The sequence below is a fragment of the Cuculus canorus genome, chromosome 22, assembly GCF_017976375.1.
Source record: "Cuculus canorus isolate bCucCan1 chromosome 22, bCucCan1.pri, whole genome shotgun sequence".
NCBI classification, from domain to species: domain Eukaryota; kingdom Metazoa; phylum Chordata; class Aves; order Cuculiformes; family Cuculidae; genus Cuculus; species Cuculus canorus.
The window spans coordinates 4,681,940-4,742,887 of NC_071422.1; the positions used below are offsets into that span (position 1 = coordinate 4,681,940).

At 46.8% G+C, this 60,948-nt stretch overlaps 1 protein-coding gene and 1 long non-coding RNA gene across 3 annotated transcripts in view; both read right to left on the reverse strand.

Moving 5' to 3' along the window:
• Positions 1 to 1,571, reverse strand: part of LOC128854305 (uncharacterized) — a 4,101-nt gene extending 2,530 nt beyond the window's left edge. The window contains exons 1-2 of the long non-coding RNA XR_008453331.1: positions 1,282 to 1,571; positions 779 to 860 (exon numbers count right to left, since the gene is read on the reverse strand). This is a non-coding gene — a long non-coding RNA (uncharacterized LOC128854305). The remainder of the gene's footprint in view (positions 1 to 778; positions 861 to 1,281) is intronic.
• A 6,520-nt stretch (positions 1,572 to 8,091) lies between these two features.
• Positions 8,092 to 45,068, reverse strand: CLIC4 (chloride intracellular channel 4). 2 transcript variants are annotated; one of them, XM_009563443.2, is made up of 6 exons: positions 44,899 to 45,068; positions 25,842 to 25,951; positions 16,846 to 16,971; positions 14,715 to 14,821; positions 13,309 to 13,490; positions 8,092 to 12,299 (listed from the first exon to the last, which is right to left on the reverse strand). In XM_009563443.2, exons 1-6 carry the CDS (start codon positions 44,968 to 44,970, stop codon positions 12,135 to 12,137), a joined length of 762 nt encoding a protein of 253 aa, XP_009561738.1. In that variant the 5' UTR covers positions 44,971 to 45,068; the 3' UTR covers positions 8,092 to 12,134. The 2 variants fall into 2 exon arrangements, with proteins under 2 accessions (XP_009561738.1, XP_053942293.1); XM_054086318.1 differs by lacking the exon at positions 44,899 to 45,068 and adding an exon at positions 36,482 to 36,636.
• Positions 45,069 to 60,948: the final 15,880 nt, after the last annotated feature.

The following is a 60,948-nucleotide window of genomic DNA, read 5'->3' on the forward strand; positions in this document are numbered from 1 at the left end:
GAAGAATGAAGTTATCCCTGGAGGGCAACAGCAGCTCCGAAGCCTCCTGCCTTCCTGAGATTTTCATTAGCAGCTGCTGATCTGAAATCCTGGATGCATTTTTTTGCCTCCTCAAAGCCTTGGGTTTCTCTGGGTGTCAGCATCAAACCTAAGAGCTCTTGGGTGTCCAAGCAGATCCACTTTGCCCTCTGCACACACCAACAGCCACCATCCTCCCTGCGGCACAACATGTGACGGAATGGAAGAGTGTGCCCCCAAGGAGCAGTGCGTGGCCAAAGCAGTGGGCAGTTTCCCCACAGAAGGGCGGTTGTGAGGTTGGTGATGTTCAAGAGGACTTCAGAGCAGAGAAATCAAAAGGATTATTCATAGACTCAGTCTAATGCCTGGTGGAAGAAAATGAGCAGAGCAAAGCCCGAGAAACTGGGCTGAGTGAGTAGTTTGCGGGTCTGAGATGTTCACAGGACGCTGCTGGCCGGATAGGACATGAGCTGCTCCGTGTCCTTCCACCTCACAGCACTGCTTCCACTCCCAGCCCAGCCCTCGGGGTCTTGTTGAGCCCTGTGTTCCAGCATTGATGCTCCGACAAGTTCCCTCACAGCCAAAGTTGTTTCACCCCCACAGTACCAACCACCTTCCTTCCGAGGGGCAGCTGCACCCACAGCACATCCCCCATCCCGGGAGGCAGGGTGTCTGTCTCCCATCGCCACTGCATGTGGGAACAAGCCATGTCAATGGGAAAACGGAACGTTTGCCATAGAAAGGACAAAGACCTTCTGACCATTCTGCCTTGATGCCGTCGGCCCTCTCACGCGTGCAAGTGGACGTTTTGCCCTGTGGACCCATGGCTCCTTCCTGGCCTCCTGCAAGGGAAAGGAGAATTGCCAGACAACTGCTGTGAAGAAGACATGAGGGGGAAAAAAAAAAAACCGTCTCCCATGAAAAGAACCATTTAGGAAGGCGCCTGGCAGACAATCTGATGTACCGACACATTCTGCGGAGCCAAGTGTTTACACTGAAGTGAACTCTGTACAGATCCGCAGTCGAGGCTGGGCAGAGATCAGGATCACGGCAAGGGTGTAAATAAAATCATGACCGTAATGTCAATTCCAGTTTTCCCACTAACAACATTCCCATTCACTCAAGGAAACATTCCCAGGAATCGCTCCCACTTGCTGTCTGGCAGCGCGGGCTGCGATTTTCTCCTCTGTCAAACCAACGCTCCTGATAACGAAGGGAACCTTCCGGCTGCTCTCACACTGCGGAGATACAAAGAGATCTCACCTTCCACCGCCTGTTCCAACCAGACTGTGTGGCTCTAGCAGGGATCCTGGGCAACCAGGATTCCTGGATTGCTTCCTGGCTCTTCTGCAAACTCTGGGAGAGGCGTTCCACCCTCTGCAAGCAAAGAGGGACCCTGACATGTGCCCACGCTCCATCTGAACGGGTGCGTTTACGAGCTTAGCTCCCTGCAGGTGTGGTAAGATCAATCCTTGGAATGGGTGTAACGCCAGGACAGCACTGCACCAGGGTTATTTGAGCTATCCACAGCGCACCAGATACAGTGTCACCCCCCTGGGTCAGGACAGAGCCGGGGATCTCTCCTCCAGCCGCACTGCACGATGGAGAGACGCAGCGGGTGAGTCACAAGGGCACCCGTCGAGTCGGCAGCGGAGCCAACTCCTGCACCCGAGAGCGAGTAACCTGGAGGGACCCTCAACGAAGCTGTGAAGCTCAGCTATTCCTGGGAACCAGTCCCAACTTGCCTTGGTTTCAAGGCCTTCTCTTATCTTTCACAGCAACTTGGGCTCATTGTGAAATCTTACCGCTGGAGATGTTAACAGCCAGGATTTATGGCTTCTGTAGTTTCCCTTTAATAGCTTCAGCTGGGGAAGCGCTGGCGAAGGATGAAAGATGCTGGTATGGGATGCATGTCAGGAGAAGACTTCAAAGACTTCTAATACATTGAGTCGCGTTATGATACTCAGGATCCTTCTCTTACAACCATCCAACACTTTCAGGAGCCTCTCCCTCCTTAAGAACACCCTTAACCATTTGGACCCACAGTCGAGCACTTGCACTTCAGCTCTCGAGTCGCACAGGCAGGATTTTGCCCCGAGGAGCCCCCGTTCAGTTGGTCCCAGCAGGTTTCTCATTGCCTACAGCACATTATACAGCAGCACCTTTCTCCTCACCCCACATTTCCCCAACTCCTTCCCTCCCAAAGACACGAGGAACCAGCTGAGACCAATGCAGCAGCCACTACAAAATCCAGTCTGCAGCACGAAGGTCCATGGGAAAGCTGAGCAAGTCCTGGAATTGTTCAATGTCAGGTGGAATGAGGACTTAGGCAGCCTGATCCAGCGGGAGGTGTGCCTGCCCATCGCAGAGGCGTTGGAATTAGATGATCTTTAAGGTCCTTTCCAACTCAAACAACTCTACGATGATTCTATAATGAACAAGGAACTCTGGTTCCCTTACTTAACCCATAAGGAACGCCTGGTCTGGAGGCAAAGGACAGAGTGAGCCTGGGAAGGGATTCTGCACACAATATCCATGATTTCCATTGCCCTGTGGGCTGGTCACACTGTGAGAAAGTTTGCTTATGTGCATCTTTCGCTGGCCGCTAGCGCAGAAGGATCCTGAACTGACTGAACCGGTTGTCACACACCATGCCTGAAGGGCAGGCAGCTGGGACCCAGGACAATCCCCATCCTGCAGTCGTGCAGAAGTTCACCCCTCAAAGCATCTAGTGCAGAAGGATTCCTGCAGCGGTCCACGTCCTTCCAGGTTCTACTGCATCATGGATTCTGGCTCAAAGTCCAGAAAAACGCTCTGAAATCAGTCAGACTCCCTTGTTCAATCTCACACCGAACACTTCAAATGCTCCAGCCCCTCGCTTGATGCCTGCAGTAAATGCACGACGCTGCTGTGATCTGATTCTCAGGCGCAAGTGGGTGCAGCAAGACAAAGCCAAGCGTTGCTTTAGAAAAAGAACTCCCCAGTGACAGGAATTCCCAGTCCCTAGAAGAAATACTGCCCCAGGAAATTAAAACAAAGCAGCGGTTGAGGCAGCACACATCTGCCTGCACCTTAATCCCCCCCAAACACAAGCAGGAGCATTCTCCTACCCCACATCCTTTCACGGCACATCCTGGCTTCACACACTCAATTGTCACCGCTAATGCCACCCGGCACACAAACTGCAGTTTAAGTTGTCCGAGTGCCACAAAAGACAAGTAGAAAAGCACAAGCTTCATCATTTGGGTTTGTTTCAAACATATCAATGGCAGAAGCCCACGGATACAAATCAAACCATCCACATCAAGTGGAAAACTTCACTACAAGCGGCAGAATCTGCACGAACACTAACGTGGCTTTGTTACACTGATGCGACTTCATTGCCAGCGAGGCAGCAAAGCAGATAAACAGAAGTCATTGGGACCAGCAGTGCTCGTCGAAGCCGGTTTAGCGAGGGCACATGGCCTTGTTCTCAAGAGCCCCTCTCTCCTGCAGCAGCCTCAGCTCCCCTCTCCACCCCACAAACCTCCCAACCCAAGGCATGGTGGGGCCGTGACTTGTCTGGAGCTGTGCAGGTCCTCAGGCTGGTGCTGCTCCAAGAGAGCAAGGACCTTAGCTGAGTTCTGCCCTCCAAACGGCCTTCTGTTTACACCCCAAAGGGAGATGGGTGTCCATGATACCTTCTTCTTGGAGTTTGCTCTTTGATAGCTACAGAGAGGAACCACAACCAAAGTCTTTCCATGTAAATCATTCCTATTTTAAGAAAAGAAAACCAAGACAATGCATGTGGAAACAGACCGTCCGACACAAGAAAATCTCAGCGGCCCCAGAGCCAAGTCTGGGGAATGATTGCCTTGACCACTCTTCTTCCTCGTTAGGCTCTTCCCAACAAGAACGTCACTGCAGAAACAGCCTCTGACAATGTGCAGCTACAGAGCAACAGCTCAATGCAAGCAGGCTCGGACCTCTGGCACTGAAGTGTTCAGGAAGACCACTGGCGTCTTCGTCTTTTGCCCGTCATTCCGCAGTTGTTGGAGTATCCAGGAGTTTCAATTCTCCCCAGAAAGCTGCGCACAGACTGCATGACACGTATGGAGCAGCTGAGCCGCCGAGAGGGCTGTGCAGTGCTGTCGGGAGGCACCAGGCACAGCGCTGACTGCAGCCACTGGCTCTGGATTAAAAGCACAGCCAACTGCAGCTGTGCTCCACATCCAGATTGCAGCATCCCCCAGCAAAGGCTGCAGCAACGGTATGGAACCTAAGGACAAACAGGAGCAGAAGCTGTCAAGGATGGAAGTTAGTTAATGCTCAAATGGGAAAGGGGAGTTAAGACTGTGAAGAGTTTATGTTGGCCAAGAGTCTGACCAAGCTTCCCGTTCCCAGTTCTGGTCACTCTTCAAACTCGATAGGAGAAAGGCAAAAAAGGTAAAAATAACAGCTATCTGCCCTCGGGGTTCTGCTCCCACTCCAACCACCGACTTCTTACGAGACGCTGAGCAAACTCACTTCTGCAACCCACAATCGCATCTTCCTCACAGGAAGGACTGGAACTGGAAGCTTGAAAAGCACATAGGACCAAAGAAGCCCTCTCATTGCCAAGCTCTGCCTTGCAGATGCCTCTCGCAGTCCATTTCGCTCCCTTTCCAGCAGTCTATCACCCCTGCTGCCTGTGGTTGTTTCACTATTAAGAGGAGCTCCTCACAACCAGCCTTTTAAATCACACGTGATTCACACTTTTGCCGTGTTCTACATCCAGAGCTCAGCACTGTAAATGGTTTCTCCTCTACCCTGCATTCAACCAACGCATGGACAGGGAAGGCCATTTTAACAAGCACAACCTTCAAACTCATTAAGAGCAGCTATATCACTTTAATCAGACTCTTTAAAATAAGAATTCCATGTGCAAACCGACAGAGTCATTCTCCTAGGTCCTGCCAAGCCCTTTGCCGCAGGCGAAGGAGTTGAGACGTCCCTTAGCACCAGTTTTGTTTGTTTATTTATGAAGTTCACATGTTTGATCTTTGTTTAGTAACTGTTTTCATCTCTCTGTCCAGTGGTAAGAACAGAGCAGTTCTTCTCTTGAGTCAAAGAATCATGAGTTCTCTTTCTCCAGCTCTGGAAACCATCCATCATCAGCTTGGAGAGCTCATCAGAGATCCAGCAAGACGCAGTGCAGTAGGATCTGCAGGGGGAAGGGTTGCTTACTGCCAGACTCTTCATTTCTCACACACAGCTCAGCTCTTGATGTCACCTCAAGTCAATACTTTCCAGAAATCATCTCATGACACTTTACTCCTCCCTGTCCTCTAGTTACTTCTGTGACCATGACCCCAAGCTGCTCAGCCACGACGCACTCTTTGGCACTAACCCAGACTAAAGAGCTTTGTTACTGCCAGTGCTGCTGCATATTCTCCGTTCAACTACTTCACGTCTCACCACTGAGCCTACTGACCTCAGCAGACCACCACAAACACGAGCAGCTGAGTCCGAGTGAGTCACCAGTGGATCATCTAGGTGGATCCTGCTTTTGCAGAGCAAAACCAATGAAGAAAGTAAAACCCTGGAGCATGTTTGTGATTAAAAGGTCAGTCAGCTTCTCATGGACCAACCACCTTCTGTTACCACCACCCGCTCCCTCACACAAGCCCATAAATGGCTCTCCTTGGCCTCCAGGACCACCTCTGATCCACTGAGAGATGTTTGGGAACCACTAGTTAAACATATTCCTGATTAATGAGTCACTACATCCACCGTTTCTCCTGGAGACTCTCCGAGACAGCAAAAATGTTTAGACATCCAACTCATACTTCACCTTCATTGTAGTGAGTGTCCAAAAGCCCTCAGGCAACCACGTCAAATGAGTTCCTTTTCCATCCCACTGGATACAAAGGTTCGTCTAGGTTTCTTTTCCTTCCATAAAAATCTTGACTGCCCTCTGACAAATTGGTTTATTCCTATACCACCAATTATTCAGGGATACTTACAGGCTCCCTCAGCCTTTTAGCTACTGTCTTTTGCTGCTGTTTCAGAGAAAAATGAGTTGAGGAAGTTATAATTGTTTCTAGAATATCCATATCAAAATTAATATTATTGAACCTTTTGGCAAATACTATGTTTTAGCCTCTTTGCGATACGAAAACTCTGATAAAGCACGTGAATTCCTAAAGGAACAAATCAAGACAAATCAGATCAATCTTCTGAAACGTACACGAACCCTCTGACGGAAAACGGAATAATTCTTACAAAATGCCAGTTTATTCTGGAGTCCTCAGTGCAGGAAGGACATGGAGCTGTTGGAGTGGGTCCAGAGGAGGCCATGGAGATGATCCAAGGGCTGGAGAACCTCCCATCCAAGGACAGGCTGAGAGCTGGGGTTGTTCAGCCTGGAGAAGAGAAGGCTCCATGGAGACCTTAGAGCAGCTTCCAGTGCTGAAAGGGGCTCCAGGAAAGCTGGGGAGGGACTTTTTAGCAAGGCTTGTTTTGAAAGGAGAGAATGATGGTTTTCAACTAAGGTCCAGTCCAGATCCTAAACCACTGGAGTTCATTACAAGTCCCTAAAATAGTTTTCCTTGGGAATACGGTGGCGTTTGTGGAGAGGTAAGCCTGGATCCAAGCCAAGTTCTAAATTATTTGGATCAGAGCTGTCCCTGAGAACAGGGAGAATGCAGTGGTCAGAACCAAGTACAAAACATTTGGTCTCACCTAGGTCTCCTCAAGCTCTTAAGCTCTTCCCATTGCTCCATCAGCACCTCCACAGAGCTGTTTGGGAATGGGCTCCACTGAGCTCACCAAAGCCAAACTCTAGCTTTTCCTTATGAGGACATCCAGCAGGGAGAGTCATCCAGACCGGACAGTCACCCGAGGGGTCATAAAACCAACATCTAACAAAAACCATAGAGGTTGTTAGCTAGTCATAAGCAGCTCTTGCAGCAAATCATTATACAAAATACCTACTGCATATCTTAAGACTTTTTCCATGCCTTTGCCATGCACAACAAGCATCATCTCCACAACTCGCCACTATTCCCTCGCAGTGTGCTCTTCACACGGAGAGTGTGTCAATGTTATCTCCTGGTCCACCCGCTGCACTTCATGGAACAACTCAAGCAACTTGCACATCTTATTGCAAACCCAGCTCTGATCACCAACCTTGCAGTCAGTAAAACACAGCGATATGGGCATGCAACCCCACCACAGGTTTAATCGTTGGATTTGCTACTGCTTCAAGCACTTCTGCTACTCTCCTGCACATGCCCCAACTCAGAAGACGGCATTCCAGATTACAGACTATAGGAATGTCTTCTAGATTCCACAAATTTCCTTTCAAAACCAAAATTCAGCCCCCAGATGCACCTCAAACACTCATAGACAAATGAGATTAATGTGGGAACTCTTAGAAAGCGCTGAAGTAAACTTCCAATAGCAGCTGGAGGTCTTTGCCCTGAAGACCTCGCACCTAGTTAACACACTCGAATAAAAAGCAATGGTGTCCAGTGGTTATCACGGCCAGCTGAGACATCTGAACACCAAAAACAGCACATGAACACAGCTGAAACTCAGAATAAGAGCCCCGAGTCTGAAATCGATGGATCCTGGACACAGGATCAATGCAGTCTCATCTCTTCAAACGGCTGGATTATCTGGGTATAAACAAGTTGAACCAAAGATGTGAATTTTCTTGCCGTCTTTTTAATAATTTTTCAGTTTAACTCTGAAGATGTGTTACTCCACAGAAAAACAAGCCGTGAAAATTTCAATTCTTAATAGTTTCCACTTAAAAACTGAAAAAATCCTCTTTCATCAGTTCTATAGAAATCATTATTTCTCAACTCATTTTTAACTTTAAGATAGCTCTTAACTTTTTTCAGGGGCACAACAGCTAGTTATTAGTTTAGAAACAGCACGGATCCTGTCTTAAATCACACCACCACTGACAAAAAACCCAGAAGACCAAAAATTGAGAACGTCATTACTATAAAGTCTTGCTTTGTAGGTTAGCACAACATATTTAAGTCATACCTTATGCATGTGAGAACCGTAGAGTCTTCAGAAATAAGAGAAAGATCTGCTTGGTAGTGAAAATATAATTTTATTTAACAAGAGCTGCCAGCAGTATACTGGTATATCTGTAAAAGATGTTCCAGAGAGTGAAAGACACAAGCAAACTACAATAAATTGTATCAACACTTCAAGTATTTCTGCAAACAATGCTCCCATTCTTGATGTCCTGTCTCGGATGTCTCAATATCCTGTTCCGCTCCACTGTTCTCCCATTCCCCCACCCTCCAGAAACAAAGTCTCATAGTTGGTGGCACAGGTTCTGAGGCAGATTAAGTATTTTTCACTTGGGATAAAGCCTTCTTCTGAAAATATTACTTGGATGTGTTCAGCGAATACTCAAGAGTGGCAAAGAGCAAAATAAGTTGACTGTACTGAGCCACTTCTTGTTCTCCATCGAGATAGGCATCAGTGGGTTTGGCTCAAGCATATTAAATTTATTCATGTCTGTGTTTCTTTGATACAAAATGCTAATTTGCTACTTTAGCATTAAAACTTGATTATATCTCTCTTCTTATCATGGAACCGCACGCAACTCTCAATCAGTTTAGACATGCCCACTGCGGAAAAAAACACCAATTTTATGGGAAAATGCAACCATAGGAGCTATACGGCTGTGCCTATCCGCGTGGGACACGATCACAGACCGACAGTGAACAGTAGATGGACAGAAGCTTTGGAAGGCATGAAATCACTCCAGAAGCTCACATGCCCCATGTTCAACAGGCAGCTCTGTACACATCAGGAATCTCTTCAAGAAGGAAAGCTTTGTTAAGGGGAAAAAAAAAAATCATGCGTATAGTATAATCTGTTCTCCCACACAAATCCAGGGTGAAGAGTTTCCCTTTATGTTCAGGAAACGCACCAGTCACCTTTTTTAATGGGAATTTAAGCATATTTCAGCTTGAGAATAAAGTAAGTTATTCAGCATGCTAATACATGCAACCAACTCGCAAACTGGAATGCCTACTTGAAAGAGTAACTGCTGTTTTTAAATTGTAGAAGGGGCTAGAAGTGTAATTTTAAATTTAAACAGGGGGCAGATTAATTGCTGTTTGATGAAATTCAAAATGCATTTAAAGATCAGATTGTAAACAAGTTGACAGAAGTCAAGAATTTACATAGTTATGAAAGGGCTTTTTTTAATTAATGTTAGCGCTGGTGATTGGGGCCAGATGAAAGTGCTCTACCCACACCAGACGCTCAGCCTTTTATACAACACCCTAGCTGTGCTCCACTCTTCTGAGGGGATCTCCTGCCCAGGGGAAAGCTGCTCGCTCTCCATTAGATTCCTGGCTGCCGCTGCAGCCAGCAAGAAGCTGGCCAGGTTCTGCCCCAACACAACCGTGCGATGGAAAAGCAGAGCGATACCAGCTCTGTTCACACAGGACAGTTAACAGCTATCACATGGTAACTGCCTTAGGAATTGCTAATCTGGTCCTCATTGGAATTACACCTCTAAGGGAAAGGCTCTGATGCTTAACAACCCACTGTACTGAGATAAGAAACACATTAGTTACAGCAAGAGCTTTAACTTTGTTTACAAGCTTTCAGACACACAATCATTAAAATATTTAATGCTGAATATAATCTATTACAATTGCTTGAAGATTGCCTAAAAGGTAGAGGGAATATTTATCTATAAAAGACAACAAGCCCGGTGTTTTAACAAGTTAAGCATTTGTCTGCACTGCCACGCAGGAGAAGTGCATCAAAGTGTTTTCATGCTCATACGCACATAATTGTCTGCTGTATTAACGTGTGCACGCTGTGGCTAATTTGCTTTTAAAAGGAGTGAGGCCCGATTACAACAACCTCAGACAACTTCCAAGGGCCCATCCTGATCCGAATTTTAAAATAGAGTTAAAAATTTAACAAAGCTACGTTCATTATCAAATTGCTTCCTATGTTTTTTTTTTTGTTTATTTTTCAAGGTTAACTACACAATGGCAAAGAACACCAAACCAACGAGGGTTGGGTTTTTTCACCCCATACGCCATTAAAACTGTTGTTATCTAACAAAAAGGAAGTCGTTCCTTTTTCTAGATGTCACGTTGGAGCAAAGACTGAACCCCTACAGAGGATTATTATGGCTGAGAAACTTTATTCAGGATGAGAACATGACATTAGAATATACAGTAATTATTAAAAGGCTACAGTTCTGTTTTTCCTAACCAGGTCGCTCTGCAGAATTTTCTTTCTGTTCCTAAACATCCCTGTAAAAATGGTAATAGGATCCAAGTTTATCTACGGTTGTCTTCCAAAGACATGTAAGGGGATTGCTAACTGCCTTTATATCGGAATTCTAGCTCTAGGAAGGCAAGACAAGGCACCACAAGCCATGGATACAAATATGGAATCGTACTCTACCTCTTCTATGTCAAACTAACTTCACGGGTATATAAAGTAGCAAAAGTAGGATGCTTAGAAAAGTCAGGCTGGTTTTCATAAAGCCAGTGCTTACCCAAAAAATCAGTGTATAAAAGTGTTTACGTGAGCATTTCCAGGTTATTGCAGAATGTTAAATATTCCAAGAACAACCTACCAGGAATAGCACTTTCCAGCTTCTAAAATCAGTTAAATATAAAAGTCTTTACAAAAAAATAGGCATTTAAGTCTAGTGTTCTTTGGAGTTGTTTATGATGATCTTTTAAAAATAACCTAACAGTTTATTTCATGCATCAAACCCACTAACTTTAAACAAGAAAACTATTCCCTGGTTTAGAAATATTTGAAAACTGCTTTTAAAAAAAAAATGTAGTGCTATTCCTCAGTGCTGCTGTAAAAAGATTTTGTGTAGTAGTGCAATGATTATGATTCTGCACAATTGCAGCCCAGGTGCACAGAGAAGCCTTTAGGATAAATTCAATGAAAAGGACTGGTTTTTATGCACCATTTCTTTACAAGAGTAATTAACAGATTTCCTTTCAGGAAAAAAAATGCATACTATAATTTAAGGCAAATGTTATCTTTAAAGGTCACTTTAGCTTTCTTCATGAAAGAAATAGCTTAAAAAAGTTCCCAGAAAGACTCCCACCTTAAGAGCTATCCGTGTTCAGTCCTGCGTCGCTAATCATTGCACTGCTATTCACACATGCAGTAGCTAATTACCCACTAGGACACCGATGGTTACACGGACACATTTTGTGAGTAAATATAACCAGAAAGACCTATGCAAAATAAAGGCTCTTCACCAGCAAAAAGAAAGCCACTCGCAATTTTTAAGGTGAACAGATGGCAAGCATCTGATTCTTCCGGTTTCATGATGTTAAAGGGCATCCTGACAATTATTATATAATTCAGAATTCTGTACAAATGTCAGCCATCAATTTAAAATAAAAAATATATTGGCTTTTTATCTCACCAAGCTCTTCAAGACACAACTAAACACTAACTCCGAACTGCGAGCTTCCTGCTCTAGCGCTCAAGCCCAGATTCAAACTTCCCTGACGTCTGAGGTCATTCAAATCCAAGTTTCCCACCTGAGCCCATCCTCAACCATTACTGTAGTTACAAATCCAAGAGAAATTCTTTCTAAAAGCACATTGCCAAATATTCTGCAAATGGCTCTTTTGGATAATAAGTTCCCTTCTGTATGGAAATAGGATAGACGAGCAGGTACAGTTCAACGTGTCACAGATAGGACAAGTGTGTATACATCTTCTAGAAAAGCAACGAAGTACAACATACATAAATATTCCTTGTACCACATAGCAAGACAGAATCCTAGACCAATTCGTAGACAGGGACCAAACGCTTGCAAAGGAAAGTTGCAAGGGCAAGATAACCCTTCATACTGAAGAGTCTAGAGTCACCCCAGTGCAACATTAACATAATTGCATTAATGATATTCAGACGTGCTGTGAAAGGAGGTAAGGAAAAACAAGCCTATAATTAAGCCTGCAAACTTTACGTAATTACTGTACCTGGTCTATCCACCATAACTTTGAATAACTGCAAGTTCATGCAAAAAAAATTGCTATCTTATATGAAAAGAGCAGTCTGTTAGAAGCGTTGTTATGGGATATGCAAGAAGTTGTCTCTTTTGCCAGTGCTGTTTACTTAGTGAGTCTCTTGGCTACGTCGCTGTAAGCGATTTCAATTTCTTTGTCTCCAGGACAGGTGTTGGTGAATTCATCCCTGCTGTAAGCATTTGTCAGGTATCTCCAAATGCCTGTCATTTCCTTGGGAATCTCAAAGTTGCGGTATTTTTTAGCCACCACCTAGAACAAAAGAACGAGAACATGAATTTCCATCCTTCAACTAAAACCACTTTGCCATCCCTTGTCACTCTCTCGTTAAGCTACCCTTCCGACACGTACGCTCAGGAGTCACTGCAAAGGCCATTAGAACTTGCCCCACGGGGAAACCTCAGGCCTGGCAGCATACAGCCTCGCTGTTTGTCTGACTGTCCTCACTAAACGAAACACTTCTGCACCCAGGCAGAAACTTAATCTGTGGCTCCATCTGCAGTACAAAACTGACAAAGATCACAGGAGACAGTGAAAAGAAATCAAACCATGATGAGAGAGGCAAACCTTCATTCCTGCCGTCCGAGCCTGTCTCCTCCTAGACTTCAGGCTTTTCCTTTTTCTAAATACAATCCTTATATTTCACCTTCTGCCATTTGCTTTGTTGCTAACAGAGCAATTTTCTCTCTAGAGATGAGAATACATTCACTTTGAGCACTGTCACATGCTGTTCACCTTGCTTCTTCTACCTCATTCTTGCAGCTCCTGCGACTGCACTGGGCAGCACAGTGAAACGGGGTTTGACTTGTGCTGCTTTATCATCTGCTGCCCAACGTGTCTCCTGAGTCACACCTTCACTGAACTCAACTGCTCTGCCCCCAAGACCTTAGGAAGGAACGTTCTCCTGTGTGGGTGGGGAGGCCCTGGCCCAGGTTACCCAGAGCAGTGGTGGCTGCCCCATCCCTGGAGGGGTTCAAGGCCAGGTTGGATGGGGCTTGGAGCCCCTGATCCAGTGGGAGGTGTCCCTGCCCATGGCAGGGGGTGGGACTGGATGGGCTTTGAAGTCCCTTCCAGCCCAAACCATTCTGTGATTCTATAAAGCTCTTGTGAATTACCTAAGCCTTACGCCATCTCACATTCTGTTAATACTTAGTTACACTTCCAGGGAAGCTTACACATGGCTGAAATGAGTTCAATACCAGGATGTTATAAATCTTAAGCATTTTGTCCTTCATTATCACAAAACATCTGAGTCACGTACCTTGACAATGTGTAGCTTGGGCAACAGGTTGCAGTCTGCTAATGTCATCTCGTTGCCATCTAAAAACTTGCGGGTAGAAACAGTAATATCCTCCATGCTATTTTCATCTATCTCGTCAGGGAGAGGGGAGTTCAGGTACTCGTCCAGTTTCTGGAGGGTTTTCAAGAGGCCACGTTCTAAGGCTACAAAGGAAGGAACCGCTTTAAAACCAGAAAAGAAACCCAAGCCACATCACACACGTTTAACAGTAAATCGTCATTTAGAATACTGATGCTGGTACTAGGTCTGAAAATCAAAATCCACATCACTGTAGTACCCTGAACAAACTGTATACTGAAAGGGTTTTAACCTTGTACTATTCTTGTGGCAACACTATTGCTGGAACTGCCTTTGTGGTCACCAGAATATTGAAACTGAACTGGACTCCCTTTAAATATCACACAGAGAAGGGCTATTTAAAAACCAGTTTACACAGGAGTTTGCACTAATTTAAAGTAGTCTGTCCACAAGTGTTTATTTTTGGTTTAAAAAGTGGCTTATGGCAGTTTAAGACTATTCGTAACTGGCTTAGATTAATTAGAGTTAAGCTACACTAGGGTTTAAATTCATTCACGTCACCTGTTTAATCACATGCTCAGCTTACGGCCACGACTAAATACAGTACTGAGGTGGTTTATGAATCACAGCAGCAGAGGGCAGCACACCCCACAACATCAAAAAGTATTTCTCATCTGTTAACAAATACTTAGTCTCTCTCCCTCTGAAACACAGCAGAAAGGCAATCTGATTCCCTGACATCAGTTACCCCTCCAAGTACACTGAGGATACACTGAGGACAAAAGAGCTGGACTAAACTATTTAAAGGTGTAATTGTGCATTTTTTCTCTCTCATTGATTTCTCACCTAACATCTACAGTGTTCTGTCCACACCAAAAGGTCTTAATTCTTTAAAGAAAGCCACATGAACTAAGCTGAACTCAAATTCTGAATGGGAGCCCTCAATCCTAGAAAGGTCAAACAATCAAGTGTGGGGCCTCGCAATGAATGCATGGAAACTTCACAAGGAATTTGATTATTTGGTTATGGTCGTTAAAATAACTACTACTCATTTCAAGAGTTTTGAGTGGCTGTTGCAAAGAGATGTTTTCAGTGCCAGTGGTATTTCCAAACCATGCGCACCTCTACTAAAACTCTGAACATTGCCCAACCGAAGTTCTCTTTGGGAGTGTTGAAATATCTTTGTCTCTGATATTCACTTTAAACCACAGGTTTAATTCAGACTCCCTCAAGTGTCCATCAACATGTAGCAATAGCTGTCCGTGAGACACTCCACAGTGAGGTTGCTCTGACAGACACGAGACAATGGAATAACGCATGCACAGGTCTGGGCCCTCCCAGTAACATACCTTCATTAGCTTCTGGCCGAGAGTTTTTGATAAATGCAGAAAATTTGGCAAAGATATCCATGCCAGCAGTGTTTGATTCTGGATGCTTTGGTGAAAGTTTTAGGTACCTAAAAAGTAAAAAGGAGTAGATCTACAGCACTTTTAGAAGAACAACAGTAGTCGTGTATCAACCAGCATAATATGTCCCTTTTCAAAAATTACTGATTTGACACCTACATCTATTCAACATTCGATCAAGTCGAAGATGTCCCTGCCCACTGCAGGGGGCTTGGATGAGATGACCTTCACGGTCCCTTTCAATCCAAACCATTCTATGACTCCATGACGTCACATATATTGACCAATTTATCCATTTTCAGATTAATGTAGATGCTTCTTCCATGCAGTTTTCACACAATTCCATTTAGGTTGAAGATTTTTAAACCTCACACCTTTTAATCACTTTTCAGAGGAATCCCAAGGAGTATTTCTGCTTTTTGAATCAGGCATTCATTTTGAGGACAGAGGATTTGAACCAGCCCTGGGGTCACAACAGTTAACTCCCGTACCACAGCATAGCAGTGCCGCCAACAGGGCGAATCACAGTCCTGCTCACAAGAACAGAGTTAGGGATAAGTTAGGTGAAGGGAGGTGATTCTGCCCCTCTACTCTGCTCTCGTGAGAAGTCACCTGGAGTTTGGTGTCCAGTTCTGGAATCCTCAACAGAAGAACGATATGGGACTGTTGGAACAGTACAGAGGAGGCCACGGAGATGATCCGAGGACTGGAGAACCTCTGCTATGAGATCAGGCTAAGAGAGTTGGGGTTGTTCAGTCCAGAGAAGAGAAGGCTGTGGACAGACCTAAAAGCATCTTCCAGTACTGAAAGGGGCTCCCGGAAAGCTGGGGATGGGCTTTTTACAAGGGCCTGTAGTTACAGGATGAGGGGGAATGGCTTTAAATTGGAAGGCGGAAGATTTAGATGAGACATTAGTAAGAAATTCTTCAAAATGAGGTCAACTGAGGCCCCGGCCCAGGTTGCCCAGAGCAGTGGTGGCTGCCCCATCCTGGAGGTGTTCCAAGGCCAGGCTGGATAGGACTTGGAGTGACCTGATCCTGTGAGAGGTGTTCCTGCCAATAGCAGGGAGTTGGAACTGCATGGACTTTAATGTCTCTTGGGACCCAAATCATTCTATGATTCTATCAAACAGGTAACAAACGAAAGACTCTTGTTTATTCTCTGTTCACTCTAGATTTTTTTTGTTTAAATTAATATCAGCTGTCCCACAGTAACATGGACTCCAAATCTTTTAATAAGGGTGAAGTCTTACCCTACTAAAACCCCCCTTCTGCTGCAGGCAGCGTTTGCATTTTGCCACTGCCTGCCAGCTGAGGCAGGAAGAAACCAACAGTTTAGAGACAGCTTGAACCCCTTCCTCACTCTTGTGCTGTGTAATCTAATTATTTTTAGAAGTGTTCAGTCTTTTCCACTATAATTTCCAAATGCAACATAATTGATCTACAGATCTCAGCATTATGCCTGGTATGATGAGTTTTTAAGAAAATCTTTCCAAGATGCATGTAGTAATCACTGTTATGTACAGTTCTCAGCTGTCCACCTGCTTACAGAGAGCAGGAAGGAATATTAACATCAACGTTCACTGATACTCCCGGTGAGAACGAGAAAATGAAAGACTTCTGAAGATTTGAATAACCCCTTACTTCTAGAACAACTACAAATGCCGGTCTCCAAAAAGGCACTGCACATCCCCTTAGAACAGATTCACACCTTATTACTGTGTTGGGACTAAGTTTTATACAGCAGGGTCATCTTCCATTACTTTATCGGACACATCATCAGCATGGCCTGCCTCAGTCATCGAAAGGAAGAGTCATTTAGTTCGCAAACTGCAGGAAGGACAACAGGATGCTACAAGGGTCCATTTTTAAATTATTTTTAAAAGAAAATAGTTTTTAATACACAGCTGAAGGGAGCTGAAGGGAGGAGAGGTATGACAAGCAACAACTCCAAGCTGTTTTCAATGTCTAATCTTCAGTTCATTGATGCTGAAGAACATCTCAATCAGTGGTACAAACCCCTCTGAGAAAACACCATCTCATCTACAGTGGCAAACTGCCATTTTAACACTTACTTGGGTGGAGCCAAAACATCTTCCAGGAATTCCTCGATCTTATTCACATCTGTTTTCACTTCACCATTGTAAGTGATGAAGGGTGGATGAGTGCCTGGAGCCAAATTTTGAAGGTCTGCTGGTTTTCTAGGGTGAAATACAAACCAACATGAACATAAGCACAGGATACCCGTAACTCCAGCTTTCATTGCTACAATCACAAAGGCACTGCATGAGGTCTTCATGTCCTTGCAGTCTTAAAAAGATATTACCCATTTTCTCTAAAAAGCATGTTTACAGCTTAATCAGCATTTTGAGTATATACTTGATACCAATTAGTTTCAAATACTTAAAGCCAACTGCATCCTCCTACCTCTGGCCATATTTTCTCAAGTCAATATAATGTTGGCTACCAAGGGGATATACGTGCCACACTCTCTCTCTTTCCCAAGCTCTGCAGTACAGAGTTTATATATAGCGTAATCTGTGATGAGCGATAATCCTCCGCTTTTACACAGAGCTCCTCTGGAAACAAGCAAGTCAGAGAGAGAAGAGTGTATAAACCATTTATTAGGTGCGTGCACAATCTGGTTCTAAACAAGCTGACAGATGCTTAAACGTCATGTTTAAAAACAACGCTGAAAGATTCCTCCAGGGAACAAACTATTCACAAATAAAAGCAACACACTGGTGAAAGGGAAGGAAAATCCCCAACATTGGTAGGGCCTGACACAAGAGAAACAGAATCAAGTTAAAATATACAATCATTTCTAAATCTTAAGTCAGTTTTGGTGATACCTCTCACTATTCACTCCAGCTCCTCCATACTAATCCTCATCAAGCTAAGCCAATCTACCTGATAAGCAACTGGCTTCTCTCTCCTCTAGTTATACTGTGATGCTGTAGCGACAAGGCACACTGCAGATATTTATTTAGGAGCTCATGTGTCAGCTGTGCATATGCACTTACCAACTCCTCCACCCCCAAAATGCCCAACTTACGCTCAAATCCAAAGCCCTCACAGCTGCCTGGTCAGCAGATTCAGATGCAAAGTCAATCATGAGATGTGGATTCATTACAGGCTATGAAACCCAGAGCATCATCTAATAAGCTGCAGCCAATTCTTGCCCAGTAAATCATCACAGTATTTGTTATTCTCATGACAGTGCAATTGGCTCAATGCAAGCAGAAATACAATTATGGCACTGCTTGGCACTTTCTGGCACTCTCTCAGGTAAGGCTGAGAGTTGAGGTTGTTCAGCTTGGAGAAGAGAAGGCTCTGCGGAGACCTTAGAGCAGCTTCCTGTACTGAAAGGGACTCCAGGAAAGCTGGGGAGGGGTTCTTGATCAGAGAGGGCAGGGATGGGATGACGGAATAGTTCTGGGTTGAAAAGGGGGAAACTGAGATGAGATGTTAGGGAGAAATGTTTTCCTGTGAGGTCAGGGAGGCCCTGACTCAGGTTGCCCAGAGCAGTGGTGGCTGCCCCATCCCTTGAGGGGTTCAAGGCCAGATTGGATGGAGCAACCTGATCCACGGGAAGGTGTCCCTGTGGATGGCAGGAGGATTGGCTTTGAGGTCCTTTCCAACCCAAACCGTTCCATGACTTTACGATTCTTCGAGAGCAGCACTTCAAACTTCCCTCTAGTGAAGCTACTGCCTACGCTCCAGGATGACTGCTCAGGACACAGTAACTTCTCTGAGAACCTCTCCACATTTTAGAGGACAGTCTGCAATTCCCAGCTCCTCCGACCATCCCCGTGTGCACACACGATGCAGAGGAGGCATGGTGTCCAACTGCACTCATGCCGAGCTGACCAGAGCGTACACTGCAGAATGACGACGACCTTTTGCTAGCGCTACACTTGGTAAGGAACGAATAACAATGCCTGATCCAGCAGACAGTCTGCCAAGATAAAGTTGCCCCTTTGTTACTGTTTGAACAAATCCAAACCGTATCATAACCCTTGGACTGGGGTTGTGGTTTGTACGGCATGGCCATGCTTCTCAGCCAGCACCAGGCATCCAGGAACTGGATTCACTGGATACTGGAACTACACTTCAACAAAGCTTCCTGACCGTACTGGACAGGGCAAGAAGATCAGTAAGATACAGAAACATGGTCATTCTGAGTAGCATAAGAAAGCAGTGTGTTCAGGGACAGTGCACAGACTCTGTAAACTGAGCACAGCTTACAAGTTTTATCCTGTAGAAAAGTTGCTCTCCATTTCTTCCAAAACTCAGAACCCCTGCTGGAATTTCACATCCTGCCACTGCTGAACCTTTCAGGCAGCGCAAACAGCAACAGCACAGAATGCTCAAGTGTACTCAGGACAAAGAGGAGCCTTTGGCAGTTTGTGTAAAATTTAAAGAGAAAATTCACTCTCCCACTTTATAACATTAGACAGTCTGCTTTAGCCAGGTGACAGAAGTCTTGTTAACACAAGAATTCAACCATTTTAACTTCTTGGAAACTTATAAATTGATTTCTTACTAGCAGTTGCCATCACCCTCTTAACTTTTAGGATTTAAAGTCTGTCATCGGTTAATGCTTTAGGTAGCTTAACACTTCATTTAAATACAGCTTTAACCCACAACAATTACAGGAAGTCAGTGTGGCTCACTTCCAATTTCACATGTTGGCTAGATAAAATTCCTCAAAAGGAATGTTATTTTAAAAACAAACACAGGCAAGACCACCAGATCTGCAATTGTATTATCAAATGAAAGCTTTTATTCCAGAAACAGACTGTTCTAATGAATTAAACAAAAGGTCTTCCAAAGAACCAGAGTGCATCTCAAGGATCCCAGAGCATTTTAAACCCTCCTGCCACTTCAGCCAGACCACCTTTATCTTTCCAGAGAGAGAAAGCAGAGATGAACATCCCACAGCCAGAGCCCAAACAGAATACAGGGTTTGATTTCCAGTTTGCTGCTCTTGCCAAGAGATCATACACAAACCCTGGTTTACCACATACAAGCCACAGCCTTTTGAGCATCACAAGCACACAGGAATAACCACAAGTACACAGGAATATCCTTTAAAGGCCAAAAGTACAACTTCCCTTAATTGTCAAACCAGAAGGCAATTAAAAGCACTACAGTGACGCGTACTTTGGAGACAAAACTGGACAGAAAAACCAAAACACCCACTCCTATAAGTACTCAAACAATTCCATGATGGCTGGAGTACTCGCTCTGAAGTTTACCAGGGTATTTGGAGGTTAAGGGTAAATACTTCAACATAGAATCACAGGATCATAGAATAGTTTGAGTTGGAAGGGACCTTAAAGATCATCCAGTTCCAAACCCCCTGCCATGGGCAGGGACACCTCCCACTGGATCAGGCTGCCCAAGGGCCCCATCCAACCTGGCCTTGAACACCTCCGGGGATGGGGCTTCCCTGAGCAACCTGTGCCAGTGCCTCACCACTCTCATAATGAAGAGTCCTGTCCTTCTGGTGTGGCAATTACACCACTCAGCTTGGTGTCATGTCCAAACCTGCTGAGGGTGCACTCAATCTCACCATCAATATCATTGATGAAGTTATTAAACAGCACTGGTCCCAGTACGAACCCCTGAGGGACACCACTCATCATGCATCTCCATCTGGACTTCAAGACATTGACCATTACTCTTTGAATATGACCGTCCAACCAGTTTCTTATCTACTGAACAGTCCACCCATCAAATCCACTTCTCTCCAATTCTGAGAGAAGGACGTCGTGTCAAAGGCATTACAGAAGTCCAGGCAGATCATATCCGCCAGTTTTCCTGTGTTGACTGCTGCGGTTATCCCATCATAGAAAGCCACTAGGGTGGTGATACAGGACTTGCCCCTGGTAAAGCCATGCTGGCTGCCATTAACCACCTCCCCATCCTCCGTGTGCTCTAACATAGCTTCTAGGAGGATTTGTTCCATGATCTTCCCAGGCACGGAGGTGAGCCTGACAGGTTGGTAGTTCTCAGGGTCGTCTTTTCTACCCTTTTTAAAAACGGGCAGAATGTTACCCTTCTTCCAGTCACCAGGGATTTCTCCCGATTGCCATGACTTTTCAAATATCATGGGGAATGGCTTGACAATCACATCAGCCAATTCCCTCAGGACTCTGGAATGAATCTCATCAGGTCCAATAGATTTATATATGTCCAGGTTCTTCAGGTGGTCACAAACCTGATCCTCCTCTACAGTGGGAGGGTGTTTAGCCCCCTGGTCACCATCTTGTTGTCCCATGACCCAGGAGGGGTGAGGAGAGCAGTTGTCAGTGAAGACTGAGGCAAAAAAGTCTCACTGAGTAACTCCTTGAAGAGCTGGAAGTCTGCTTTCCTGAATTTTAGGGTCCCGACTATACTTCTCACTCACCCCACATCCCTCAGGACCTCGAACTCCACCGGTGTGTGATCACTGCAGCCCAGGCTGCCTCCCCAATCCTAATGTCACTGACGAGCTCACTTGCATTAGTGAGAATCAAGTCCAGTATCGCATCCCCTCAGGTGGGGGTCTCTAATAGATGGATTAAGAATGCACTCCAGGAGTCTCCTGGATTGCCTACACAGCTTGCCATGCTACTTTTCCAGCATATGTCAGGGCGGTTGAAGTCCCAGAGTAGGATGAGAGCTTGGCAACATGAAAGCTCCTGTAGCTGGAGGAAGGCAGCTTCATCGGTTGGCTCTCCTTGATCAGGCGGACTGTAGCACACACCAACCACAAGGTTCCCCTTGGTTCCCTGGTTTTTATTCTGACCCACATGCTTTCACCCTGTTCATGGCTACTCTTCAATGACAGCTCTTCACATTCTATCCCTTCCCTGACTTAGAGGGCAACGCCTCCACCCCTCCCCTTCCTGGTCTGTCCCTTCTGAACAGCCTGTAGCCATTGATAACCACATTCCAGTCATGAGATTCATCCCACCAAGTTTCTGTGATGGCAACTAGATCATAGCTTTCTAGTAGCACAGTAGCTTCCAGCTCTTCTTGCGTGTTATCCAAGCTTTTTGTGTTTGTATAGAGGTACTTCAGCTGAGCTGCCATTGCATTGCCTCCTTAGTGGACCCTTTATTATCTATAAGGTATTTTGGAGAACTTTCCTCCCTGACACCTACTACCTCACGAGCCTCCCATTCATCTCCACAAGGCTTCAGCCGTGCCACGGCATCCCCAGTACACCCCTGGACAGCAGGTAAAGGGCCCATACCAGCACTCCATACCTCCAACCATTGTCTGTCCTCCCACCACTTGTCATAGGCTAGCCTGACATTATCCCCCTCCCCCTTCACATATAGTTTAAAGCCCTGTCCATGAGCCCTGCAAGCTCCTGAGCAAAGATCTTCCTCCTCCTTTGAGAAAGGTGGCTTCCATTCAATACTTGTGGTGGTGTGTAGGTCATCCTATTATCAAAATACCCAAAGTCGTTGCAGTGACATCAGCCACAGAGCCATGTACTAATAGACTGGACCCATACGATCCTTACCATCCTCCCATAACTAGAAGGAGGGAGGAAAGAAAACCACTTGGGCCGTAGATCCCTTCACTAGCTACCCCAAGGCCTTAAAATCTCTTTTAATCCCCCTTGGGCTATGTACTGCAGCTTCATCCCCCTCCCATACGAAGCAGCAGTAATGGGTAGTAGTCTGAGGGCCTCATCAGCTTGGGAAGTTTCCTAGCAATATCCCTTACCCAGACACCTGAGAGGAGGCTGACTTCTCTGAGCAGCGTCTGCTCGACATGTTGGACCCTCTGTCCCCCTCAGCAGAGTCTCCTACAACAATGATTCCCCTTTCTGTCCTCGTGGCAGTTGTGGTAATATGGCGTGTGTGCTGTTGTGGTCTCGACCTTTGCTCTGATGTGGGTGCATCATCCTCCACGTTCTCCTCCTTACTGCATCTGCCACCGAATCACATTGATTAACCATTCCTTCTGGCTTTGCCATGTTTAAATCTCCCGTGGCTGCTTCCAGGACTGCCCCTGCCCACATAAGCCATGATGTAGAGGCCTCCGCTTCCAGGAGTCCAGACCTGCCCACTGGGCTCCCGCTGGGGTTCCTGGGCTTCCCTCGCTCTGGCAAGCGTCCCTTTGCCTCGATCTAGTGCCCAGTTGCAGCACTTACTGTGCCTGCCGCCGAACCGCCTTGATTAACATCTGGCTATCAACATCAAATTAGGTGAGAAGGCTCTTCCACACCAGAGGTAAGGTATGAACATCTCACGGCTTTGCCACAAACCAGACCTGCAATTAGCATTCAAATAATTTCTTGCAGATCAGACAAAAGCCACCCCCAGACACAATATGCTCGAGGGATTTTGCGGGTACTGCAATGAGTGCCTGAAGAGTAAGGTAAGAAATAAAGAAGTCAGCACTAAACCTCCCATCTCCAGTTCTTAAGTGGTTATTTTACACTGCTGAAGCTGCATCCACCTCTGGGCAGTCTTTAATATTTACTCACCTCTTCATTTAATCTTTGCCTGTCAACATAATTGCAAAACCACACAATCAAGATGTGGAAAATAGGATTTCGAAACTTAACTGAATTCAAGTTGGCCCTGAATGTTGTTACAGGCCCAACAAATGGTTCATGCACTGCAGCTCTGCTCTAGTCACCAGGACAAGCCAAGTCTCTGAGCACTGAAATGCTGCTGCTGAAAAGCGAAAGAAAGAAGCCTCTGTCTTACTAACAGAAGCGAGAAATGCATGATGTCTTTGAAAGGGTGGTGCATCCCACTTCGTTTGCCTATGTGCATATTTGTGTGCGTTAAGAGTAGAACTCAGAGCTGTAAAATGTTCTTTTGTTAGCACAGTATGAAGCCCAATGCCATTATGGAAGGGAAAAATACACGACAGAGTCAGTCAAACCAGACTCTGTTTTTCCTGTGTCTCACATTACTTTCTCGTGAACTTTTGTTTCCAGCCCTGACCTTTTAAGCCTCACAAACAGACAGAGCTTGCCTTACTGTTGTGCAGAAATTGTGCTGCGAGGCAGAAGCATGGTTTTGCAAGGAAACCCTTTCTCGTTTTTTGGCTAGCAAAATCAATTCAGACGCTTAAAACCATTACTATGGCTCTTCAACAAGTCTGGCTCGAGCAAAAAGGAAAGAGGGTAAATGGCTTGATTACTTGTAAAAGCAGTTTCTTGTGATGGTATTAGAAGCATTAAGGCTACATCTCACACCTATTATCATTGTGGTAATGCTAAAAGGAAAAAAAACAATATCTGGTATCAAACACTTCCACTTGAACTGTCACATGAATGTGACAGTTTGCAAGCTACGCCACTCTCCAACGAGGAGAAACAACCCAGAATGTTAAATCTGTATTAATGAAACTTTAAATAAAGTCTAAAAGGCATGCAGTTGGTATCAACATCCATTCAAATCTGAATTAGCTTCAGAGGTCCTTCTTCTCCTTTACCAGAAAATACATTCCATGTACCACGAAAGAGTAGAGTTCATCTGACCTGTTCCTGTGCATTTTTTTTTAATTTTGCACTTGTGTTTTCCCTTCCCCCAATTAAAAAAAACCCAAAACCAAAAGAAAGCTTTCCTTGTGTAAGAAAGGATAATTTTAAACACCTGCAACCAATTTATATTCTAAAAAGTAAGTCTTGCATCCCATTCTCCCATCCCATTAACTCAAAGTTGCCAAAGGGACACAAAGCCAATTCATCAGGCAGCTTTGGCATTTTAGCGGTTGTTTCCCAGACTTGTTCAGTAAAATAAAATGAAATGAAATAAAATAAAATGCTTCCAAGTATAAAATGTCTCTTTCAACCTTCTCCTCATACCCCTCTGCCCCAATAACTACAATAGGTTGAATAATGCCATCATTAAAAGTAAAGGAAATGCAAAACTACAAACAGTACATATCCACCGGTTCTGCTCCTGAGGTTTCCACAAACCACATGAGCTACTAACTGGAAGATCTGATATTTTTGTTTTATATGTGCTGGCAGCAACTGTTACATTTGCAATAAAACTCCACACTGGCCAGAGAGGATCTCTGAGCAGCTCGAAATGCAAACACAGTAGACAAAAGCTGCTTTCTCCCCTCTGAGTGCTCTGCCTTATCCTTTCTATACATTGAAATACTTGCCAGCACTGAAGCTTAGTGATTATTATAAACCAAAACAAGTCATCTCCTTCAAAAGAAATGGCAAAAAGAGGTTAAGTCTAGTGGAGCGATTTCTTTCTTACATGTTTTACACTCATTTCAATGAAGCACAATGTCTATTTCTATTGGCTTTATCTCTCAAAATAAGGTCTGTAAGCACTGGCAGGCTCTCCTCTCTCCAGAGTTAGAGGACTAACATTACACTAGTGCTGTGAAAACATTACTTCACACCAAAAACAAACACAAGACCTCTGCTGAATTTAGCATTACCACTTCTAAAGTACACCCAGCCTAGGAAATGAAGGCTCCTGGATTCACACCTCACCCTTGTAAGGCATTTGTCTCATAGATGGAGAAGTTGCAATTTAGGTGACACACGTCACTTTGATATATTTGGCTAACACTATACAAAAGCAGAATATTTTACATTTTATTCCTACCCATTTCACTTTTATTTCACTTATATTTACCTCATGGACAGATATTTCCACATTGTTTTTATTCTTGCTCCATAACAAGCATTATTATCTTGAAGTCTTTAAAAAGAGGAGTAGGCGAGATACTATTTGTGAGATATGATCAAAGACTGGCTGATATAGAACACCCACCCAGCAGTCTTCACCTGCATGGTCTTGATGTGAAGTTGTTAGGATTCAATATTCAGTTATAAGAGACTTCGTGTCAGCTACAAGTTTTACAGGAGACATGCATCATTTAACAAATTCAAGAGAATTATCAGACCAATTCTTTTTGGTTATGGATACTTAGAATCAGTGAATGCATTATCTACGTCTCAATATTTGCAAGGACAGATTTTCTTCTTCATTTCAGAAAACAAGCCTACCAGTAGCCCCAAACACACACGTGTCACACCAAGCATTTTGTACTCTTGTCAGATGAACCAAGTATTTCTTACCTCTTCAGGTCAACTGTTGTGACGCTGAACACCACTCCCTTCAGCCACAGAATCATGAACAGCCTCTGAGAAAAGGGGCAGTTTCCTATGCTTTCACCATCACTGCCAGCCTGTAGAAGAGAACAGATCATGGATGAGAACGACTGTGCCACCTGTACAGGTTCACAACTGCTGTTAGATATTTAAACAAAGACAGAAGTAGTAACAACTCATGGATTGTATTACCTGTATGGTTTTCACATCACTAACTCCTCTACAGACCTAATGAGGTTAGTGTCAAACCCTGAATCACCTTGCAGGAACACACCTTTGCTCTCAAAGCCCAGCAAATGCACCTGGACCAGCCATCCTGAACAAGCCACCTCAACACATAATACACAAGGATGAGCATTCTCAGAATATTGAGATATGCTTCATGTACTGGGAAGATATGCACAGACTTTCTGCATCATCTTGTTTCTTTTTTTTTTTAACTAAACAGTCATATCACAGAATCATGGAATGGTTTGGCTTGGAACGTACCTCAACCCGATCCAGTTCCATTCCCCTGCCATGGGCAGGGACATCTCCCACTGGATCAGGTTGCTCAAAGCCCCATCCAACCTGGCCTTGAACCCCTCCAGGGATGGGGCAATACTTGCACCTTCTGATGGCTTTTTACTGCAGAGAAAATGAGGATTTTATCACAGTGAAACCTGCCGATCTAAGAAGTCAGCAAACCTATTTACTTCTTGTGTCCTCTAATAGCTTTGCACAATGTGTATCAAAACAAGATTTCAGACAAAATAATTGATCTTTCACATTTAAGATGATCCAACTGCTCTTGTCAATAATGTTCTTCATTCCTTATTATTTTTCCTTCTCTACATGTGATTAATTGTAGTCATCTTCCAGCATGTAGTCATCTTCTAACTCCCCGTGCAGTGTTCCCACAAGCCAACTACAACCAGCACTACGAATCTTTATTGTATCGCAGGTGTTGTAAGGAAAGACGTAACTGTAAGTATTTAGAGACTTCACTGACAATAAAGCAATATTCCAAAGCCACATTTTATAGGCAATTCATCAATAAGTCTTTGTCCCACCACAACAAAGCTCCATTACACTGCAACAGTAAGGCACCCCAGGCCACCCAGCGATGGCATCCATCCCATGATTGCTCCAACAATGAAGTATGTATCGCCGGGTTGGAAACTTTTAGGTTTTAGTGGCTAGAATTAGACACACAAAACCTTGCATCTTGCTATAAAACTCAATCCTCTGAAGACTGGCTTAGTAGTTCAAACAGCCACATAAGTCAGATTGTCTCGACATGTTCTTTATATTACACGAGTTTCAAAGGATTTTGTTTGTTATTATTAGAATACATCCAGGAATAATTTTAATCAGGGCAACTCTCAAAACCTGGCTAGTTCTTCCATCGTTACTATTACCTTTTCCTAGGCCATTTTATAAGGCTGTAGGATACACTGCCTGTGTCCCGCAGAGACAGAGACAAAAAGCGACTATTCACTAAGCACAGAGTATTTCAGAACAGAGCTACACAAGGAGAAAGGTTGAACACAAGCACTAAGCACTGATTGGTGGAAATCCAGTGTTTAAAAAAGAAGAGGTGGGAGGGGCTGGAAAAGAGAAGAAAGAGAAGAAAAGCCAACAGCAATTTCTGGTCCTAAAGCTTAGTGATGATACTAACTAAAGAAAGGTGTAGACGCTCGCACGAAGGAACTGCTTTATGTTCAGTTCCCAGCCATGCACCGAGTGGGGCCAGAGTAGGGGGAACAAAGAGACTTTAGCAGTGAGGAAGAGCAACAGTGGGATTTTCTCACAGCAGGATTTTCAAACCAGGAAGTTTTTCAGTGAAACAGTGCAAAAGTCAAACAGGTGGTTTTCTTTTTAAAAAAAAAAAATCACAGTGCCTTTGCAGATAAGGCTGAGACTCCTTTTACAACTGTTGATAAATAGCAGGGCACGAGGAACCATAAACCGATTCAGGATGCCTCAATCCTCTGGTCTCATTTCTACCAATACCTCTCTGGTCACAGCTGATTATCCTTCCAAGTTGGGGAGAATATTTTTCTTCCAACTTTTATGAGTGTCATTAACGAACATATGAAAGAAAAAAATTGTCTTTCTGCTATAAACTACAAATTGCCTCCTTTATCTCTGGAAAGTAAAGTAAAACTTGCTGCAGATTCATGATCCTAGATTGTCTCAAGAGCTGGTGCATAGCTTCACAGTGTTCAGCAGACTGGATTCTAAAAGCATCTACAAAAAGGATAAAACAGTCACTGTGGTTACTCTGGGCATTTTGCTTCATACCAGCTCAATCCACACTTTTCTGTTGTGCATGTAACTGCTGTAAGGATTCCAGCTGCTCTATGGATTTGTGCATTCCTGCCTCACAAGGTGCTCGCTCTGCAGTCTTTTTCCAATACCTCTGCACGTTTATGGCTGTTAATATTTAACCGCAATGTCATCCCTCCAGACAGAGGTTTATACTTCTGAATTTTCCACTACAGTTACACTATTGTGTTTACACTGGAACAGACATTTCCTGCAGGTAAATTATGCCAATGTAGACTTATACTCATCTAACACTTTCTGTAATGTGTAAGAACTTATCTACCTTTGAAAAACAGTATTGAAAAAGACAACACTTCACCCCATCAAAGGAAAATATATGTTTTGTTCTGCCCAGACTACTTTACACTTTGAAGCAGAAACAATTCTTTGGTTCACAACTGATCACAGTCTTCAAGTTTTACGGCTACTTCAACACTGCTACTTCAACCAAAGTACCTGAGTTACACTGCAGCATCAGCATGGGCATGCGTACCCCAATCGCATGAAGTTTCCTCACCTCCTCTGATGGAAAAGCAACCTCACATTTATTATAAAATAAATAGAGGAATATGGGCATTTACCAAAGCGCTACACCTCAGAGCTTTGAGTCATCCATGAGGCACCCTGGAGGGACCATTAGCGCTGCTGTTCCAGCCACTCTCTGCCACTGGCTGCCACACTGAGGGCTAGAGCCTGTGCTGCTCACATCAGTTGTGCAGGACCTGGTCAGGATTAGCTCTCCTCACTCCTCATCCTTTGGCGGAGGGACTTCTTACAAAGGCATACCGATAGGACTACAGGGAGTGGCTATAAATTGGAGAGGGGCAGATTTAGACTAGACGTCATAGGGGGGTGGAATTGGATGATCTTTAAGGTCCCTTCCAACCCCAACCATTCTATGATTCTATGATCTTTTATTGAGCCCTTCGTACCTCAGAAGCAGAGACCAGAGCTGGTGCGATATGACACACATTGCCAGATATCTCCTCTGACACAGACTAAGGAAACCTTTAAACAGAAAAAAATATAGGCAGGTAGCCAAAGGCAGAATCATTGGGATGCAACTGCCTGCCATCCTAGGGATGATCCTTAGCACCAAATGAAGTCAGAGGCTTCAGTACCGCAATATCAACAACTGGAAGTGAAGCATTTCCTGAGAGAATCAAGTTAATACGCACTAGTCAGCTCTCCTCATTCCAAACCAATACTCAAAAAGCACAACCAGTGTCCTAAAGTACAAAGGCCAGTTTCTAGAATACAACTCTTTTCTACAAGTTACTTTATTAATTGTGAGTTGCAAAACAGGACTTCAAAAAAAAAACTCATTGTAGGACTGATTAAGAGCTTTAAAGACTTATGATCCATCACCAGATGTAGAAAGCAAAAAGCTACTTAGAAGCAGAGATGAAAATGCTTTTGGAGATAGCATCCAATGAAAAACCAAAAATTGTTCCCCTACGCACAGACTCTTTATTACAAATAGAAACAAAGATAAAGATTTGGTATTATGAAACTTCAGGGCTTTTCCTGAACTCAGGAGTCAGCAATAACATTAACTATGTCTGTGGTTGCCCAGGTTTTGCTGCCTGCCAATGAGACAGGGAAAAGCAAAGACCCCCCAGCAGGCAAAGAAAGGTTCCAAGGGCACAGGAAAAAAAACCTAAAACTGTTCACAACAGAGAGGTTAAACATTTTTATATCAGACAGATTTCAGAATTTATCAGCTGCAATGACATAGTCTGAAAGAAAGTTAGGACATTGGATTAAACCCCGCGCCTTCTTTCATATGATATAATTCCACTACAGAGCTTTATTTCTAGCGGGAGATTTAAAAATTACAACTGAAATAAACTGAACTCAAATTCAGAGTTCAGAATTTGAAGATTTGTTTATTTGTTTACCTTAAAAAAAAAAAAAATGGTAAATCTGAGCCTACCTGGAACCTCAAGCAAAGCTGCTTTTAAGTCACAGACCTGAATCTGAACGCAAAATTGCTTAAAATAAGGCCTAGCACTGAACTGTGGCTTTCATTAAGGTCCATTTTGCAAAGCCAAAACCAATTTGGTACTGGTAGCACTGCTTTAGTAGCAATCAATGAGGACCAAAAAAGGTCAAATGCAGTTACGCTGTAATGCCAATTTATACCAAAACTTTTCTTGTCTCCCAACACAAGTATAACATTCAAAATGAACAACCAATGACGAGCATCTGCTTTTGTTTAAGCAAGACTGGCTTTTTGGATTATTTGACTCAGAATAAAAGGCTAATAGCACACTAACATACAGTGCTTTGAACAAAACCTAATCCATTTTTCAAAGCTGCAGTTGAGCAGCTAAACTGAGCACAGACTTGTATGTCTACAATCAAACGCTGTCTCACTTCTGCTCCAAAAAGTCCCAAGTTATTCTGAGCACATACTGGAAAAGGAATGCAGTTAGAATGCCAAGAAACTTTTGTCTTCAGTGCTCCTCAAGCCAAGGAATTCTGCTACGTAACTGTTTCCCTGAGAGGCCCAGTTTCTATCTTCTTGTATTTGATGCACTGCGAGCTACAGCAAAGACCTGTTACACCCAGGCATCAAGAGCGTCACCCTGCTCTCTTTCCGTCACAGAAAGGTTCTTTTCAGAGGGAGGTTTCTGCCTCTGGTTTGTTCCACTGGCATAGAGCTGTGCTGGCAGTAAACTGTAACCTTTAAATATTGCAAAGCTATTCTGAGACTGGGGATGACCAGTCACGCAGGGGGTTAATCACGCCACAATTGTTGCCTAAGCCCCCTACTGAAAGCCAGAAATCTGTCACGGCCTTGTCTTTGAATCGTAGAATGGTTTGGGTTGGAAGGAACCTCAAAGCCCCTCCAGTTCCAAACCCCTGCCATAGGCAGGGACACCTCTCACTGGATCAGGTTGCTCAAAGCCCCATCCAACCTGGCCTTGAACCCCTCCAGGGATGGGGCAGCCACCACTGCTCTGGGCAACCTGGGCCACTGCCTCAGTAGACCTCATCATGAAGAACTTCTTCCTAATGTCTAATAAAAATGCCGCCCCTTCCAATTTAAAGCCATTCTCCTTTGTCCTGTCAGTCCAAGCCCTTGTAAAAAAGTCCCTCCCCAGCACATGATATTCCAGGATATCTTCAGTGTCTAGTACTCAACACCAGAGTAAATGAAACATTAAATGCTGACTTCTCTATATTAGTGTAAGCCTAGATCATTCATTAATTCAGCAAGACTATGCTTGATTTTCTATCGAGAAGCTCCGAGTTTTTATTTCAAACTCTTTCTGAAACCAATCTAAAAGTCTTTATTACTCAATAACACAAATCTTCCTACAGTTAGGGCTAATTTTCAGTTGTCACTATCAAACCAAGCTGCCACCACTCAATGAAGGACATGTTCTCAAGAACATCATCATACCTAGAGCTACACATCACAGCACCCACCCTACAGTACTGTATGAAAACCAAACAGGGATATTTTTTAAAGAATCCCAAATAAGAAAGCAAGTGCGAATAAGAGTGAACGAGTTAGAAAGGCAGTGAATCAAATCAGAATGATCTAACTGGAGCATTTCAACATAAACTAATTCAACTTGGTTTATCATAGCTACAGTCAAACTACTGGAACTCCCAGTGCCAAGTAGCTCAGCCCATGCAAGAGTGCCAGCTAGCTGGGGAAAAGAATAAATCAAAAAGTCTACTTATCCCACAGTTTGGAAGGTTTAACTCAGCTGATTCCGCCAATGCGGAAGCTACCTCCTCCCTTTCTCTTTCCCTGAAGCAGTGATTTCATTCAAATGAGACTGTTTTTCTAAAAAAAAGCCAGAGTACAAGAAATCACACGTCTGTTTAAGCAGCCAAACAAGCTAAGGGAAGGGAAAAAGAAAAAAATCCATTTTAATTGCACAATGTTTGTCTTTACAGCTGCATAAAAATTAACTTGATTCCCAACTGGATCCTTCATGTATTTTCTTTACCAATGTAGTGCTGAAGTTTACTGAAAGATCAACAACAACAAAGAGACAAGAAAAGGAACACTTAAAGGGACAAAGCCCTGCTTAATGTAGCACAGATTTGGAAGACTCAAGAGTAAAAGAGAACTCTAAAATTCTTCATTCCAGGCCCTGCAGAACTGTTTCAAACAGCTATCAGTGAATCACAGAATCACAGAATCACAAGGTTGGAAAGGACCCATTGGATCATCGAGTCCAACCATTCCTAACACTCCCTAAACCATGTCCCTCAGCACTTCATCAAAAAAGGAGCATATTAAGAGTTCCCAAATCAGATCAAATGACTGCAGGAATTATAGTGAAGTCAAAGCACACTTGAGGAGAAACATAATAGTTCAGTCTCTGCCCATGCAAATAGAACAAAAGAAAGGGGCAGAACACTTAAAGACCATTTCCTAATTTATCCAAAACTATCAAGGGAATCTCTCCCAGATTTGACATACCAGAAGCAGGGAAAAGTAACACTTGGATGAAGAGGGAAAAATGCTTTTTTTAAGTATCTCACAAAATACTTTTCGCCAAAGACAACTACTGGAGCCATTTGATTACACCACTGAGGAAGTCTCCACTCCCCCGAATAAGAAATCTGAAGCCTGTGAAGTCTAGAAAATTAATGTTCCAACAAATAAACAGGCTAGGGGAAAAATCAGAAGGTATTTTCAAATTTTGAACTTGTCAATCTTGAAACATATCTCAGTTCTAACAAAAAAGAAATCTGCTGGGGAAAAAAAAAACCATGAGAAGAACAGCAAGATGCACACCCTTTCCTTCAAAACAGCAGGCAACAATCACTCTTACATGTCTTGCAAACAGTAAGGTCATTCAAAAAAATGAATGAATTAGTAATATTTCTATATGGATTACTGTGTTGAGAGTGAATGGTCTAAGGTAAACTAATAAAATAATTCAAGTGAAAAACCTGGTGCAGTTCAAAGCCCTTGAGATGAAGGAATACACGAGGGAGTGGTTTCATGTTTCACCATGAATACTGAAAATGGTCTGGTAGTATCAGTCGAAATCCTCACAGCGTCTACTCAGACCTTTATCTTGCCAAGCTGAACAAACAGAATTCCATGCTGTTTACTGGGCGGTGTTTTCAGATAAGATGTAAAGAATTATTTCTGTGGAAGGACTAGTACAGTATTTGACGTAACACCAAATGCCTCCACCACGTGTTGCCACGATATCAATTGCTGTGTGGCCAAAACATGCCCAAAAAGGTCAATAGCAAAGCATCATTAGAAAGAAGGAAACAGGTGACAAGGCAGTGAGTTGCAGAGATCAGGACAGAAAAAAGTGTCTGCAATACACTATGTTCAATTCATTCTCACCTTTTCAGATTTGTTAGCTTGAGAAGGCAGTTGTTTTGTGGGCTTATGGGAGGAACGGGTCAGGAAGCAAGCTAGAGTCAAGCCCTGAACTCTCACACTAACTAAATCTGGTTCAACCAGATTTAATCCGAGGGATGACAGGATGAGAGGGACACTTCCGCGTGTCAGTTCACCTTTATCTTGCTTCCCTAGGAGAGCACAGAGCTAGTGCCCCAACTTACAAGAAAGCTTTTGTTTCTGTGTTGTCTTCATTTCTCAACCGATAAAACACTGTTGCATATTTAAAGATCTGTGTCAACCTCTTAAAAAGAGACAGAAGCAAAGGCAAGTCTCAGGACCTGCAGGATTCTGCTATCACGGCACAGGTTCTGCGTATTCCAGCTCACAGCACAGCTCTTTAAACAAAGCTGTCTCGTGTATTTTGAAACCTACAGAGAATAATAGAATGGTTTGGGTCAGAAAGGACCTCAAAGATCCAAAGTTCCAAACCAATCATCCTGACTCACTGCTAACGTTAGAAAGTCACTAAAGCTTCAGTCCAAGAACAAAATAATCTTGTAGTAACCATGAAAATTTATTTACACTACGAAATGTCTTTGACAAGCAAGTTAACACCTGCAATTCTTTCACAATGCTAAGAAGGTCCTACACAAAACATCCAACATCGAAGGCCAGCGGTTTGGCACCTTATACAGCTACTACTGCAAGCGTGCTTTTGTTCACATGTTCAGTGTGGTCAGCAAGAGAACCTCCGGCATCACAGACAGCACAGGACAGGCACTACTGCTGCATCACACCTTCTGTAGGTGATCTTGTTCTCTGACACCACTAGTAACTAACCTTTGTTTCCCCAGTACCTTTCAACTGCTTTTGAACTCAGAAGCTAACTTGTTTTCGCAAAGGAAGCAACAAGATAAGCATGTATCTCATTATGTGTCACCTAAAATAAGAAACTATCTGCCAGGAAATGCATGTGCATTCATTTCCAAACTGAAGACATTCGACCTCAAAAAGCTTACAGCACCTCTATCACTGTTTTCTTTTTACATAGACTACACTTAGCAGTGCAACCCCTTTATCTGGCCTCCTAAGGGCAATTCAAAAAGCTCGGAAACACTGTATGAAGCCAGATTTTGGCTCTGAAATCACAGCCACCACACTACTGAACAGTTTATGCAATTGCTGCTACCTCAAACAGGCAGTCCTTTAAGAAAAATATAAGGAACAGGAGCATAAGGGCAGTGCTGATAGCTGGAATTAACTGTGAACACAAAGAGCCTAAGATGATTAGTCTATATTTTCCATATGATGACTGACATCTATTCCACCCAGGGAAAAAGCAACCTTAATTACCACTGCCTTTTGACAAGGGATATCATCTCCACTTAATTTGTAACCAATCCACCTTCCACATCAGCTGACATCCCTGTAAACTCAAAAAGCTTAAAAAATAAATTAACTGAACTCCATGCTTTTACTTCGAGATCTGACAATTAAAAGAGAGGAAGGAATGTCTACCAGCCCTTTAGAGTAGCCTCTTAAGCCATTACCTTTCTGATAAGGCACTGCTGTGTTGGACATCTGCCTGTAACGGCCACTCTCCATTTTAGGATGATGCTATTTTCAGCCTTTTGAAGCTATTCCTAACAAAATCATTAGCAGACTCACCTCATACACTTCCCCTGCAACTCCTGTTCATTGTTACCCGATTCTCAGTGTAAATTTTTGGAAAAAGCTATGAGATCTTCATGACATATTAAAGTAACTTCACAGTTTAATAGAAATTAACCGAGTGTTTCTAGTTCTTTGGAGAGAAGAAATTATCCCATGGTCCTCCACTGGGAAGATCAGATGAAGAGCCAGAATTGAAACATGCATTAAATACTAACCACCACTTTCTTCAGGGAAGAAATAAGCTTAATGCTATGAATACAAAAACTTGTGATTACTGTGGATAGCAACACACAGCCACATCCCAGCCTGGCACAGGAAAACTGGAGTTACTCACTAGTGGCAGAAGGCTGGCATCCACCTCATCTGTGCCTCTCGCTCTAAAGGCAACACCCCTTAACAGTGATTCCGTCATGACTAAACTGACTAAAATCTACCCTGTTAACAGCTGGACGTATTCTTGCAATATTCTAATAATTAGGCATTTAACCCCACAGTGTTAAAGGTTTCTTCTATAGCGGTTGAAACTTTCCTTTGGGTATGCAGCACATAAAATTGGAACAGGCATTGTATGCAACAAGGTTTCCTCCGCCCCCCCACTTATTAAATCTGTTAACATAGTACAGCGTGTGCTTTGGCTACTGCCCAACAGACCTATTTCCAGAACCTCCAATCAAATAATGAAACATCCACAAAAAATTATAGGAAAACTGCAAACCTTGTCACTGGGGCCCAGAAAACCACGTAAAAATTTTATCTTTGGTATTTAAGAGTTCAAAAAAAATAAACCTTTGAACATGCATCACTCCGTGTGCCAGAGAAACAAAAGAACTCCGTTCACGTATTTCATAACTTAACATAACTTAATTTCCAGAACTAAGATGAGCACTGAGTTGGACAGACTAGCAGAGGGGAATGGCGAAAAGGTGCCCCAGCTTCCCCCCCCCTGCACTGCTCCTCCTCCACCAACAGCCAGGTTGGTGGGCTGCCAGGCTGACTGTGATGAACCCCACCAGGAACAGGAAAGCCAACATAAAACACCCAAGGAGTTTCATGCCAAAACGCTAGCCAAAAGCAATCACCTGCGAGCTTAAAAATCTGATAAAATAAGAAATACAGCTAAACCTACAACTGCCTCCAAATCAGAATGCCAACAGCTGTGTCCACAGGAGAACGCACCAACAAACAAAGAAACCACTCAAATTCTCAAATCTCACTGGAAGAGCTGCAGTTTTGAATCTGCTCCCCCTGCTAACAGTGCATTCAGCAGCTCTAGGAAAAACATTACCTTAGACTGAAGCTGCTGTTGGGATTTAAGAGTGGCTAAAGAACAAAGGTTTCGAGGAAGGCTTGGTCTCTGCAGCTTCTGATTCTCACGCAAGCAGTGTGCAACTCGATTATGAAAAGGCACCTCTATGAAAGTACCCTATGTCCCTTGAGAGATGGTATCCGAGCTCCCCAGCTGCAGAGTGGAACTTCCTCCTCTGGGACATTTCCCCTTATCTCATCAAGCTCCAGGACAGCATGTCTCACTGCATCACTTTGAAAGGTCCCAGCAATATACTCGCACTTGCTTTGATTTTATTTTTAGACAAAGCCCAAAACTATTTCCTTTATTTAAGAAGAGCAGCTCTCCAAAGTACAGACTGTCACACGCCAGCCAAAATATTAATGCTTTAGCGGAGCCAAACAGCTCTGAGGCTGATCCAGTAGCACTGACTGATCTCATTAGCTCTTCTCATGAAAACACACAGATATGACTTCACTCCTGGATTACACTCCTATATTTAGTTTATACCTAATATGGACATTCAGGGTACAGAACTAAGTCATTTCCTTTTCTCGTGTAAAGCTCCTCGCCCTTTGTCTGGCCAACAATACAAGGAATAGGTTTGAACTCTCAGAGAACTCAGACACAAAGACATTTGTAATTAATAGCAGTTTAGCTTATGTTTTTCACTTCAGCATAAACAAACACAGCTTTCAGAGCCCTAAAAATCAGATTGTGCCATAAACACATTTGACCTGATTAAAAAAAAAAAAAAAAATTAAACAAACTCCAAAATAAGTTGAAGAAAATAGCCTTTTTTTTTTTTTTTTCTTTTTCAGGGAAAATATATGCTAAATAAAGGATTTAAAGCTCCTGAGGTCAAAGCTCTATTTAAACTCATATCAAAACAATGATTTTGGTTTGGTGTGTTTTTGCTGTCAAAACGCTCACAAACTCTTAATACTACAAACGAGCACAGAGCACGCAGCTAAATATTTTAAGACAAACTATCATTCTGAAGCATATGCAAGGAAAAAACAGCTTGATTAGGACAATAAGTTGTTTGCCAAGTGTTATTTACAAAGAACTCTGAAGATAAAAATCGAATTAGATGGATAAGAAGCACAGAGGTAAATTATTTTTCCATGGGCAGTCAACTTGCAACCAACCACCATCTTAATTAAGTTTGCTGTCTTAAGATAAATGAAGTGTGCACTCTGGCAGACAAAGCCACTTGACTTTCTCCCACGTTGTCCCCCTCATTTTACAGAGCTGCACAGCTCGGTTATCAGTTGCAGAGCAAAAGAAAACATCTACCAAAAGAGAGGACAACAAATCCCGCTACTGCCAAGTAGAGTTATCCATTCTTTAAAGTCATTCTTGTGGAGTTCTCAGCAGTATGGCCAGCCCAGACAGGACCTGGAACTGCTATAAAAGACTGCAAGCCTGGGGTTTGTCACATCTCAACAAACATCTTACTTAAAGAGAACCTAACACACTGGGGAGAAAATAATGACAGCTTAGGGCTCGCTTTGTCCCCTTTAACTAATGTACACTTTTAAAAAACAAACCTGCAACCTCAGAGTACAAAAGTCATTTTCTGAAGTACACAGATTATTGTTTAGCTAGAAGCTCAATGGATTTCCTAAACAGATCCTTCCAAACACAGATTTTTATAAGAGACAACACAGCCTCCAAAAATCCACAAGCTTGGTGACAAAAGCTACAGAACCAACTGCTGCTCTGTTCACCCTACTCACGTTAAAAAAACAGATGATAATACTCAAAAAAAAGAATTCTCTCTTCTTCACTGTCTTCTTCCAACAGACTAGGTCAGGAACACCAGTGAAAGACCAGACAGTAACTGAGTCACTTCAGGCTGCGCGGGTAATGATTACTAACTTCTTAGATGGTAATACCGTCACAGTGCTGCCCAGTAAAAGATTACCAGACCCTCCCGCCCACTCCCTCACAACAAAACTCAGCTTACATAAACATTCCTCATATCTGCTTGTTATTTCTCAACAATCGGTTATCTTTAAGAACAGACAAGACATCTCTTACAGGGTTTCTCATTCTCTTCAAAATATTTTCACAACTCTGCTGTTAAGCACGTTCTTCCCCATCTCTGTGAATTCCTTACTGCACGTACACACAATCACATGAACAAGACTCAGCCTTCTCAGACCCTTGATGTGTATTTACATCTGACTTTTGAGAGGTTCCAGGCTCTACCGTTCGTCCCACAACACCTTCTCTGATACAAGCTCCTCTTTCCCCTTCAATCCACAGCCTGAGAAATCCAAGAAAACGGAAGACAGATTTGTCTGTTATAGTAGTATCTATGCTAACAGAACTCATCCATGTTACACAGCACTTAAGTGCACCATGACCAGATGACTCGGAAGCCCTGCTGTGGATGACTGTACCAACCCAGGCAGCAGGTTAGCAGGCAGTGGAGGGCAAGGAGATGAAATTCAGGAACTCAGCAAGTTCTCAGATCATTCTGTGGGGAAAGAGGGAAAAGTGCACAAGTGTCAGTCATCTTTCAACCACAAAATAACACCCAAGTCCTCTTGACACTCTAAGTGAGCTATGTAGATGTTAATCATAGGAAAGGGAAGGACAGATGTCAGTAAATACAATCATTACTGTTGAAGCGTACTCAGAAACAACCTCTGACTCGGGAAGCTCCAACTCATTTGTATAATCCCTTTAAAAGTGACTGCTAGGAAGTTTTTAAGCTTGTTTTTCAATGTTTTGCAAAAGATTTAACATTTACACTTGAGACCATCTCTGTATTTTTAAAAAGTAGTATATCAAGTGCAGCAGTTTCTGTCTTAGCAATCAGATTCAAATAAAAAAGACAATGACATTTCTGGCTATGAGAACTCTCCCAAACAGAATTTAAAGGAATTCAGCTTGCTGGCCAAAAAAGGAAAAGGCCTGATGTACAACAACTAAGCACAGGATGTACCAAGAGGTTATGGCTCAGTTTGTAAAAGGATCTTTAATAATACTCCAATATTTATACACAGCAAATCAGCCTCCCATGAAATTTTGCTATCTCCACCAAACACATGTCAAAGGCAGACTGAGGAAGTCCTCAGGTGCTGAGGTTATTACATCAAAACCTCCAAAGGATGATCTGGGACATAAGGAGGAGACTTATCTAATAAGATTATCAAGTGACAAGCTTGCCCCTGACAGCACTATCTCTGAGAAGCAATACTGCATCTCTCTAGCCTCGTTAATTCCTTCTATTCAGGATCCTTTTAATTTTACATTTATATTGTAGTTGCCAAAAGAACAAAGAAAATTAACAGTTACCACAAATAAGACAGTGGGATTGTCTGTTACAAACTGCCATACAGCAGCTATAACGCTCTGACACATCGGAGCTTATGTAAGGATAGACACAGGCAGTGAGCAGCCCGACAGACAAAGGCAGGCCTGAATGAACGCAGTTTAACGCGTGCAGTTCAGACACATCACACTCCTCAGCTCACCCAGCACTGAGCTAACATCAAGTCTGCTGCTAGAGATGCAGATGCACACATCCCTTTCCTGCCACAGGCTCAAAACCGGCCTAGGTCCCAGAAGACAAACAGTTCTCAATTGCCAAATTTCAGTTAATTCAGATATACAAAAAAGTAGACAAGCTTCTGTTAAAACAATTGGGAGCGTCTCATAGTAGGGTGTTTATTAATCACAGCTTTTTTCCTACTGACAGTACAATTTGCAGGTAATCAGATAGTAGACACTATCTGATTTTCAAAACAGTTGCCCAATTTCACAGTGAAATCTTATTTGAAAGCCGCCAGAAATCCAAGGTCTAATTAATTTGCAAGTACACACATATTACACAACTGAAGAGAGCACCTTCATTAAGGGTTACCTACATCGACTATAACAAGTCTCACACCAGCAGATAGACAACCATGAATGTCCTGTTTGTTGAGTTTGCTGTTTTTTCCTTTAACATTGCCTGCTCCTCTGTGTCTTCACCTTGCTATTACAAGAATGCAACCACCAACGTGTTTTTTACACCAAAGGCTGTGCATTGAGCAGCTTCCATCCTCATCTCCTTTGCATGCTGTCTCGAAGAAACTGCACTAGTAGTTTTGCAAGCTCTGTCCTGCAGTTTCCACAGGTGAGCGGTTCTATTTGACCACCACACTTTTGATTTATCATAAAAATCCACACACAATCAACCAAACTGCACCTATCACAAGTGGCCTACACGTGTTGTATTCCGATCACAGCACTCGAGTTTCTGCGTGCACATTCATCACAGTGTACTCTTTACTACTCTAAAATGCCACAAGGGCACACAAAAATATTCTTCTTAGATAATGGAAGTGGGCCTCTCTTATTAATAAAACATGCAAGCTTAGGAGGAAACCAAATGAAATCAGATACATCACTAGTTTCTCCTAATCAGCTCTCAGAGGAAAGACTTGGAAAATATTTACACTCCACTTAAAGGGACGGCAGGCAGCCCACCAGCACTGTACTGAGAAAGCTGCTGAAGCTACTCATTATTATGAGACCAAAAAACAGATGATTCACCTCTATTTCAGCACTGTAACACATTTTCGTACCTAAGTATCCTAATTCTGCACGTGCGTTAATACAGACTATAAAAATACATTACATCTGACAGATACACTGTGTTCTTGAATAAACAAATAATTCCCTGGTGACAAACAGCCCTAAAGAGTTACTCATAACTGAAACCCAACCATGTGTGCACTCCTCCCCATACTGAGCCCATCCTATTTTGTTACTGATCACAATTTAATAAGATTCAAACCCAACATTTCGGCCATAAAGCCAAACAGTTTCTCCTGCTTCACAGGTTTCTCAAGCTTTAATCCGTACCTTTGTTTCATCTTAGTCTGGCTGCTACAATCCTTTGCACGCAGGTCACAGAGTTGCCGCCCTTCAGCCGCAGGCATTTGGCAGAGGTTTCTTCCTTGGTCACAAAGTCTTTCCTCTATCTTAGGAGCTTTGCTGACTAACAGTGCACAACCAAGACCCCATAGATGTTTGAAAAGCGATTAGCTACATTGCAAAACACTCTAACACTCAATAATTGCAGATTTATTCTTGACTGCACTCATAGGCAGGTGAAAACTGGGCAACAGACAAAGAAGAAACCGAGATTCCTTGTTACAGGGGAAAAAAATGACTAAATCAAAACCTCGTGCTCCCCTAGACAGACAGTTTTACTGAATGACCATAAATAATCCGCTTGCATTTTATGAAGTGACCATCTTAACAAGGCAGCAAATGAGACTTCTATTAACTTTACAAAAACACTGTTCCAATAATACTTAACAGCTTGAGTAAAGTGTGGGAGAGGCAGCACCACCCAGAAGAAACTGCTCTTTTGGGCTGTCTGCTGGCGTGGAGGGTGCTCTTCCTCTGCAGGATTTCACAGGGAAAACAACCTTTACCTGAAGATCACGACAGCAGAGAAGAATAACTCCTTTTTTAACCTCAACTCTATCCTAAAGGCAGGCACTGCATAGCTTGCAGCTGTCACTCTTAATCCTGGGAAAAGGCTTCCTTGAGGGAGTCACTACTCACTGATAATCCCAAACACAGCCTTAAATCATAGAGTGGTGTGGTTAGAAGAGACCTTAAAGAACACCCAGTTACAAATCCATGTCAATAAAGAAGTTTCAATTGAGAGGGACAGAAATTTTCCCTGCTTTTCCCCTTTCATACAGTCTAAAATCTTTATTGGTTCCATTCAGATTTAATTAGTTCAATGCATCTTCCCCACAACTAATTTTATACCTTTTTCCATGCTACTCTTCATTCATGTAATATCCTCTTCAAACAGACCCGCAAAGCTTATTTCTCCTGCCCTCAAATCCTTCTGCCATCAATCACTGCACTAATTTGTTTAAAAATAAGAAAATCGGCCAATAAACTTCAGGAGAGATGAAGATGAGTTGGCATGTTATATTACAGAAGTACTGCTATAAATAATTCAAAGTAATCTGTAACTTAATTGCTGTACTAGTAAGTTCCAGCCTCTGCACATAATATAAATATTCTGACTAAAATCAGGTCTGGAATCCTCCCCAGCAATGCTCTCCCTGGGTTTCATTACTGCCTCTCAAGTCTGGAATAGAAAAAAAAATCAATATTTTTAGAGTATCATTTAATAAATAAATTCTATATTTATTAAGTTATTTCTAAAGCTCTCCCCAGTCTGCTGGAAAGTCTCACGGCTTTTACACTAAGCAACTCCCAAGATCTCAGATGAAGGCTTTCCTTATTTTTTCACTTCATCTAAAAAATTAAAATACTTTGCTTCTACAGAAGATTACTTCAAAGTAAGTCTGAGCATATTAAAAACAGATTAGCACTGTTTACTTTCTACACTTTTGATACGAAGTAGAAGGAAGATGCTGCATCACCAGAGCCACAGAGGATGCAAAATATTGCATCATACTGCAATATGTGGATGCAAAACATGTGGAGATACCGTCTGGTATCTGTGCCAGATACAGGCAGTACAAAACGTGCTCAGTCTTTGAGTTTAGAGGGGAAATTGGTAATGCATTTGCATGTTTGCTTTCTGCCATAAAAGCAGACTTCAGGGTTTGGAACAGGATGATTTTAAAGTCCCTTCCAACCCAAACCATTCTACCAAGTGTAACTAGCCGCAAAGGAAGGGGATTCTGCCCCTCCGCTCCACTCTTGTGAGACCCCCACCTGGAGCCCTGCATTGAGTTCTGAAGTCCTCAGCACAGGAAGGCCATGGATCTGTTGGACTGAGTTCAGAGGTGGCCATGGAGGTGATCAGTGGACTAGATCACCTCCTGTACGGGGACAGGCTGAGAGAGTTGGGGTTGTTCAGTCTGGAAAAGGCTCCGAGGAGACCTTAGAGCAGCTTCCAGTGCTGAAAGGGGCTCCAGGAAAGCTGGGGAGGGGCTCTTGATCAGGGAGGGCAGGAAAGAGGGGAGATTGAGATCTTAGGCAGAAATGTTTTGCTGTGAGGGTGGGGAGGCCCTGGCCCAGGTTGCCCAGAGCAGTGGGGGCTGCCCCATCCCTGGAGGGGTTCCAGGCCAGGTTGGATGGGGCTTGGAGCCCCTGATCCAGAGGGAGGTGTCCCTGCCCATGGCAGGGGTGGACCTGGATAAGCTTTGAGGTCCCTTCCAGCCCAACCCATTCTGTGATTCTAGGACTCTCGGGCAGGGGGACTGAATGAAAAGTAACTCGTTCTCACCCTCTCCCAACGCTGCATGAGGAGGGGGATGCCCCGCAGCGCACACGGCGGGCTCCCCTCCGCTCCCCAACACCCAGCTGCACCATTTGCTCCCGGGAAAGAATTTTCCAGCAAAGCCAGCCAGGCGCACTTTTCCAAAGTGCCTCTCTCTCTGCGCTCCGCACACACTGACTCAGCCCCGGATCCTCACACTCCCGCCCAGCCGGAGGGACCTTTTGTGCGTGGCCACAGCCCAGCCCTGCGCTCCCCCGTACACAAAGGGGGTGCCCACTTCCAGCCGGGAAGGGGGGGGGGATCCTGTAGCTAGTGGTGCCCCCCCACCCCCTCTCCCAAGCCCACCAGGATGGGGCTCCTTCCTATGAAGGGGGAACCCCACAGCCCGGCCCCACCCTCCCTCCCCCTCCCGCGGAAAGGGGGTCCCAATTTCGGGGGGGCCGACAGCAGGGTGGGTCCTGGAGGTGGCGGTGCCCTCCCTCAATCCCAAGCTCGCTGGAAAGGGTCTCCCCACGGTGAAGGCTCAGGGGGAAGCCGCAGCCCAACCCCGCGCTCCCCTCAACAGCAGAAAGGGGGTCCCCAAGGCGAAGGGGGGACCCCAATAGGAGGGACGGGTCCTGGACGCAGTAATGCCCCTCTTCTCTTTCCCCAGTCTCCAGACCTGAGGAAATCACCGAGCAAAACAGGGTGCGGGCGGTGCTGCCCCCCCACCCCCCCCCGTGCTTCCCAGCCCCCTGGAAACGGGGTCCCCACTTCGAGGGAGAAAACCCCCAAGAGTGGGGGCGTTCCCAGAGGCGGTGCGGCCCCCTCGCCAGGAATGGGGTCTCCATAGCGAGGATGGGGTTTGAGAAGTTGTGTGTGTGTCCCGCTCCCCCCTCTGGAAAGGGGGTCCCCACTTCGAGGGGGGGAACCCCAACAGCAGAGGGGAGGTCTTGGAGGTGGTGGTGCCCCCTCCTCGCTCCCCAGCCCGCCAGGATGGGGCTCCTTGCTATGAAAGGGGGGTCCCCACAGCCCAGCCACACGCTCCCTCCCCACTTAAGAGGGTGGGGACCCCAACAGGAGGGGGTATCCTGGAAGCGGTGGTGCCTTCCCCTTCCCGCTCCCCAGGAAGGTGCGGGGAAAACTCGAAGCCGCCGGGCGGGAAATGGTGCTGGGAGAGGGGACGGAACGGGACGGGACCCCCGCGCCGTACCTTAACGAAGAGCTCGATGACGGGTTCCTTGTCGCTTTCCTTCAGGCCGTTCACCGGCACGGACAGCGCCATGCTGCTGCAGCCTCAGCCCGCCGGGACGGCGCCGCCAACACCACGATCGCCTCGCCCGCCCTGCGCGACTGCGGTCGGACCCGCCCCGGCGGCGCGGGCTGCGCGGGGCGGGGCGGGGCTGCAAGGGAGGGCGCCCAGGGTGGGAGGCGGGGACTTTGTGCAGAGGGGGCGTGGCCTACGCCGAAGGGCGGAGCTTCCACTGGCGGGGAGCCGCGCGGTAGGCGGGGAATAGAAGAGGATGGGGGCGTGGTCTGACCTGAGGGGCGGGGCTAGCGAGGAGGGATGAAGCCGTTGGGGGCTCGCGATGGGCGGGGGTCTGGAAGAGGAAGAGGCGTGGTCTGTCCTGAGGAGCGGGGTGGGCGCTGACAGACGAGGGCACGGCTGAGGGGCGGGGCCTGAGCGGTGGGCGGGGCCTTGGAGGGAATGGGCGTGGTCCGCGCTGGGGGGCGTGGCCCGTGCTGAGGGTGAAGGGGTGTCATGGTGGTGTCCATGAGACCCCTGGAGGCAGTGGGGGAGTCCATCCCCCGCAGCCAAGGCCGGGGTGGGGGTACGGTGTGCCCTGTGTCTGCCCTTGCCATTGCCCCAGGCCTGCCGCCGCCTAGCCTGTGGGGCAAAGCTTCACAACTGCCCCCTCACAGCCCTGCTCCAGAAAGTGTTTCTTTCCTGGCTCAGGGAAAAGCATAGAATCGTTTGGTTGGAAAAGAGCTTGGAGATCAACAAGTCCAACCATTCCTGTCCTCTACTGAACCATCCTGAGCACCTCATCTGCCCACCTGTCAAACACCTCCAGGGTTGGAGACTCCACGAACTCCCTGGGCAGTGGTTCCAGTGCTGAGAACCTTTACAATGAAGAAATTTTCCCCAATATCCAACCTAAACCACCCCTGGTGCAACTTGAGACTGTTTCCCCTCGTCCTGTCCCTTGTTACTTGGGAGAAGAGCCCAGCACCCACCTCACCACAACCTCCTTTCCAGGAGCTGCAGAGAGCGATGCAGTCTCCTCTCAGCCTCCTCTTCTCCAGACTAAACAGCCCCAGGGCCCTCAGAACGCCTGAGCTCCAGACTCTTCCCCAGCTCTGTTCCCTCCTCCGGATGTTCTCCAGCCCCTCAATGACTTTCTTGTAGTGAGGGGCCCAAAAGTGAGCCCAGGATTTGAGGTGCAGCCAAAACTAAAAGCTTGTGTCAAGGGCTGATTTTCAATAGATTGCAGCAAAAGAGCTGCTCTGCTGCATACAAACCCCGACCCAGAACCAGCTCATCTACAAATGATTTCGTGCTGGGTGCCCCATGTGCAATACGCAACGACGGAGAGGCAGCGCTGCATCCATCCGCCCCTCTGGTCCCAACCACGACTGATGCTCCGTACTGGGCCCACTCCAAAAAATCTATTTTGGGAGGCAGGGAGGAGTGTTTCCAGCCCAGTTTCTCTCTCTCTCTCTTAAGGTCAGGGACTGAGGAGCTGGACAGAAAAATGAGCAGGCAATTGGCAAAATGTCAGGTTGAAATGAAACCATTTTGCCCTTTTTCCAGTCTTTCCACCAAAATAGCACAAAGCAGCATACAGCCTGCGATCACATTTTCCCCATGCAGCTTCATGCCTGCAGAGTCCAAGCTGCTGGGAACAAAGCGGCTTTTTTATGCTTCGGCAGCACCCGCTCTCACTCTCAGTCCTTCCGTTTGTGCAGGAGTTAAGACCGTGTTTTTCTTAGTCTGAGTTCAGCTGCACCTGGATGTCTCGGCAGAGCGGTTCCCAGGGTGGGATGCTCTGGGTCTATGGGATACCCCAACGTGGCATGGAATGACTTTTGACGCCACTCTCCGCCCTTACTACTTTAATGCTGTCTGCAACCCAGCATTGAGACGAACCTCCCTATAATTTGTACCTAAACGCATCTGCACAGCCAGAAATGGCTCCAGATGAAATGGTTACCAACATTTCCTCCAACCTCCTATCACTCCAGGCATTTTATTACCCTCAGTCCTGCATGACCGGATGTCTTTAAGCAAATTTTATCTTTGAATGCCGTTGAATTGTTCATCCAGAGCAGGAAAAACTGCTGTCAGCCCCTCTCCTGGTGCCGATAGGGCTGGGCAACTGATGTGACAAAGTCCTTTTCATTCTGGTTCCTACAGCTTCTGCACAGCCATCCTCAACTCCACGGAATTCCTGAGAGTCAGTTAAAGATTCGTTTCTGTTTGTTTTACAGAGTCCAAGGAATCTCGCTGATTCATGGGGTGGGACAGTCTAAATTGGAAATCAGTGTGTCACAGTAACCAGACGGATCTTGGAGCCAGGCAGGACCATGTGAGCCAGCCCTGGCCAGGAACCTCCCTTGGTAACCACCCTTGAATTAATTGTAGCCTGTATCACAAGAGACACCGTCCTTAGAACATGGGTGGGAGAGATAGGAGGGAAAAACTTTTCCCTTAAATGGGATTGTCCCAGAGACCTTCCACGAGTGTCCGTTTGGGGCTTTACGTTCCGCTTTCCCACCCAACAGAGTGAGGAACTTTCAGCAGTTGGGGCCAAACGTCCCTGGTGGATTCTGGGTCCGGTAACAAAGGGCTTTAATTGCAAGGCTGTTCTGGGCATGTTGTTACCCTCTGTTGCCTGTTCGGTGTCAGCTGCGAAATGTGAGAGCTGAGTCCTCTGGTCCAGGGCTGAGCGGTGCCAGGGTAGGGAACACTGAGCCCAGTATTCCCCTCTCAGCCACACACCGAGCTTTCCTCTCTCTGCTTCACCACCCTCCTCAGCCAAAAGTTTCAGAACCACAGAGTTTGCAAAACCTGAAATACTTTATAAGCCGCCCCAAAGCAGAGAAGCACCTACTTTTCAAAAGGCGTTACTTTTAGTACAAGGAAATAGCTCTCCCATCATGCTGCTAGACGTGGGTGTAAAGCAACAAATCTGAGGTCTGGGAGGCACTCTGTGCTATTTGACGTTTTACAAGCCACACGGCTGAGTTGCCACGACTGTTTTTTTCCTCTCTACTGCTGAATTTCTTCTCTAACAAAAGAGTTCTCACGCTGTTATCTTGCAGAGCAGCTAATAGGCAGCTTATTCCGTCTGTATCCAGCTGCACCAGCCTTGTCTCTTGCTTTACAGTTATTTTACTTTTAGATGACATTTTGTTGCTCTCTCGCTGGCACCTCCCATACCCCTCATCTTCCCCATTCAAATGAAACCTCTTTAACAACACTCAGAACAGGTTTGAACCTTGAAAGTTCTTTCCTAATTGCTGCTTATGTTGTTCTGGAAGGCTTTTTCTTTTTTTTTTTTCAATAATACTTAGAATTAATCTGCCCAGGCTTTACAAAATAAATAACTAGTCCTCCTAAGAATTTTTCACCTCTTACAGCTGCGAGGAATGAGTCAGAAAAGTTAAGTGACTTTTTCAAAGCTAAATTTGCATCAAGTCAGGGAGTCAGAACAAAGCCATCCTGGCCCACCACCTATGGTCAGATCAGTAGGTCACTCCCTCTATATTATTTTCTGCCCTATTGAGAAGGCCTATTTCCATTTGGCAGAGCAGCAAAACAGCTCGTTATTGTTTCATTACGCTCACACTTTTGGCCTTTATGCAGCACTTTTCCACCTCAAACTTTCCAAGTGCTTTTGAAACTCGAGGCATCAGATGTTTAAGATATTGAAGCAAGCACTCTCTCCCACCCTGGCCCTCGCTGCGCACATTCCGCCAGTGGAATTTGCTGCCGTACTGACTGCAGGGGTTCAAAAATGGTTCTTTATTTCTGAAGAGAAATTTTCAGGTTCTGGAGGAGCTCAGCACGCAGGTCATGTTGGTGCTCAGTTGGACAGTGTGCTGGATGAACATCCCGGTACTTTTGAGTACTGTGTTGAGTTGTGGGCCCCTCACCACAAGAAGGATGTTGAGGCTCTGGAGTGTGTCCAGAGAAGAGCAACAAAGCTGGTGAGGGGCTGGAGAACGTCTGACGAGGAGCGGCTGAGAGAGCTGGGGTTGTTTAGCCTGGAGAAGAGGAGGCTGAGGGGAGACCTTATTACTCTCTACAACTGCCTGAAAGGAGGTTGTGGAGAGGAGGGAGCTGGGCTCTTCTCCCAAGTGACAGGGGACAGGACTAGAGGGAATGGCCTCAAGCTCCGCCAGGGGAGGTTCACGGTGGATATCAGAAAAAACTTCTTCACAGAAAGAGTCATGGGGCGCTGGAACAGCTGCCCAGGGAGGGGGTGGAGTCACCTTCCCTGGAGGTGTTTAAGGAACGGGTGGATGAAGTGCTGAGGGACATGGTTTAAGGGAGTGTTAGGAATGGTTGGACTCGATGATCCCGTGGGTCCTTTCCAACCTGGTGATTTATGATTCTATGAAAACAGTGCTACCGTTCACTGCCCTTGTTGTCAGGTAGGCAACCCCTGCGGTTAAGGGTTGCACTTGGACTTAATCAAGGTCTTTTCCAATCTAAATGATACCAGGAATTGTTTTCAAGTTCTTTGCATTCAACCTGAAGTTGGAATTCTGTGTAGCTGCCATGAGGTTGTGGAAACATGGTTTAAGGCTATGCAGACCCTCCCATCCCCAAAGACATCTTCTCTGTTCCACATCGCCCAAGCACACAGATGGCACAAAGTTGGGCACAGCAGCTACAGCTGTTTGTTTGCAAAAACACCTCACAGGAAGATGCCCAAGGGAAGAACTTCAGCTCTGGGGCAATTGGATGTCCGGCTGCAGCCTTCCCCATCCCTCCCTGGGCCCCTATTCCCACGGAAGACGTGCCCTAAGAGCACGTTCCAGCTGCAAATGCCGTTTGATTCCTTCTGGGATATTCACCCTTCTGGTGCGTGTGGATGACGCTGGTTGTGGCTCTGGCTTTGCTGCTGGAGCCGCTGGGGAAGGAGGGGTAAAGGCAGACATCCCCCTGGCAGCACCTCATCCCCTCGCAGCCCCCAACCCCAAAGGCAGGTGGGGCAGAAGGAACCAAGTGGCCACAGACGTAGGGGGGGACATGCAGAGTTTATTTCCTTCTTGGCCCAAACCAACTCTCTCCCGGGAAAGAAAAGAGGGCATTTTAGTGACTTGTGCCCTCTCCCAGTTGCTGTTGCCAGGAGACACGTGCCACACGGTGAGGTCACCGTCAGGGGACCCACGCATCACAGTGACCAGAGGGCACTTATAGTGGTGCTGCCCAGGCACTGAGGCATCAGACGCCGCAGGCCTTCCTCCCGCTGACAGGCAGGACTCAGTCTCGCTGGTCAGGGAAAGGGCCCAGGCTCGAAGCTCTACCCGAGCTCCACAATGAGAGACAAGATGAAATCCCCTTCCCCAGACTCATCCTCCGACGAGGACGAACCAGGCTGTGCAGATTCACAAAGAGCCAGCCCCATTTCAACCTGCCCCTTCCTCAAGAAGCTCTGGGAGATCGTCACCAGCCCTCACTTCCAGTCCATCTGGTGGGGAGACAATGGAAACTGCGTGGTGATCGCAGGAGATCTCTTCCAAGAGGAAGTGCTGGGACCCCGCCAGATCTTCCAGAACGACTGCATGGAAGACTTCATCCACCAACTGTCCCTCCATGGATTCTGCCGGATGGAAGGGGATTCTCGCATCTCTATCCCTGTCGAGGAGCTGCGAGCAATAGCAGCAGCAGGATCTTCCGTGGGCGAGGTACGAGAGTTGCTCCCACTTGAAAGAATCCTCAGGAATGTCGGTAGAGGGGTGTCCCATTCCAATAGAAGAAACCTTTCCTAGGCGATGATGGGGATGGGAGCCCATGGCTCAGGGTCATTGTCAGCAATGCTGCATTCAGGTTTCGAAGGAGCAGAAGTGCTGACCAAAGGGATTTGGTCATGGCTGTCAAACGCCATCCTAGTCCAGTCACTTGGGGCTCTTTTTGTGTTTGCTCTGTGTCTGGCTGCAACGAGAGTTCCAATCTTCTTTTGGCGACGGTTGGATGCTGACAAGATGAACGTCAGCGTCACGTTACTCGTGACATGACCATTGCACAACGAGGGGGCTGGAAACCAGGGGGCTTTGGGGTTCTCCAACAGTTTTCACGCTTTGGAAAAATTTGTGTCACAGCCATGAGTATCTCTCCCGATGCAAACGCTAGCCTAGTCAATCTCTGTGATTGTCCTTCTGGAAAGGATGGCACTGACTCCTCTTCTTTGTGTTCTGCAGCTGTACTTCTTCTACAGCCCCTTCTTTGAGAGAGAGTGCCCGCTACTCCTGAGGATGTGCAGGCAAAGCCATGGGCAAAGAGAGCGAGCGCCGGCTGCAGCCCCACGGAGCCCAAAGCAGGGGGGCAAACGCAAAAGAAAGCAACGAGTTTATCCTCCAGAAGTGGAAGAAGGTGTGGAGGAGGAAGAGAACAACCTCCAGTGCCACGCAGAGCCCAGCCACACAGCGACACAGCCGTGGACTGATCCAGACGCTCCAAGCACCAGTGCTGGTCCAACCCCAGCCAAACGGTGCCGCATCCACAGCCCCGATGGCATCCAGGAGGCAGCTCGGGCTCCATCCATGGCTTCACCCCAGCGCTGCACACCTCCCACCTCGCCTGATATGGAGACCACTCCAGGCCCATCTTGGTGGCCCTCGTCTGCTTCCAGGCTGCACGGCAGGAAGCGCCCTCTATCATTCCGAGCTGCAGAGCGTGAGAGAGACGGACTGTCATCAACTTGTGCTGCTCCCGTGCCATGCCCAGCACACGGCCAAGTGACAGCAGGAGTGGAGGAGGAGGAGAACGACCTCCAGAACAGCGCAGCCGCCAGCCCCACAACAGACGAGCCGTGGGCTGACCCAGACGCCCCGAGCACCAGTGCTGGTCCACCCCCAGCCAAACAGTGCCGCACACACAGCCCCGATGGCGGCCAGGACGCGGCTCCAGCTCCATCATCACCTCCACCCCAGCGCCGCTCACCTCCTTCCCCACCATTCGTCGCGCCTGCTCCATACCTAGATTGGTTGGTCAGTCTCCATGCTGTGCAGGCACCCTGGAATGGCCTGCTTCCATTCCGCCCTCCGGAGCCTGAGCCAGAGGAACCACCGGCACTTTCTGCCTCTCCCCCGCCAAGGCCACCGCAACGCCCAGCTGGAAGGTTCCGGCACTGCCCAACGTGCTACTGCCCACCAAACCCCTGGGCTGCCGGACAAGGGGATGGACCTTAGTGGGGGCGGATGAGGAACAGCCGTGATCTAGGACAGCGAATGGTGTTGTAGGCGTAGAAACATGTTAGTCTAGGAAGAAGGAATAAAGCAGTGTTTGTGGTTGTCAAAAATGCCTCTTTTTGAGTTGCCTTGTCCTGTCTCTGCTGCCTCTAGTTGCTCTCCTGACATCCAGCATGGCCTTCAGGGGTGGGAAGGCATTGGCCCCAGCCTGCAAAAGCCAAGGGCCCCACGTGCGCTCAGCACAACTCAGCAAAACTCCAACCTGGGGCTGCTCCAGCAGCTGTACCAGCACCCAGGGCCACTCCGGACAAACCAGTGCCCTAGAGCTCTTGGGGAGCCCACGGCCCTTCCTCCCCCGGCTCAGAGCGGGGCCGACGGGCAGCAGGGCCGCAGGGAGCACACTTGGCCTCCTCCTGCCCGTCCTACATCCCCTCCAGGGATGGCTGCAGCCTCGCAGCTGGCAAAGCCACAACACCCAGGCTCCTCAGGCGCTCCTCACAGGACATGACTTCCCGTCCTCTCAGCACCTTGCTTGCCCTCCTCTGGACAACTTCCGATCCCTTTCAAACACCACGGCCTGAACTGCACACAGCGCTCAAGCTGAGGCTGCAGCAACGCCAAACACAGCATTCACCGCTCTTGACCGCTCGGGCTGTGTTGGATGCGCCCCACGATGCCGTTTGCCCTCTCAGCTGCCCGGGCATTCGGCTGGCTCCCACCCGGCTGCCGCCCACCAGCAGCCACATCCTTCATCCTTCTCGGCAGGCCTCCTTTCCAGCCAGTCCTCTCCCACTTTATCCTTGTGACTGGCGTGAAACCCTCCCATGTGCAGAACCCAGCATTTGCTCCTCTTCCATTTCACGCAAGTGATGGTGGAAATCCCAGAGTGGGGGTAACTCCATGGGAGAAGGCACAGGTCTTTCTGCATGGGGAGAAGGTGCCCAAGGGAAGAGCTTCAGCTCTGGGGCTCTCTGATGCCCAGAGCTGCAGCCTTCTCCATCCCTCCCCGGGGACCAATTCTCATGGAGAATGGGACGCACGTTCCAGCTGCAAATGCAGTTGGATTCCTTCTGGGATTTTCACTCCTCTGGTGCGTGTGGATGGCGCTGGTTGTGGCTCTGGCTTTCCTGGTGGAGCCGCTGGGGAAGGAGGGGTAAAGGCAGGCATCTCCCTCACAGCACCTCATCCCCTTTGCAGCCTCCAAGCCCAAAGGCAGGTCGAGCGCAGAGACCTGAGAGGCCACAGATTTGGGTGGGAATAAATAACCTGGGGTTTCTCTGCCGCTTGCAAGCGACCTGGAAAGGCTGGGAGGAATACCCCCGAGTAGGACCTGGACCCTCAACCCAGGGCTTTGCCGGCCACGGAGATGAGGGACGTCAACATCAGCTTCCCCGACCCCGCTGTCTATGGTAACTGAGACCCAATGGGTCAATTGCTGTTCAAGCCTAACGCGAAAACCGGGATAAATCAATGATTCTGAAGCACTGTGAATGGTTATACACATCAGCCACGACAGTGTTATTAACAGGATTATAGGTAACATTTACCAACTTCCACCACCATTGTAGGTCCTTTTCAAAATTCTTAGCACTATCCCAAATTATTTTCCGTATTTCTGTAGGAAAAATGCCTTCTTTGTCTTCTCTACCGATTGACGCAGCCACAATTGAGCCTGGATGCAACTGAGGGTGAAAGAGAGATTACTTTGGGCCACACCGAGCGTGTCTAGAATTAGTTCATGATCTTTCACATTCACCTTTTCCCATTTTGGTAATACGTTGGACAACAGCCACCGATGCGTTCCAAAGGCAAAAGGGAAGATTGTAAAGGCTGATGCAGTTTTACCAAATCAAAAGTTGGTTTGGCAAAATTTGTTCAATTTGTAATACTATTTCTGAATCAATGCTGTTCAGAACCCCCAATGCGGTTCCCAAAACACCAGTCAGGTCTCTTGGTATTCGTCTCCGGGAAGATCTACGCAACCAGGTGGTCCATCCCTCATAAGAGGTGCGTAAAAAGAGAAAACAGGCAGGTTGAATTTCCGAGACTTTATTTTGCATCAGCAATTCAACCGTTTTGAGAGACTCTTCTGGTTTGAATAACATTTGTTGTTGGTCAGTGTTACCGATTACAAATGGTCCAACCTCATCAATCCTTGCTTGAAGTCCACTGCTTCTCCCACAGGTTCCTGATCCACCACTCACAGAGGTCTCAGTGGTGTCTGATGTTTTAACTCCGGCAGCACACCCACAGCAGTAGTTACTCAAGCTGCAGAGGTTGCTATCAGCTCCCCTCACCTGTGTTTCCCCCACAGTACCACCTCTTCCATCAGCAATGACTCCACTACTGCATGGGGGAAAGGCTTTGGATGGAGTCTTCTTGGACTTCAGTAAAGCCTTTGACACAGTTTCTCACAGCATTCTGCTTCAGAAACTGTCAGCCTCTGGCCTGGACAGGCGCACACTCTCCTGGGTTGAAAACTGGTTGGATGGCCCAGAGAGTGGTGGTCAATGGAGTTAACTCCAGCTGGAGGTCGGTCACCAGTGGGGTTCCTCAGGGCTCGGTGCTGGGTGCAGCTCTGTTCAATGTCTCTATCAATGACCTGGATGAAGGCATTGAGTGCACCCTCAGCAAGTTTGCAGATGACACTAAGCTGGGAGGAAGTGTGGATCTGCTGGAGGGTAGGGAGGCTCTGCAAAGGGATCTGAACAGGCTGGACCGCTGGGCCGAGACCAATGGCATGAGGTTCAACAAGGCCAAATGCCGGGTCCTGCACTTGGGGCACAACGACCCTGTGCAGTGCTACAGACTGGGGGAAGAGCGGCTGGAGAGCTGCACGGAAGAGAAGGACCTGGGGGTAATGGTTGACAGCGACTGAACATGAGCCAGCAGTGTGCCCAGGTGGCCAAGAAGGCCAAAGGCATCTTGGCTTGGATCAGAAATGGGGTCACCATCAGGTCCAGGGAGGTTATTCTCCCTCTGTACTCAGCACTGGTGAGACCACACCTTGAGTACTGTGTTCAGTTCTGGGCCCCTCACCACAAGAAGGATGTTGAGGCTCTGGAGCGTGTTCAGAGAAGAGCAACAAAGCTGGTGAAGGGATGGAGAACATCTTATGAGGAGCGGCTGAGAGAGCTGGGGTTGTTTAGCCTGGAGAAGAGGAGGCTGAGGGGAGACCTTATTGCTCTCTACAACTGCCTAAAAGGAGGTTGTGGAGAGGAGGGAGCTGGGCTCTTCTCCCAAGTGACAGAGGACAGGACAAGAGGGAATGGCCTGGAGCTCCGTCAGGGGAGGTTCAGGTTGGATATCAGAAAAAACTTCTTCACAGAAAGAGTCATGGGGCACTGGAACAGCTGCCCAGGGAGGGGGTCGAGTCACCTTCCCTGGAGGTGTTTAAGGAACGGGTGGATGAAGTGCTGAGGGACATGGTTTAGGGAGTGTTAGGAATGGTTGGACTCGATGATCCCGTGGGTCCTTTCCAACCTGGTGATTTATGATTCTATGAAAACAGTGCTACCGTTCACTGCCCTTGTTGTCAGGTAGGCAACCCCTGCGGTTAAGGGTTGCACTTGGACTTAATCAAGGTCTTTTCCAATCTAAATGATACCAGGAATTGTTTTCAAGTTCTTTGCATTCAACCTGAAGTTGGAATTCTGTGTAGCTGCCATGAGGTTGTGGAAACATGGTTTAAGGCTATGCAGACCCTCCCATCCCCAAAGACATCTTCTCTGTTCCACATCGCCCAAGCACACAGATGGCACAAAGTTGGGCACAGCAGCTACAGCTGTTTGTTTGCAAAAACACCTCACAGGAAGATGCCCAAGGGAAGAACTTCAGCTCTGGGGCAATTGGATGTCCGGCTGCAGCCTTCCCCATCCCTCCCTGGGCCCCTATTCCCACGGAAGACAAGACGCAGCGCTGCCCTAAGAGCACGTTCCAGCTGCAAATGCCGTTTGATTTCTTCTGGGATATTCACCCTTCTGGTGCGTGTGGATGACGCTGGTTGTGGCTCTGGCTTTGCTGCTGGAGCCGCTGGAGAAGGAGGGGTAAAGGCAGACATCCCCCTGGCAGCACCTCATCCCCTCGCAGCCCCCAACCCCAAAGGCAGGTGGGGCAGAAGGAACCAAGTGGCCACAGACGTAGGGGGGGACATGCAGAGTTTATTTCCTTCTTGGCCCAAACCAACTCTCTCAAGGGAAAGGAAAGAGGGCATTTTAGTGACTTGTGCCCTCTCCCAGTTGCTGTTGCCAGGAGACACGTGCCACACGGTGAGGTCACCGTCAGGGGACCCACGCATCACAGTGACCAGAGGGCACTTATCGTGGTGCTGCCCAGGCACTGAGGCATCAGACGCCGCAGGCCTTCCTCCCGCTGACAGGCAGGACTCAGTCTCGCTGGTCAGGGAAAGGGCCCAGGCTCGAAGCTCTACCCGAGCTCCGCAATGAGAGACAAGATGAAATCCCCTTCCCCAGACTCATCCTCCGACGAGGACGAACCAGGCTGTGCAGATTCACAAAGAGCCAGCCCCATTTCAACCTGCCCCTTCCTCAAGAAGCTCTGGGAGATCGTCACCAGCCCTCACTTCCAGTCCATCTGGTGGGGAGACAATGGAAACTGCGTGGTGATCGCAGGAGATCTCTTCCAAGAGGAAGTGCTGGGACCCCGCCAGATCTTCCAGAACGACTGCATGGAAGGCTTCATCCACCAACTGTCCCTCCATGGATTCTGCCGGATGCAAGGGGATTCTCGCATCTCTATCCCTGTCGAGGAGCTGCGAGCAATAGCAGCAGCAGGATCTTCCGTGGGCCAGGTACGAGAGTTGCTCCCACTTGAAAGAGTCCTCAGGAATGTCGGTAGGGGGAGTGTCCCATTCCAATAGAAGAAACCTTTCCCAGGCGATGATGGGGATGGGAGCCCATGGCTCAGGGTCATTGTCAGCAATGCTGCATTCAGGTTTCGAAGGAGCAGAAGTGCTGACCAAAGGCATTTGGTCCTGGCTGTCAAACGCCATCCTAGTCCAGTCACTTGGGGCTCTTTCTGTGTTTGCTCTGTGTCTGGCTGCAACGAGAGTTCCAATCTTCTTTTGGCGATGGTTGGATGCTGACAAGATGAACGTCAGCGTCACGTTACTCGTGACACGACCATTGCACAACGAGGGGGCTGGAAACCAGGGGGCTTTGGGGTTCTCCAACAGTTTTCACGCTTTGGAAAAATTTGTGTCACAGCCATCAGTATCTCTCCCGATGCAAACGCTAGCTTAGTAAATCTCTGTGATTGTCCTTCTGGAAAGGATGGCACTGACTCCTCTCCTTTGCGTTCTGCAGCTCTACTTCTTCTACAGCCCCTTCTTTGAGAGAGAGTGCCCGCTACTCCTGAGGATGTGCAGGCAAAGCCCTGGGGAAAGAGAGCGAGCGCCGGCTGCAGCCCCACGGAGCCCAAAGCAGGGGGGCAAACGCAAAAGAAAGCAACGGGTTTATCCTCCAGAAGTGGAAGAAGGTGTGGAGGAGAAAGAGAACAACCCCCGGTGCCACGCAGAGCCCAGCCACACAGCGACCCGGCCGTGGACTGATCCAGACGCTCCAAGCACCAGTGCTGCTCCAACCCCAGCCAAACGGTGCCGCATCAACAGCCCCGATGGCATCCAGGAGGCAGCTCGGGCTCCATCCATGGCTTCACCCCAGCGCTGCACATCTCCCACCTCACCTGATATGGAGACCCCTCCAGCCCCATCTTGGTGGCCCTCGTCTGCTCCCAGGCTGCACGGCAGGAAGAGCCCTCTGCCATTCCGAGCTGCAGAGCGTGAGAGAGACGGACTGTCATCAACTTGTGCTGCTCCCGTGCCACGGCCAGCGCACGGCCAAGTGACAGCAGGAGTGGAGGAGGAGGAGAACGACCTCCAGAACCGCGCAGCCGCCAGCCCCACAACAGACGAGCCGTGGGCTGACCCAGACGCCCCGAGCACCAGTGCTGGTCCACCCCCAGCCAAACGGTGCCGCACACACAGCCCCGATGGCGGCCAGGACGCGGCTCCAGCTCCATCATCACCTCCACCCCAGCGCCGCTCACCTCCTTCCCCACCATTCGTCGCGCCTGCTCCATACCTAGATTGGTTGGTCAGTCTCCATGCTGTGCAGGCACCCTGGAATGGCCTGCTTCCATTCCGCCCTCCGGAGCCTGAGCCAGAGGAACCACCGGCACCTTCTGCCTCTCCCCCGCCAAGGCCACCGCAACGCCCAGCTGGAAGGTTCCGGCACTGCCCAACGTGCTACTGCCCACCAAACCCCTGGGCTGCCGGACAAGGGGATGGACCTTAGTGGGGGCGGATGAGGAACAGCCGTGATCTAGGACAGCGAATGGTGTTGTAGGCGTAGAAACACGTTAGTCTAGGAAGAAGGAATAAAGCAGTGTTTGTGGTTGTCAAAAATGCCTCTTTTTGAGTTGCCTTGTCCTGTCTCTGCTGCCTCTAGTTGCTCTCCTGACATCCAGCTTGGCCTTCAGGAGTATGAAAGCTTTGGCCCCAGCCTGCAAAAGCCAAGGGCCCCACGTGAGCTCAGCACAACTCAGCAAAACTCCAACCTGGGGCTGCTCCAGCAGCTGCACCAGCACCCAGGGCCACTCCGGACAAACCAGTGCCCCAGAGCTCTTGGGGAGCCCACGGCCCTTCCTCCCCCGGCTCAGAGCGGGGCCGACGGGCAGCAGGGCCGCAGGGAGCACACTTGGCCTCCTCCTGCCCGTCCTACATCCCCTCCAGGGATGGCTGCAGCCTCGCAGCTGGCAAAGCCACAACACCCAGGCTCCTCAGGCGCTCCTCACAGGACATGACTTCCCATCCTCTCAGCACCTTGCTTGCCCTCCTCTGGACAACTTCCGATCCCTTTCAAACACCACGGCCCGAACTGCACACAGCGCTCAAGCTGAGGCTGCAGCAACGCCAAACACAGCATTCACCGCTCTTGACTGCTCGGGCTGTGTTGGATGCGCCCCACGATGCCGTTTGCCCTCTCAGCTGCCCGGGCATTCGGCTGGCTCCCACCCGGCTGCCGCCCACCAGCAGCCACATCCTTCATCCTTCTCGGCAGGCCTCCTTTCCAGCCAGTCCTCTCCCACTTTATCCTTGTGACTGGCGTGAAACCCTCCCATGTGCAGAACCCAGCATTTGCTCCTCTTCCATTTCACGCAAGTGATGGTGGAAATCCCAGAGTGGGGGTAACTCCATGGGAGAAGGCACAGGTCTTTCTGCATGGGGAGAAGGTGCCCAAGGGAAGAGCTTCAGCTCTGGGGCTCTCTGATGCCCAGAGCTGCAGCCTTCTCCATCCCTCCCCGGGGACCAATTCTCATGGAGAATGGGACGCACGTTCCAGCTGCAAATGCAGTTGGATTCCTTCTGGGATTTTCACTCCTCTGGTGCGTGTGGATGGCGCTGGTTGTGGCTCTGGCTTTCCTGGTGGAGCCGCTGGGGAAGGAGGGGTAAAGGCAGGCATCTCCCTCACAGCACCTCATCCCCTTTGCAGCCTCCAAGCCCAAAGGCAGGTCGAGCGCAGAGACCTGAGAGGCCACAGATTTGGGTGGGAATAAATAACCTGGGGTTTCTCTGCCGCTTGCAAGCGACCTGGAAAGGCTGGGAGGAATACCCCCGAGTAGGACCTGGACCCTCAACCCAGGGCTTTGCCGGCCACGGAGATGAGGGACATCAACATCAGCTTCCCCGACCCTGCTGTCTATGGTAACTGAGACCCAATGGGTCAATTGCTGTTCAAGCCTAACGCGAAAACCGGGATAAATCAATGATTCTGAAGCACTGTGAATGGTTATACACATCAGCCACGACAGTGTTATTAACAGGATTATAGGTAACATTTACCAACTTCCACCACCATTGTAGGTCCTTTTCAAAATTCTTAGCACTATCCCAAATTATTTTCCGTATTTCTGTAGGAAAAATGCCTTCTTTGTCTTCTCTACCGATTGACGCAGCCACAATTGAGCCTGGATGCAACTGAGGGTGAAAGAGAGATTACTTTGGGCCACACCGAGCGTGTCTAGAATTAGTTCATGATCTTTCACATTCACCTTTTCCCATTTTGGTAATACGTTGGACAACAGCCACTGATGCGTTCCAAAGGCAAAAGGGAAGATTGTAAAGGCTGATGCAGTTTTACCAAATCAAAAGTTGGTTTGGCAAAATTTGTTCAATTTGTAATACTATTTCTGAATCAATGCTGTTCAGAACCCCCAATGCGGTTCCCAAAACACCAGTCAGGTCTCTTGGTATTCGTCTCCGGGAAGATCTACGCAACCAGGTGGTCCATCCCTCCTAAGAGGTGCGTAAAAAGAGAAAACAGGCAGGTTGAATTTCCGAGACTTTATTTTGCATCAGCAATTCAACCGTTTTGAGAGACTCTTCTGGTTTGAATAACATTTGTTGTTGGTCAGTGTTACCGATTACAAATGGTCCAACCTCATCAATCCTTGCTTGAAGTCCACTGCTTCTCCCACAGGTTCCTGATCCACCACTCACAGAGGTCTCAGTGGTGTCTTATGTTTTAACTCCGGCAGCACACCCACAGCAGTAGTTACTCAAGCTGCAGAGGTTGCTATCAGCTCCCCTCACCTGTGTTTCCCCCACAGTACCACCTCTTCCATCAGCAATGACTCCACTACTGCATGGGGGAAAGGCTTTGGATGGAGTCTTCTTGGACTTCAGTAAAGCCTTTGACACAGTTTCTCACAGCATTCTGCTTCAGAAACTGTCAGCCTCTGGCCTGGACAGGCGCACGCTCTCCTGGGTTGAAAACTGGTTGGATGGCCCAGAGAGTGGTGGTCAATGGAGTTCACTCCA

Bases quoted from the DNA above. Each gene is read 5' to 3' on its own strand.
- CLIC4 (XM_009563443.2), bottom strand. From the start codon at position 44,970: ATGGCGCTGTCCGTGCCGGTGAACGGCCTGAAGGAAAGCGACAAGGAA. The intron at 16,972-25,841 runs GTAAGAAATACT...ATTTCACCCTAG, and splicing joins ACAACAGTTGACCTGAAGAG to AAAACCAGCAGACCTTCAAA. The intron at 14,822-16,845 runs GTAAGTGTTAAA...TTTACTTTTTAG, and splicing joins GATGTTTTGGCTCCACCCAA to GTACCTAAAACTTTCACCAA.